Source organism: Procambarus clarkii, chromosome 20, assembly GCF_040958095.1.
Source record: "Procambarus clarkii isolate CNS0578487 chromosome 20, FALCON_Pclarkii_2.0, whole genome shotgun sequence".
Lineage (NCBI taxonomy): Eukaryota > Metazoa > Arthropoda > Malacostraca > Decapoda > Cambaridae > Procambarus > Procambarus clarkii.
In genome coordinates, this window is record NC_091169.1 from 37,732,150 (window position 1) to 37,793,097 (window position 60,948).

The 60,948-nt window shown below is 43.0% G+C and overlaps 2 protein-coding genes across 3 annotated transcripts in view; both read left to right on the forward strand.

The window, feature by feature from the left end:
- The window catches only part of LOC138366819 (proline-rich protein HaeIII subfamily 1-like), a 16,996-nt gene extending 14,624 nt beyond the window's left edge, over positions 1-2,372 (forward strand). Inside the window, exon 4 of the mRNA XM_069328105.1 lies at positions 1,772-2,372. Coding sequence (XP_069184206.1) covers positions 1,772-2,372 — 601 coding nt within the window. The remainder of the gene's footprint in view (positions 1-1,771) is intronic.
- Positions 2,373-18,990: 16,618 nt separating this feature from the next.
- On the forward strand, positions 18,991-55,408 carry LOC123755338 (patched domain-containing protein 3). 2 transcript variants are annotated; one of them, XM_045737874.2, is made up of 10 exons: positions 18,991-19,342; positions 41,710-42,467; positions 42,722-43,053; positions 44,451-44,651; positions 46,825-46,956; positions 47,916-48,062; positions 48,994-49,160; positions 49,482-49,694; positions 50,437-50,649; positions 50,909-55,408. In XM_045737874.2, the coding sequence occupies exons 2-10, from the start codon at positions 41,797-41,799 to the stop codon at positions 52,067-52,069; spliced, it is 3,237 nt and encodes a 1,078-aa protein (XP_045593830.2). In that variant the 5' UTR covers positions 18,991-19,342; positions 41,710-41,796; the 3' UTR covers positions 52,070-55,408. The 2 variants fall into 2 exon arrangements, with proteins under 2 accessions (XP_045593830.2, XP_069183982.1); XM_069327881.1 differs by lacking the exon at positions 18,991-19,342 and adding an exon at positions 28,659-30,465.
- Positions 55,409-60,948: the final 5,540 nt, after the last annotated feature.

The following is a 60,948-nucleotide window of genomic DNA, read 5'->3' on the forward strand; positions in this document are numbered from 1 at the left end:
TTTTGAAGGTTCCGTAACCTAGGCACAAAAACACAACTACACTTATACATGGCTCTAGTACCAATTATGCCATTCGGCACTATAACATTCATTAAAGAAAAAAAATAAACAAAACCTACAGTGCAAAACATGGCACTTAAGAACGGCTGCAAAACACCACCAAACACATGACCAGGGAATCCAAGATCTCTATGAATCGCAAAACATAAAAAAACTAAAAATCAGACAACACCAGCAGGTGGAATACGCTTGAAAACTTGGAAAACTTAATTCTAGATAACCCACAAGGGGCGCCACGCTTCCACAGCTGATGGTTGAAGGGCTTAGATTTACTCGAGGGTATCAAAATCTCTCTCTCGTTCAGAGAGAAATATCTCTCTCCTTCAGAGAGAAATCTCTCAATTTCTCATACATTAGACCACAAAAACCCTCAGGAATAAACTATAAGCTATTCTCACGGTCGTCTTATGTTTAAGTACACTGAATAGATCTCTGATGATACATTTTTCTCTCAAGAGATGTTCGGAAACTTTTATAACTCACAAACCTGCCAGTCTCTGCTACAAGTAACCTTGACGCTGCTCTCCTACTCTACTTTACCTAGACTTCCACAAGAGAAGCTGATAATCGTGATGAAATATATTATTATATATATAGGGATCTCTTTCTCTTACACACACAAAAAATAACATGATATGTTCAGCTTTGATTTGTATTCTTTTATAATACAAATTAGTGGAAGTGGTGGTTCCTAGTAATCATTAATTTAGTATGAAAACAGCTATGTTGTTCAGGATTAATAGTTTTAATTGCTAAGCTTTTGAAGCAACAGCATTAAATATCAGACAAATAGCAAGGTCTCAGGCTAGATAGGGGGAGGAAGGGGTAGCAGGACTTCAAAATAACAACTTTCACAACACCTGACAGCCAGAACCCTATATAAACCCACTTTCAAACCCATTTCAATGCTTTTGAAAATAGGTTCATAGTATAACTCTCGTACACCAGTTACAGCCCCGCTCCTGTGCCACATAAGTCCACTACGGGCTCACCATAGCCCGTTCTACTTGGAACTTTGTGTTCAGAGTAGCTGAATCTAAAACAACACATAAATTAACTCTCATAGCTTAGCTCTCAAGCTCAGTAGCTCATAATGTGCATTTAAAACACATCCCATCACAAGTTGTCATATTACAAGTTGCAAAAGCGTGCAAGAAAAAAAAGCAAAGCTTCCCCACCAAGCTAGTTTACAAACCCTGAACATGCGCTCTTTCTTCACAGACTTTTCTTTATGCTGAGTTTCATAAAGGCGGCTGATATTGTGCTCCATAACCACTTCCTTACACAATACCCAGGAAAAGCAATGTAACTAGGTTATTTTTAACTGTACGTTGTTGCAAGGTTTAACAACGTTTTAACAACTCAATACCATTCCAGCAACGCCGTGGAAACGTTATGTGTCTGCCGGAGAAACGCGAAACGTTATCCTTTTATTCCACAAACTTGTACCATATTGATCAATACCGTTGATCAAGGCATATATTCTCTCCAATTTGTACCTTAACAGGGACATTGTTCTGGCCTTGAGTTTATATCTCCCACGTGATGAGTATTTCCTCGAATAATTTATGTTATAATTAACAGCTTTGCTTATTAATACAGCAGGAATTAACATGGATTGAAGTCAAGCTCGCCGAACAGACAAGGGTCAAATCCGGTTAGCTGTAACGTACTTTGAAGATCAGTGTACAAGAGGTTTGATTTACGTCAGAGGGCCCGACCCAACGAGAGGGCCCGACCCGACGAGAGGGCCCGACCCGACGAGAGGGCCCGACCCGACGAGAGGGGCCCGACCCGACGAGAGGGCCCGACCCGACGAGAGGGCCCGACCCGACGAGAGGGGCCCGACCCGACGAGAGGGGCCCGACCCGACGAGAGGGCCCGACCCGACGACAGGACCCGACGAGAGGCCCCGACCCGACGACAGGGCCCGACCCGACGAGAGGGCCTGGCCCAACGAGAGGGCCACGCCCCGACGAGAGGGCCCGACCCGACGAGAGGGCCCGACCCGACGAGAGGGCCTGGCCCAACGAGAGGGCCACGCCCCGACGAGAGGGCCCGACCCGACGAGAGGGCCCGACCCGACGAGAGGGCCTGGCCCAACGAGAGGGCCCGACCCAACGAGAGGGCCCGACCCAAAGACAGGGCCAGACCAGACGACAGGGCCCGACCTGACGATAGGGCCCGACCCGACGACAGGGCCCGACCCGACGAGTCTTTGTGGGATTACCCAAAACCCTAAACGCCTCATTACATCTCTCCCTACAGAGAAACCTGCATATAAGCTCTACATTCGTCCTAGTCCACTCTAGACAATTAAATGTTATGGCTTCGTGTACTCATGACCCAGAGGTCAGGAGGAACAAGCCTGCTATCTTTACCCAAGTCTCGCTAGGGTAGTGACTGACCTTATCCAGGATGCAAGCCACAACAGTCGCCTAACTTTCATGGAACCTATTTACTGCTGGTTGAACAAAGGCATCAGACGAGAGGAAACGCTGCCCAAACGTCTCAACCAGCACGGGAATCGGACCAGGGACCATTCGGTTGTGAGCCGCCTGCGCTGACAACTCTGCTACAATAATACTCATACTACTATATACAAAACTTTTCAAACGTAAAAAAAATACAAAATATTCAATGAACAAGGCTATGAACAAGGCTTTGAACCAAGTTTTGAACCAGGCTTTGAACAAGATTTTCTTTGTATTTCAATGGAACTCTCTTTCCCCCACTCCTAGACAAGCTGGCCGTCTCTCCATCCCGCAATAACCAATATCCTATTGTGAATAGCGAAAAACATTGCGTATATAAGTTAATATCTAGTCACAGCTATAATAATTTAGGATAAAAAAACCACACTTAGACATTCATGTATTTTATGCAAAGATCTGAATGCAAGAAGTCTTCATGCAATCTCCTGAGTGCCTTATCAAGGTCTGAGTATATTATTAGGACAAGATTTGTCCCTATAGATACTTAGATCTCGATAGTGCACTCAAGGAGAGTTCGAAAAAGTTGTAGTTCAAATCGATGCATAAAATACATAATACATCATTGTAGGCTGTTATCCATTATGTATATAGCATTCATCGCGTCGATACACACACACACACCCAGCTGCTGACGCAATACGACAATCAGTACGCTAATCAATCTCTAACAACCTGTACGCACTCAATTCACTGACCTCGAGCCAATAACTTTCCTTGAACATTTGATGTTCACTAAGTTATGCTATGATTTATTAATTTGTATCTACGATTATTCATCATCATGGTTATTGTATTATATTTATATTTTATTGTATATTATTCTTTAAGCTCCTATCAAAAAGCTTTACAGCGTAGACAAGGAGGAGACGGGAGGCGTGGAAACGGCAGGTAAGTGGAAATCCCGTAAGTCTTGTGGCAGATTGGCAAAGTTTTGTAGGGAATTCCAGCTCTTAAACCACGGTGAATGCCATTACAGCCCCGCTCCTGTGTCAGGTAAAGCCACTACGGACTCACCATAGCCGGAGCTACTTGCCCCGCTCCTGTGTCAGGTAAAGCCACTACGGACTCACCATAGCCGGAGCTACTTGCCCCGCTCCTGTGCCAGGTAAAGCCACTACGGACTCACCATAGCCCGTGCTACTTGCCCCGCTCCTGTGCCAGGTAAGTCCACTACGGACTCACCATAGCCCGTGCTACTTGCCCCGCTCCTGTGCCAGGTAAGTCCACTACGGACTCACCATAGTCCGCGCTACTTGCCCCGCTCCTGTGCCAGGTAAGGCCACTACGGACTCACCATAGTCCGCGCTACTTGCCCCGCTCCTGTGCCAGGTAAGGCCACTACGGGCTCACCATAGCCCGTGCTACTTGGAACTGTTTGTTCCGAGTTGCTCAATCTAAAACAATAACAGCCGCCATGCGAGATTGTATTCATGCAGTTGTCAAAACTGGCGTCATCACTGTCTCTACTCCAGAAGTGCAACACACGACTCTGGCATCATCAATTTCTTTTGTTTTGTATAAATTTAAGATGGTGTTGAGACCTTGACAAGAGGAATGAGTAATGGATCTGTTGCAATAACCATATGGAGGAGTATACCGTGAACCTCTAACAATGTCAACATACTGAATGCCATTTTCTCTGAAGGGGTTCGGAACCCCTATTGCTTACGCTTGCAATGTTTGATCAACGGACCTTTTGCCTTCTTATTGTTGGGTTCACCGCAAAGCTAAGTGTTCTGTTTTGAGTACTGTGAAAATGGACTTAGTGGAATTACCTGGTACAGGAGCGGGGGCAAGTACTACTGGCTATGGTGAGCCCGTAGTGGACTTACCTGGTACAGAAGCGGGGCAAGTAGCACTGGCTATGGTGAGCCCGTAGTGGACTTACCTGGTACAGAAGCGGGGCAAGTAGCACTGGCAATGGTGAGCCCGTAGTGGACTTACCTGGTACAGGAGCGGGGCAAGTAGCACTGGCTATGGTGAGCCCGTAGTAGACTTACCTGATACAGGATCGGGGCAAGTAGCACTGGCAATGGTGAGCCCGTAGTGGACTTACCTGGTACAGAAGCGGGGCAAGTAGCACTGGCTATGGTGAGCCCGTAGTAGACTTACCTGATACAGGATCGGGGCAAGTAGCACTGGCAATGGTGAGCCCGTAGTGGACTTACCTGGTACAGAAGCGGGGCAAGTAGCACTGGCTAAGGTGAGCCCGTAGTGGACTTACCTAGTACAGGAGCGGGGCAAGTAGCACTGGCTATGGTGAGCCCGTAGTGGACTTACCTGGTACAGAATCGGGGCTGTAACTTGATTGTTTGCAATCAACCTCTCATCCCCTATGTTATAGGAATGGGGAGAATTAGGTGGAAATCCATCTTTCCCAAACAAATTTCGCCAAATGAAAAAAAAACTTAATTTTCTTATTTCTTCAATATTATATTTTTCCCCTTTACTGACACTGCCACACCGAGAAAGTGGCAACAGAAGCTATGATAACGAATGGACGAATGTACTTTTATTTGTGTAGACGTGTTGAAATTTGCAAGCTTTGCTGGAGGGGCGTCACCTGCCGCAGGTATTTTACATATTGCGTTCGATATTTGGCCTCCTTGAAGGGCTTTGGTGCATTTAGTTGTGATGTGGGTTCTTGCCATGGTAATTCCCCAGAGTTTTATATTCCTCATCCACTACATCCAGCTGTGATGATCAGGAATTAGTTCGAGTTAGTTTATATTCACCAATTCCGGATTAGTGTACGTTCAAGATCATTGTTTCTCGTTGTTGACCAAACCAGACTCTAGAAAGTGAGGGGACGACGACGTTTCGGTCCGTTCTGGACCGTTCTCAAGTCGATTGCGAGATCGACAATCGACTCGAAAATGGTCCAGGATGGACCGAAACGTCGTCGTCCCTTCACCTTTTAGTGAGTGGTTTGGTCAATATATTTCAGTCACGTTATTGTGTCTCCTCGTCTGCATTGTTTCTCGTTAAATTATATCCGCATATCGCGCTAGATGCCCAGTAAAAGTGGAGCCTATGCAGCCACAACCTCGTATCATGCAGGTCGGCGTTCGATCCCCTACTGTTCAAAGGTGTTTCTTTCCTCCCTTATATTCCTTGCTAGTGCTATACAGTCATACTGCCTGGATGCTGTTTAAGTTCTCCTCGTTACTAAATTCTTAACTATTTGATATGAACAATTGGTTTACTGAAAATTATATAAACTATATATAAATGTAGTATTTTTCCACGTAAATTAATGTAAATACGATTTTTATATTGTATATTATTTAAGAAAAACAACAATTCTTAGGGTGTTGGTTATTAATTTGTGGAGACATCGACGATGGTTTCGTGGTGGGTTAAGGGAGCCTTATCAACCCCTAGAGTGATGATCCTGAGTCGGGCCTAACATCTCTGGCTGACCCATTTAAGACACATCAGTGAACAATGTAAACCTAACCATAATTATAGCCTAAAGCTCGGTGTGTGAACACTAAGAACGGAATACTCTTAGTTATATATTCCTGGTTTCGTCTGTGTGTGTGTGTGTGTGTGTGTGTGTGTGTGTGTGTGTGTGTCTGTGTCTGTGTCTGTGTGTGTGTGTGTGTGTGTGTGTGTCTGTGTCTGTGTCTGTGTGTGTGTGTGTCTGTGTGTGTGTGTGTGTCTGTGTGTGTTTACTAGTTGTGTTTTTACGGGGGTTGAGCTTGCTCTTTCGGCCCGCCTCTCAACTGTCAATCAACTGTTTACTAACTACTTTTTTTTTTCTTTTTTTTTCCACACCACACACACACACACCCCAGGAAGCAGCCCGTGACAGCTGACTAACTCCCAGGTACCTATTTACTGCTAGGTAACAGGGGCATTCAGGGTGAAAGAAACTTTGCCCATTTGTTTCTGCCTCGTGCGGGAATCGAACCCGCGCCACAGAATTACGAATCCTGCGCGCTATCCACCAGGCTACGAGGCTCCCCAGTGTGTGTGTGTGTGTGTGTGTGTGTGTGTGTGTGTGTGTGTGTGTGTGTGTGTGTGTGTGTGTGTGTGTGTGTACGAAGTGAGATGGTGAGATCTTTTCCGTATCGATAATATAATATACGTAGTACTATTTTAATGATAGTATATTTACGGAATGATGTCCTTTTATTTATTGCTTGTAGGGGTGGTCAAGGCTGCGCTGTGTAAGGAAGTGCCTTGTAAGACTCGTATACAGCGGGCCTAGGCAAGTTAGCAATTTCTTCATGTGCAAAGCTAAGATTTTTTGAAGGGGTCCACCTATCAGCATGAGTGAAATCCTAGATGAGGTTCACATCCCAGCATGAGTGAAATCCTAGATGAGGTTCACAACTTTGGAACGTCAGTTAACCGTATCTGTATTTCAACTTTTACTTTCACTGTATTGCACACACCTCATTTACTGCTTCGATCAACAACAGTGCAACCTGCAAGGGCATTGGACACCGTTTTATTTAACTGTAATAGCTGCAACAAGCGTCCTAAGCAGTTCAATTCACTTTTTGATCAACAAATCGAAGTGAAAGTCAAACTATCGTCGTATCAGAAAGCGCCTCTTCCCCCCACCCACAAGATTTCGTGGTCTATTAGTCAGCGAACGCAACTAACAATCGAGTGGATTCGGGTTCGATTCCCGGCTGAGGCAGAAAACAATGGGGCAGAGTTTTGTTTCACTTGATGCCTCTTTTCATCAAGCGGGAGTTATACAGCTGTTGTGGACTGCATTCTGAGAGAGAGAGAGAGAGAGAGAGAGAGAGAGAGAGAGAGAGAGAGAGAGAGAGAGAGAGAGAGAGAGAGAGAGAGAGAGAGAGAGAGAGAGAGAGAGAGGGGGGGGGGAGAGAGAGAGGGAGTCATTACATTAGACAACCGACGGTTATAAAGGCAGGATCCAAGGGTTAACAGCTCGATCCTGCGGGCACAAATAGGTAAATACAAATAGGGGAATTCGCAAAAAAACACAGGCCAAGGCTGCTAGGACTGACAAACACAGCTATGATCAGCTGGGAGAAACCAGAGTGTGTTTGGATCCTCAGTGTCCTTGTGGTTAAGAGAAAGTCAGTACCAACCAGTTTATAACACTGCTATATTATACAGAAAGAAATGCAACTGAATGTTAAGTCAGAACATCGGTCAGCAATCGTTTGAGCAGTTCTTAAATGACAACTATAGCTCTTAACTCACAACAACAATCATTACATTAGTTCTTCAAGTGACAACCAAACTCATAACTCACAACATCATTGTGAGGAAAGCTTCCTAGTGCTTCGGGACTCATAAACTGCTTAATATATGTAAATAAAGCCGCCAAAGGTGGAGAAAAGATGAAGAGGTTCGGTAGTACTTGCAGAGTACTACTGAACCTCTATACTCGGTACTACCGAGCAGAGTACTTCATCACTTCTTGATGAACCTGGCCTCTAGTCATGTGGCATAATTTAGGAACTTCTTTCAACTTCGTCTTGTGCTGCCTCTTGCTGAATGGCGTCTGTCAAACGCCATGTAAGTCAAGTGGTACTTTTGAGGCCAATCATGGCGCAGTCGGTAATGCATATGTGCCTGAGGAGTCCAGGAACGAGGGTTCGAGTCCATTATACAGCTTCAAGATTTTCTCATGTCATTCCCCCCCCCCCCCCACATGAGTAGCTATGGAGCGTAGGGTTGTAAATGCTCATCTCATGCTCCAGTCTGACCTATCAAGGATCTTTTGGTCTCACAAAAAAGTAATTGAAAAGTTCTCCAGGCTTTCAAGATGTGCTTCTAATTCCATATAGACTCTTCTAACAGTCCAGGTCTGAAGATGACATAAAATGGTCCTCTGACGTCTTAAGAAACTGATGTACTATTTTAATGAATTTTAAACAATAACCACTGAGAAATTCAGCCCAAAAATACTCTACTTGCTTTTATTTCATATTTCTTAAGTCTATAACCATTGTAATTTATTGCCTGATGACTGTATATACTCGTATCATTGTTGGAATACTTCTACTCAGTATTCATATCATATATCACAATTATCTGCAACTTCTAAGATTCATGCAAATGCAACTTACTAGACTACCTCGCATATATTTCTTATTCTCCTTTATCTCATTACACGGAGGGTCTGCAAGCACAAAAGCGGCCTTGACACCGTTCAGGAATGAATTTCACGACCCAAACCGCTGGCTCCGCGCCACAGAAAATCATTAAGATTCCGGGGCCTGTCTTCGCTCAGCAGGAGCGAAGACAGGCCCTCTGTCTTCGCCCTCCAGGCCCTCCAGGCGAAGACAGGCCCTCTGTCTTCGCCCTCCAGGCCCTCCAGGCGAAGACAGGCCCTCTGTCTTCGCCCTCCAGGCCTTCCAGGCGAAGACAGGCCCTCTGTCTTCGCCCTCCAGGCCCTCCAGGCGAAGACAGGCCCTCTGTCTTCGCCCTCCAGGCCCTCCAGGCGAAGACAGGCCCTCCGTCCTCATTGTACTTTGTTATGACCTTCGCTACACTCTCGACACTCTCTCGTAAACCTAACTCAGCTTTACCTTTCTAAAGCCTCCTTCGGCTTCTTCCTCTTCCTCATCTATTCCTCTCACATCGCACACAGCCATGAGAACCTTTACTTTCTACGGCCAATGAGGCGTGAGCTCCTCAGGTGAGGCAGATTATGCCCCATCGAGAGGAGCAGCCTGGAAATATAGGTTCAACCCTTCTCATTCCCGCAGGGGGATGACAGGAATATTTACACCGTATAGTGTTGGGGTTAAATATTAATTGAAGAGAATGGAGTCGATAATTGACCACTGACTGTTCATCAGTCTTCGTACTTTCACAAAAAGTGTCTGACCTTTCCCAGATTAACCCATTTTGTAAGGTTAGTCTTGCCCAAAGGTTTTGCCTATTTCGTAAGGTTGGCACCATCGTTTGACCTGCCCAAAGCAAAGAGCAAGACAAGAGTCTTCAAGATAATAGCTAAAGAAATAGAGCGTTCTGCAACAGGTATTCGCAGCCTGGAGTTCAGTGACAGAATCAGTAGAAGTGAGAAAATGTTGAAGCCATGAAATGGGATCGAACCTGCAACCCAGGACTCCTCAGGCAAATGCACACATGTTCTCATAGACATGTCACGTTCTTGTGGTTTCACTGTGCATTTAACAGTCTTGCCATCTCTATCCACACCAGCTTCCTAACCGAGTGGGACGCTAGGTTGATCCACAGAGACAAATATATCAAGTTATCTCGAGGAAGTTGACCAGGAAAACAAACCCCGTCTCTTAGCTGTGAGAGATCTGCATGTGAGCTTTCATTCAATTTGATTTTTTGTTAAGTAAATAGTATGTTCTTCCCCAGCACTCCCTCGACTCACAGGCACTGTTCGCGTTGGTGGTGTTCTTCATCTTGCCGCTCTTATCTACGTGAGTGCATTACTGTTAGTGAGTGCATCGAGTTCATAACCTGCCTGAACTCAAGGTATGCAGATTCATTATCATTTGTAACAGTCTCGCTAGCGTCGGCTGGCATCCACAAGCGAAACTAACTGCGCAGGCCTGATGCACGTCAGCGCCACCCGGATAACATCAGTTTACCACCGTGGCAATATGGGCAGCAGGAAGTGTGTGTGTGGGGGGGAATCCACTTGCAAAGCCAAACCGGCCGACTGCCATCTCCGGCATAATCCATCTGTAAATGCTGCTTCCGAACAGGGAGATCTACACGACTACCGTCTGAATCTCCTATATACTTGCTCAACGATACACCTTCGCCTCAAGTCTATATCCATATAAAAGATTTATATCCTGCCCTAAGGTTTAGAGCAGGATATAAAGATAAGGCACTAAACCATTAAAAATATATACACTTTGAAATGATGTGAGGATAAGAATCTATAACAAAATGCAATCCATAACATCGTGGATAACAACTCATTCCCCCTAGCCCCTCTCCTTATTGTAAGCATCCTATCCTTGATGAACGTGAAGATACAGAATATAAAACTTTATAAAGAAAATACATTCACAATATGAACAACAAAAAATTGATTTTCCATGTCTTGCGCGCCCGACTCCGGTGTTACGGGCGTGGCTGGCGGTGACAACAGTCGAAATGGTGAACTCAAAAGGCTATCTAGTGCCCACCAGATGAGGTGAGACTATTTCACCATCACCCGCACGGGAAACACTGAACAATCCTGCTGGTCCAAGGGCTCAGTCGACTACTAATGAGATCTGTACCTTAAGTCCAACAATATGCGTGTGGATTCTTTGGTTTAGGGCAGGATATCATAGGATTAGGGAAGGACGTATCATAGGATTAGTAAAGGACGTATCATAGGATTAGTGAAGGACGTATCATAGGATTAGTGAAGGTCCTATCCTACGATCACTAAACGTATCCCACGATCACTAAACGTATCCCACGATCACTAAAAGTGTCACACGATCACTAAACGTATCCCACGATCACTAAACGTATCCCACGATCAATAAACGTATCCTACGATCACTAAACGTATCCCACGATCAATAAACGTATCCTACGATCACTAAACGTATCCCACGATCACTAAACGTATCCTACGATCACTAAACGTATCCCACGATCAATAAACGTATCCCACGATCACTAAACGTATCACACGACCACTAAACGTATCCTACGATCACTAAACGTATCCTACGATCACTAAACGTATCCCGCGATCACTAAACGTATCCCACGATCACTAAACGTATCCCACGATCACTAAACGTATCCCACGATCACTAAACGTATCCCACGATCACTAAACGTATCCCACGATCACTAAACGTATCCCACGATCACTAAACGCATCCCACGATCACTAAACGTATCCCACGATTACTAAACGTATCCCACGGTCACTAAATGTATCCCACGATTACTAAACGTATCCCACGATCACTAAACGTATCCCACGATCAATAAACGTATCCTACGATCACTAAACGTATCCCACGATCAATAAACGTATCCTACGATCACTAAACGTATCCCACGATCACTAAACGTATCCTACGATCACTAAACGTATCCCACGATCAATAAACGTATCCCACGATCACTAAACGTATCCCACGATTACTAAACGTATACCAAGATCACTAAACGTATCCCACGATCACTAAACGTATCCTACGATTACTAAACGTATCCTACGATCACTAAACGTGTCCCACGATCACTAAACGTATCACACGATCACTAAACGTATCCTACGATAACTAAACGTATCCTACGATCACTAAACGTGTCCCACGATTACTAAACGTATCCCACGATCACTAAACGTATCCCACGATCAATAAACGTATCCTACGATCACTAAACGTATCCCAGGATCACTAAACGTATCCTACGATCACTAAACGTATCCCACGATCAATAAACGTATCCCACGATCACTAAACGTATCCCACGATTACTAAACGTATCCTACGATCACTAAACGTGTCCCACGATCACTAATCGTATCCCACGATCACTAAACGTATCCCACGATCACTAAACGTATCCTACGATTACTAAACGTATCCTACGATCACTAAACGTGTCCCACGATCACTAAACGTATCCCACGATCACTAAACGTATCCCACGATCACTAAACGTATACCACGATCACTAAACGTATCCTACGATCACTAAACGTATCCCACGATCACTAAACGTATCCCACGATCACTAAACGTATCACACGATCACTAAACGTATCCCACGATCACTAAACGTATCCCACGATCACTAAACGTATCCCACGATCACTAAACGTATCACACGATCACTAAACGTATCACACGATCACTAAACGTATCCCACGATCACTAAACATATACCACGATCACAAAACGTATCCCACGATCACTAAACGTATCCCACGATTACTAAACGTGTCCATCGATCATTAAACGTATCCCACGATCACTAAACGTATCCCACGATCACTAAACGTATCCCACGATCACTAAACGTATCCCACGATCACTAAACGTATCCCACGATCACTAAAGGTCGTATCCTATAACTAAAAGACAAATCCTACGATCACTAAAGCACGTATCCTAGGATAATTAACGAATGTATAATTGGGTTGTTCTCGCGTATTCTAAAGGTCTTTTTGGTCTAATTCAGTCCTAGTCAGGAAGCCATCAGAAATCTAAGATAATGACCGACTGCAAGATAAGAGAAAATTGTAACCTGCAGCAGGCCAGTGGGACCATTCGAGTCTGCTCGATATAAAAAAATATAGAAACCTAAATCAGGACTTCGTCCTCGTGGGTGACATGAGCCTTTTACCTGACATGACGATAAATTTAGCATAAAACGTTGCGACTTGTCCACCCCTGGGGTAGGTGGGTTCTTAGTGCTATCCAGCAGTGTGTACCGACCTCTACACCCAGAATGCTTAAGCCAGCTTCACTAATACATACAGCCCCGCTCCTGTGCCATGTAAGTCCACAACGCACCATAGCCCATAGCATTCTCAAGTCGATTGTGAGAATCTACTTGAGAATGGTCCAGGACGGACCGAAACGTCGTCGTCCCTTCACTTGCTAGTATGTGGTTTGGTCAAGATAACTACCTTCTGCCAGATAATTTAGATGTTCCTCTGACAGACGATGGATATACACAGGTTGAAAAAAGTTACTTGCCAAATAAAAATATAAAAACAAACTCCAGAATGCGCATATCGTTAAAAATATATATAAAAAACTATGATAATCTACTTGTGCATTAGTGCAGAATTGCATCCGATAAGAGGTGAGGAGAGACTGGAGTCCCTCAAATAACCCCAACCAACTGAAATATAATCTAATAATTCGCGAAACCTTAAGAGACAAGCAAGCTTCTGACAGGGCATCATACCATCACTTGCCATCTTACAGTTGCCAAGAAAAACAAAATAGTTTTAATGATGGCCAACTCACTAAAGGTATCATATTTATAAACCGCTCTATCGCCAAATCCAGGCATGAATAACCGATATAAAGCTCATTGTTTAATATATTTGGTGTAGACTCGTTAAAATCTATCCTGAACTAGACATGTGGAAAGCTATTGCAGCTAAATACGCTAAGGAATTTTCTAGCGAGTCTAATGGCTCATCGTCAACAGGCTATGAGGTCCTTGTTATAATATCACTCGTAAATTAAACTCGTGAAATGATCATTATTAGTGATTTTTGCCCTACGGGTTTAAGTAAGACTTATGACCCAACCAACTAATTACGTGGCGACGTTTCGGTCCATCCTGAACTTTATCACGACTTGTTAAGGGGCCAAGACGGGGCGAAACATCGTGGCGAAGTGATCCAGGACGGACCGAAACGTCTCACTCATTGTATGTGTCCATTGGGTTTTTGATTCAGTCACGTTACTGTGATTATCTCTCTGCTCATTTAAACGTGTTCCAAAAAATACAAGAGAAGGCCACACATTTGGAACTGAACGTAAACCTCAAAACCCAATATTTGGAATCAAAATACTTCTTCGACTTTCAAGAAATAATGATGGTCTTACGCAGCCCACAAGATGAATGTCCCCGGCGTAGCTTCCCCCAACATGCCCAGCCTCACCTAACATGCCCAACCTCACCCAACATGCCCAGCCTCACCCAACATGCCCAGCCTCACCCAACATGCCCAACCTCACCCAACATGCCCAGCCTCACCCAACATGCCCAACCTCACCCAACATGCCCAGCCTCACCCAACATGCCCAGCCTCACCCAACATGCCCAACCTTGCTGAATAAATCGAAGAGAAAGTTTGCGTTAAACATTGCGCTCGGCCCAACGACTACTAATCAGTGAACGCAAACCATTAAAATACAAATTGCGTAAAATCTGCAGTAAATTAAACATAAAATTCTGAATGATGTAATTGCCAGCCTGTTCTCTCGAGCGTACACAACGTCACTAAACTGATGTACTAAACTGCTCGACCATAACCAAGGCTCCACGAATAGAAGAAAACGGGACATCACGCCAACTTTGCGAGCCACTAGGATTTATTATTTTGTCCTTAGGGGAATATAGTCGTCAAAATGCGATGTACTGTTCGAGAGAATGTGTTTTTGGCTTTATATATATGGCCTATCACTCTCTGGAGGGTTATTAAGGCCACCACAATAGCTTGCTGATATATACCATATATCCTCTCGGCCTATATACCCTGATTTTATACGCGATAGCAACTTCTAACTAGCTTTAAGAGCGAGTGGGGCAGACACTTCAACAGCTTGGAGGACAGTTTCCACAGTAATGGTTCGCCTAGAATGTAACGACCGTACCACTCTCCCTTGCTTGTTGGACTTGTCCCAGCCAGCGACCTGTAGCAGGTTAATAGAACACGCCAACCACTACAGGTTCACCGCTCCTGGGCCAGGTAAGTCCACTACGGGCTCACCATAGCCCGTGCTACTTGGAACTTGTTCCGAGTAGCTGAGTCTATAACAACAACAACTACAGGTTCTATCGTTATTCAGGGAAATCCCAACCGTTTAAGTCCGTTCGAGTCATGGATAAATATAAATTTGATTCGGAATATATCCATTTGGTCATTACAACTTTCTTGTCAAGATTAGTCCTGCGGCGCATCCGATCAAAGGGTCGTAATCACCAATAAATCAACAACAACACAACTACCCAATTTATAACGTTACTTAATCTCTAAAAACATTTAAGAAACTTGCCTGATGTGGACGCGGAAAGCTCTGTCTCCTGAGATGTCTTCGTCGTCTTGCAAAGAACAAGAAACATGTACACATTCGATAGCGTTCTGTCGTTACGGCAACATGCGTTCAGTGGTTAGAATCACTATTAAAAGACCGATAGAGTTCACATTATTTGTTAACTTCAGGACGAGGAATCACAATAACGTGGCTGAAATATGTTGACCAAACCACACACTAGACCCTTCACTTTCTAGTGAGAGGTTTGGTCAACTTAACGTCAAATATCAGTGAGGGTTTTCACCTCACTGATACTAGAGGTTAGTCCGTCAATGAAACACTGAACCTGTGACTCCAGAACACCGGATCATTGACTATTATATGGCAACATATCCTCAGGCCGGGCTCGTTATCCCATTGGCTGTCCCCCCAAGATGCATTTCATCAATGTTAGCGTATTGTGTGTTAAAAATAAGTTTATTCTCATGTATAAATTAATATTATTGTGTATTAGAGTTCAATGTATAGTTAGGTGTAGGTTAGCTTAGGTGTTTACGTTCTGTTGGCGATTGTTTATATTGAAGTACGTGGGTGAAGCATTTGCACGGCTGCGATTCGTCAGCCAGTTCGCGCCAACAAGGGCCAGATGCTTGATAACCCAGTCGTTAAACCCTTTGTTTCTGAATGAACAGCGGTTTACACACGACTCACAACTGATGACGTCCGAACACTTCCGGAACAAGTGCTTCACTGACGACTTTTGTTCGAATTATAATACTGTAAACAGCTCGTCCTCCAAACAAAGACCCAAAAGTGAAATGCAGCCGCTAAACCCCTTGTTTATGAATAGAAAACGCCTTACACACGACTCACAACTGATTTCGTTCGAACACTTCCGGAACAAGTGCTTCACTGACGACTTTTGTTCGAACCACAACGCTGTAAATGCTTCACCAACGTACTACAAATACAAATAATGGCCAACAGAACCTAAACACCTAACCTAGCTAAGCAGTGCCTAAATATGTACAATATGCTAATGCATAATAATACCAATTTATATTTCAGAAAATACCTATTTTGAAAGAATAATATATCATAATTGAGGGACGTGTCTTTCAGGTAGATCGCTGCATGGAATGAGCGTAGCCTGTAGAAGGGTTGAATGAGCATATCCTGTATAGACGGGTTGAATGAGCATATCCTGTATAGACGGGTTGAATGAGCATATCCTGTATAGACGGGTTGAATGAGCATATCCTGTATAGACGGGTTGAATACAAATATACATCAACAGAATCGAAACACTAACCTAATCGAAACCAAACCTACGCCTAATTATACATACAATTTTAACATACATTAATATTAACTTATATACGAAGAAAAACACACTTTTGTTTGTACAAAAGAATGAAAAAATTTGAATTAAAAATAATGAATGAGTGAGGTGGGCCGCCGCCTAGACGATCCTAGACTGAGGACTGACTGCTAAACGCTTTCCTAAATCCAATCAGTCAGTTGAAATATGTATAAATCAATAATATTGACCTAACGTTGTTGACAGCATATGTACTATTGACTCCAGGTGGAGGACGTGTTGATCAAGGCTGTCATCCGGGCATCGAGATTTCAAGGTTTATGTTTCTATTGACCTTCCCTCACTTATGATTCTAAGTAGACCTGAAGACCTTTATGTATGATGGAGTTTATACCTGGTTGATACCTGGTTGATGGGGTTCTGGGAGTTCTTCTACTCCCCAAGCCCGGCCCGAGGCCAGGCTCGACTTGTGAGAGTTTGGTCCACCAGGCTGTTGCTTGGAGCGGCCCGCAGGCCCACATACCCACCACAGCCCGGTTGGTCCGGCACTCCTTGGAGGAATAAATCTAGTTTCCTCTTGAAAATGTCCACGGTTGTTCCGGCAATATTTCTTATGCTTGCTGGGAGGACGTTGAACAATCGCGGACCTCTGATGTTTATACAGTGTTCTCTGATTGTGCCTATGGCACCTCTGCTCTTCACTGGTTCTATTCTATATTTTCTTCCATGTCGTTCACTCCAGTACGTTGTTATTTTACTGTGTAGATTTGGTACTTGGCCCTCCAGTATCTTCCAGGTGTATATTATTTGATATCTCTCTCGTCTTCTTTCTAGTGAGTACATTTGGAGGGCTTTGAGACGATCCCAATAATTTAGGTGCTTTATTGCGTCTATGCGTGCCGTATATGTTCTCTGTATTCCCTCTATTTCAGCAATCTCTCCTGCTCTGAAGGGGGAAGTGAGTACTGAGCAGTACTCAAGACGGGACAACACAAGTGACTTGAAGAGTACAACCATTGTGATGGGATCCCTGGATTTGAAAGTTCTCGTAATCCATCCTATCATTTTTCTGGCTGTCGCAATATTTGCTTGGTTATGCTCCTTAAACGTTAGGTCGTCAGACATTATTATTCCCAAATCCTTTACATGCTGTTTTCCTACTATGGGTACATTTGATTGTGTTTTGTACTCTGTATTATGTTTAAGGTCCTCATTTTTACCGTACCTGAGTACCTGGAATTTATCACTGTTAAACATCATGTTATTTTCTGATGCCCAGTCGAAAACTTTATTATCAGCTTGAAGTTTTTCAATGTCCTCAGCCGAGGTAATTTTCGTACTGATTTTTGTGTCATCTGCAAAGGATGATACGAAGCTGATATATATATACGATATATATATATTTTTGTCTATATCTGATATGAGAATAAGGAAAAGCAGCGGTGCAAGGACTGTACCCTGAGGTACAGAGCTTTTCACTGCACTTGGACTAGATTTTATATGGTTGACAGTTACTCGCTGAGTCCTGTTTGACAGAAAACTGAGTATCCAGCGTCCTACTTTACCGGTTATTCCCATTGACTTCATTTTGTGTGCTATCACGCCATGGTCACATTTATCGAAAGCCTTTGCGAAGTCCGTGTATATCACATCAGCATTCCGTTTCTCTTCTAATGCCTCAGTGACTTTGTCGTAGTGCTCAAGTAGCTGTGAGAGGCACAATCTTCCCGCTCGAAATCCATGTTGGCCTGGGTTGTGAAGGTCATTGGTCTCCATGAAATTGGTGACCTGACTCCTAATCACTCTCTCAAATACTCTTATGATGTGCGATGTTAGTGCAACTGGTCTATAATTTTTGCCAATACTTACTTTATACTTTAATTTGGCTGGACAAATGCGATAATCACCCGGAATAGGTTTGGGCGGATGGGGTGGAGATCTATGTCAACCTCTGGAGGATTATTATGGCTGCCACAATAGACCAATCAGCGAGTATACTTTAGTCCTGACCATAGTTCTTGCACTAGACGTACGCTTGGTCTATATTAGAAGCACACTACGGCTATACATGTCCATCATTTTAAAGTACATACGTTGGCCAGACCATACACTAGAAAGTGAAGGGACGACGACTTGACAATGATCCAGGACGGACCGAAACGTCGTCGTCGTCCCTTCATCTTCTAGTGTGTGGTCTGGTCAACATACTTCAGCCACGTTATTGTGACTCCTTGCCTGCAAGTACATACGTATTTCGTGTCCCGCGCTACGAATCACCTGTCCTATCAACGCCAATCCTTTCATACACATTCGTAAAGGTGTTTTCTGTGGCGAGGAGGAGGAGGAGGGGAGGGGGGGTCAGCCAGCCACTCACCAGTAAGGAGCGACGCTGTGGCTCCGCCCACAGTTCCTTGATGGTATCCAGAGTCGCCTCGCTAGTGGCTGGAAACCGACATTAGAGCCACTTAGTGTCTAGACTGCAGTGAGGTTGTTTGCTGCTGCTCGCATCTCCGCACTTAATACTCATACACCTCGTCCTCTTGCAACACTTGTGAGTGGAGTGTCTCGCGTATCTGAATAAATTTCACGCAAGATAGAGTGTATTAAGAAAACAGGAATCGCTGGTGCACGACGCAAGAGAAAATTGTCCTTGATTGCAAATTAATTACGCAGTGATCAAAAGTTTCAAGGGAATTGAACTAGAAATGCCACTAACAACCTTTCTAAGATTTCCAGCAATCAACCGAGGGTCAAGGAGGAATGAGTAACTTCATCTGTTCTCTTCCTTAGCTCAGAAGGTAAGCACCAATAAACACTATAGGAGTTTTGATGGTACTTTTTGATACTCCTGTCTTCTCAGCCTTACAGCTGCCTCATGTTAGGAAACTTTAGGAGGATGAGCTGCTCTTGTATATGTATAATGGAGCTTTGACTGTGTAGTTTTTCCCCTCCCTTTTCCAACCTGTCGGATGTTGGGGAAATGTCTCACATCTTCCAACATTTTTTGTACAGTCAGTATGGTTTAGTTGGAATAGTACTTGATATGCTGAGGTTCATAGAGCAATAGCTATCTGGGTTCGAATCCTTCACAGGTGAGAAGTTTTCGGTTTATATATATATATATATATATATATATATATATATATATATATATATATATATATATATAAAAATGTATATATATATATATATAAATTTATATATAATATATATATATATATATAAAATATATGCGAATAACAAGCAATACTGCAATATACATTCTGTATATATACCCAAGCATTACCTGGTATAAATATTTAAAGCATGCTATCTGATAGTTATGATACTGGCGTCAGTAGCTAATGACAACCAGGTACACCATGACGTCACAGCTCTCCCAATAAATGGGGGGTACACCCCCCATGGTTCAACCCCCCCCCCCTAGATAATTACGACACATATTTCGTTACCAATAGCATAGAGGCCCCCCATGGTTATGTCATGTCTTACGTTAATACTTTTCAAGTTTTCAGGTAACCAAATGAAAATTTTGACAGCAAATGTCCATCACTATACAATTGAATTCACAATAATCCGAGAATTTAGAGACAACTTAATTACCACTGTTTAAGAAATGTCTATTTTTCAAATGTACAGTTTGTTAAATGTAGATAATACATATATATATATATATATATATATATATATATATATATATATATATATATATATATATATATATATATATATGTCGTACCTAGTAGCCATAACTCACTTCTCAGCCTACTATGCAAGGCCCGATTTGCCTAATAAGCCAAGATTTACTGAATTAATATATTTTCTCTAACTTTTTTCTTATGAAATGATAAAACTACCCATTTCATTATGTATGAGGTCAATTTTTTTTATTGGAGTTAAAATTAACGTAGATATATGACCGAACCTAACCAACCCTACCTAACCTAACCTAACCTATCTTTATAGGTTAGGTTAGGTTAGGTAGCCGAAAACGTTAGGTTAGGTTAGGTTAGGTAGGTTAGGTAGTCGAAAAAACATTAATTCATGAAAACTAGGCTTATTAGGCAAATCGGGCCTTGCATAGTAGGCTGAGAAGTGAGTTCTGGCTACTAGGTACGACATATATATATATATATATATATATATATATATATATATATATATATATATATATATATATATATATATATATATATATATATATATATATATATATATATATCACTCGTAGGCTCGTATTACCTACGAGTTTCTTACTTGCTTATCTTACGACCCGTTTAATATAAACTACAGCACTGTAATTCAGCTAACTACCCTTACAGCGATTATAAAATGGTTTAGCCAGCGAATATAAGCTTTACTACCTGATTCCATTGCGTGACTATTTGTAAAACAAAAACTGTAACTTATCTATTAAGCTGTAACTTGCTGATAAATAGATATATACAATCAGCTGCTAGGGCCGTTTTCTGTCACTGTAGCCTGGAGCCTACAGGGTGGGTGTGGGGAACTGGTCTCTCATGGGTACTGGGGTCCATTAAGACTCCTATTGCAAGCTAATTTAAACTGCTAGTAGGCTTTAATATAAACTGCTAGTAGGCTTTAATATAAACTACTAGTAGGCTTTAATATAAACAACTAGTAGGCTTTAATATAAACTGCTAGTAGGCTTTAATATAAACTACTAGTAGGCTTTAATATAAACTACTAGTAGGCTTTAATATAAACTGCTAGTAGGCTTTAATATAAACTACTAGTAGGCTTTAATATAAACTGCTAGTAGGCTTTAATTTAAACTGCTAGTAGGCTTTAATTTAAACTGCTAACAAGAGTGTGTTAGCATAGACTAACACACTCTTGTTACTAGCTGATCAATGTTGTAACGAGTCTACAACAGTCATTGTTGGAGGTTCAGTTGCTGAGGCTATCATGTGCCTCTGTAACCTTTCCATCTTTGCCCGCATGATGGATATAGGGTGCCTCTGTAACAGTGTGTACTTCTGTTCACATAAAGGCTATGGGAAGGAGACTGGAACTATTAGGGGGAAAGCACCAGGCCATTACGACTATATATATAGCACTTGGAAGGGGTCAGGATAAGGATTTGGGATGAGACAGGGGGTTGAGTGAAAGGAATGGTGTCCAACCACTTGGTGACGGTCGGGGATTGAACGCCGACCTGCATGAAGCGATACCGTCGCTCTACCGTCCAGCTCAAGTGGTTGGGCTCATGGGAATTCACGTACAATTATCCAAACTAACTTATGATTACGTCATATCTCCTCTCATCAAAAACAAGGGTATGGTTTCGTCATCTCTAATGACATGTTCGGTCTGTAGTCGTTTCTGGTGGGAAATGTGCCTCTCAGACGCCTGATAATTATTGCCGAGTTTTCAAGGAGTTTCATTTTTCTTCATTCTTCATCTCTTTGAGTTTATTTGACCTTTTATTCTTATGTATCTTTGTATATTAACAATTGTCTACTGGAACATATGTATGAAGGGAAGGGCGGACGACACATTGGCTCATACGATTAATTATAAGAGGTAGCTTCTATTTATACTCACTCAAACTCTTATATGTGTATGTCTAACCTACGCTTGAAACAATCAAACTAACCCATGTCTATTATCTTATCCGGTAATTTTGATCCAAAATTCAACAACCCTTTTCGCAAAACTGTATATATATATATATATATATATATATATATATATATATATATATATATATATATATTAGTATATTTTGGTAGCAGTCTTTCCTGTAGACATATATTATTAAATATGACCGAAAAAGTAAGATTAATAATTCTAACACGAATCTCAGCAATCAACAGCCAATTATTGCACAACTATATTCTACCCACCTCAAGACTCCGCTCCAATATAGAAGCATCAAGAAATATGGACCAATAGGCTTTCTACAAACACTTCTATTCAATACCCATTGTTTCTGTTCTGTCTTGTGTTGATACTTTTAATACCCTATTAATATCCCCTCATGTTCTGTCTTGTGTTAATGCCACATCACTATATGCCACATCATCCCTCCCACCTCACTCAAATGTAGATATAATAGCAGAGATACGTAAGTTCTAATCAGTTGTGTATTTGTGAAGTCTTTGAAAATGTAATAAGTTTTACGAAACGCGCCCGTGTCGCGTCAGACTAGAAATAAAAATGAATTTTGGAGAAGTGATTTTTGATTTACCTCCAACAGTGAAGCGTAATGTACGAAAGATTGAGAAAATTCGTGTTAGAATTATTAATCTTACTTTTTCGGTCATATTTAATAATATATATATATATATATATATATATATATATATATATATATATATATATATATATATATATATATATATATATATATATATATGTGAGGAGGTGGTTCACCAGCTCACTTACAATAGTGCTCTTATGCCTGTGGGAGCCAGTACACTTGTTAAGTGCACTTGTTAAGTGGGCGGACTTAAGTTTTGTACCAGCAACCGAAACATCTAGTGTTTGGGCTCATGTGAGAGCCCCAGTCATCAGCAGTCCATAAATGTTACCCTGGCCGGGGTGGCATGTCTGTGGACAGTGCTAGAGCTGATAGCATCATCTCATTGTATGGCATGGAGCCAGACAACTTTGCGCGCGAACGCCTAGGCCGCAGGCGTGGGGTGAAACATGTGGGGCCCCACGCTCGCTGGCCACTTGAGTGGTTGTCATGGGAACCAGCCGCCATCTTAGTAAACATCTTGAGCCGCCATGTTGGTCGGCCATCTTGGAGCTGCCCTAGGGGCTATGCTACACCGTCGCTGATTGGATGAGAGGGGTAGGCCGCTGTATGCCTTCCTCTCATTGGTTATTTCGAGAAGGACGCGGGAAGAGCCGGTGTGAGCATCATTCTGAACTCAGCCGCCACCTTGTCAAGACGCATCCTGTACTCAATTCGGCCAAATTGATGTATAGGGCGTCGTGGTGGCTGGACTACAACTGCTGATGCTTCCTGCTTCACCTACGACATCGGTCGTCACAGAATCCGGCCGAAGTCGTCGCTTGGAGGGGTTTAAGACATTATTGTATGCAGGGGGTAGAGGTACAGTGATCTGGGATCGTGGGGGAATGTGCATACGAGCAGCAACAGACTCGTAGATCCCATACCAGTGTTGATTAGACTTGCTAGTGCTCTGTAGCAGTCGATGGGAACGGGGAAATTCGTGTCAGTGTTAAGGCAATTTCCCAATGTTGGTGTGAGACGCTATCGTTGTGCGCGTCACCTGGGTATGAACGCTTCACTTCACCGGGGAGTCGAGGGTGCGAACTCAGCCGTGTTGAGTGTGAGGGGTTCGAGTGTGCGCCAATTTTCTGTGTTTGTACTACGGTCAGGAACTACCGCCGCCTACGCCACCCGGAGCGAGCCAGCCACCTATAGCGGGGTGCCTGATGTATGGGAATGGTGTGTAAAGCCGGCAGTGTGAATGAGTAAGTACCTATGTGTGTATTTCGGTGATTAGTAGTCTCTAAAGCTTGAATTCGAGGTCAAGTGTTCCGTCACATTGTCACGCAGCACCTGTTCAGGTGGAGTGAATTGTGGGCGAGGAGATTAATCACCTGTGTTGTCATCTTGTCAGTCCAGAGGGACTGGTGTACACAGACGTACAGTGTGTGTGTGTGTGGGTACACACGGGAACACAGAATATACATAGATTAGCCAAGGACGGAGAGGATGTCCATGTAATAAATTCTTTTATTTCATTGTGGTAATCATTTTTGATCGTCCGTGGGACGGAGTGATATCATTTCCATGTGTGGTCTTGCAGGTGTGGAATTCCAACACTGAGCGCTCAGGTATGTGTAACGCCAGTGATTCCTGGCAATGATTATTGTGGAGTGTGCCACAGTGTGGCTTAAATTTCTTGTAGTGTTCCCAGGGCCGTGACAAGTGTGATTTATATAAATATATATATATTGTGGTTGCAGTATTAATTAACGTAATTTTGGTGAGGTTTGGTGAGTGACGAGGCCGTCTAGAGAGACCGCCCCCGCTCTGTCGAGTAACGTAACTCTCGAGTGTTTATCGGCAGGCGTGACCGATAAATCACTCACCCATGTGATTTAAGGAGTGTGAGATTCTCCTTAGTGTTCCCAATAACGTTTGATAGCTGTAGGCTACATGTGTCAGCGGTAATTATATATATATATATAATCGTAGTGTCACGGTGCCCAGTGTTAATGTGTTATTTACTGTGTGGTGATTGCAATATATTGACCTATGTTCTAGGGGTCATTTGCAGCAGTAAGTAAGTAAGTGTGTGCAGTATCCTAATATTTGGAAATTGGAGTACTTGCCGTGTGGGTTATTGCAAAGGGGGTTGTTATTTGATGGTGATTGTTGCTAGTGTTGAGCAATCACCGTATGTGATTGCAGTTCAGTAAAACCATTGTGGGGCAGTGTTCTAGAGGGTTCATGTCCTGTATGTTATTTTGCTAGATTCTGCAGTATTGTCATAGCAACCGGATTGTAACGTAAATCACTGTGATTTGTTAGTGTGATTTGTCATTGTCGTGGGGGAACTCGGCTGTAGACGAGTACTTGGGTACACATATATTCTCCTGGTTATCTGGTAGGACATCGAAGTCCAGTATTCAGTGAGGTGATTGCGAGGCAATTAATATAACGTAACCAAGGGAACGCCCATTGCTTTAAGAGAATTTGTTCTTTGACAATTTGAGTAACGTAGAATGCGTTTGGGTTAATTTACTTTCCTGTAAGCAGCTACGGTAGTCTCGAGGAGCCTAGCCATCAGCCAGATAAGAATTAGAGTATTGTCTGTCGTAATTAACGGTCAGTGGGCCGGGTAATTGACGTGTTTCAGGAAGTCAAAGTAATTAATCTCGATCCTTGTTTGATCGACTCACACGAAGGCTACATTGTTCCATTAACGTAACGTCGTTATCTGCTCGGAAGTACCGGCATTGGATTGACTCGTGAGAGGAGTAACGTCATTTAGAATAACGTAAACGTGGGGCTAATTACTGTTATTAGTCGCCTGAATTGGTCTGAGTATGGAAGGCTTAGACGGAATTCGTACCTTAATGTAAATTGCTGAGCCAGTGTGAAAGGTTGCGTATTTTAATTGTTTAATTATTGATCTTGAGGATAGTAATTAATTACTCTAAAGGTAATCACGAGTGATTACCGTTCTCTTAGCACTTTGGACATTGTAAATCAGAGTTTACCATCGCTGAGTGATTAGTAACCGATTAACGTAAATTTACGTAACTAGTAAAGAGATTAATCAGCTGTCTGGAAGTACAGGGATTAATGGGATTTTCTCACTGAATGCTCGACGGGTAGAGTGTTGTTTGATTTCCGCGTTACTAGTGACAGTTGTAAGAGTTGTTAATTTAACGTAAATGTTACCTTGTTATTAACGTAAATGTTATTGTGTTATTAACGTAAATCAATTGTTATTGATTGTTGATCGTCCGTGGGACGTAGTGTTAACGTAAGGATTAATTTGAGGAAGGGTGCTGGAGTTGCCAGTGAACCCATTAGTTATTGTTGTCATCGAAAGACTACTGATTTGATTGCATTGCAACCGCTGTTGCAGGAGTAGACTGCACTGAGGCGTAGAACAGTTAGGAGGTTACTGGAGACGTATTTCAGAACCTACTGTGTCATTTGTTGTAATTGTGATTATAGATCTGTTAGTTCTTGTTTCTTGTTGATTCCTCTGTGGTCACGCTTATGTTCGAGTTAGTTCATTATGCAGTCCGAGGGGCTGGTGTCTAGCTGTCATTGATAGTGTCACAGGAAGGATTTCGAGTAACGTCATTGACATTTCTTTTGTTTTGTTGTAGTAGTTAGTACTTTATTGAATAAACTAAGTTGTTATGGTTAACACTGTCTTTTCGTTACACCCCCACACATTATTAATGTTATGCAAATGTTCTTCACACTCGACTAACATTGAGACTTATTTTCTGAGCTTTGGATCAAATATACGGCACCACACAACAATAAATTATTGTTGTGAGAGCCCGTGACCTACTCGTTAGATTCGCTTCGGCGATTGGCGAAGGTCGGCGGCCTAAGTGGGGGGGATTTCAATTTTCATTGGGGTCTCGGCGTTTGCTCGCGCCTAGTCAATTGTTCATACATGGTCCCAAAGTGAGGAATGAGCTGGTTACTACACTGGTGTGTTAGCTAAGCAAGTCCTTCCTCAGGCGACCTAGTTGAATATCACGACAGGAATAAAGGTTAAAGAATAAAGAAAATTCTTAGAAATTTTCCGAGCTAAAATTCCTTATACCAATTATAATTTATTCCAAAACTTCTCACAAGTTAAAAATACAAAAACTCTCACAGCGTGGCGCCCAACGTGGGGCCGTAGACTTTTGATTCATAATCAGAAAAGTAAGATTCATCAAGTTGAGAAACCTGTGAAGAAAGGTGTGCAGAACATTGCAGAACAATATTGCTGTGGGTGTGTATGTTGTCGGTTAGCAGGATTAGGTACACACACACCACACACACAGAATGGATGAGGATTATAGAAAGAAGTACGTATATCTGTATGTGACTAAGTATGGCGTGCTGCCAAAAGATAGAAACAGTCGTACAGATGAGGAATGTACGCGGTATGTTGAGGATCATAATGCCTATGTACGGCGTCTATGTCTAGAAAGAGCAAACAGAAGTGATCTAGGGGACAAGGGAGTTCCCCTAGCCGACCGTGGTATAGTCGGTATGTCAGGGGGTGTGGGATTGAGTCCACCCCAGGAGAAGGAAGGGGAGTCGCGACCCCAGCCTAGGCTAAGGACTGATTCCTTGGGCCACAGAAACGTTTCGTTGGAAGTAGTCAATCAGATACCAGAACAACCTCTCAGGAGGGGGACTGAACAACCCCAGGAGGAAATTACTTTAGAGTACCTAGCAGCTCAAGCTGATGCTATGAAACTGCAAAGAGAGGATAAGGCCAAATTTGTGACTTACATGTGGAATGCCCACCACGAGAGATTGACTAGATTGGAGATTGCAAGAGTGCAATCCGAGGCAAGGACGGGGAGTCAAGCCCCTCCTGCCGCGCCAAGCTCAGAGGTACAGGCGCTGGAAGTAGAGGTACCTCCTCTATTGCCAAGAGAGGAGAAGATCGATCCTAGGGATGCATACCTAGATCGATGTGTGACAAAGGTTGAAAGGTTTACTCAAGCTCCAAGTAAGGGAGCCAAACCTAAAGAAAGCAAGTCTAAGGGACACCAACAGAAACCCAAGGTTAAGGGACCCAGGTGCTTCACATGCAACATGGCAGGTCACCGAGCAGCTAAGTGCCCGAGCAGCACTAGGCTTAAGACTAAGAAGGTGACCAAGGTGCAAGTTACAGGCATGAGTACCGTGGGAGGTGATGCCCTAAGAGACACACTCGAGTTAACTAGAGGAAGAGTTAATGGGCAATGGACGAGTGTCTTTCGAGACCGGGGTGCTACAGTTAACATGGTCAGGAGCAGTTTGGTTGAGCCTGAGAGTAGAACAGGTCGAACCCTCCATGTCCAGTACCCAGATGGCACTGGTAAGGACATGGAAGAAGTGTCCGTGTTGGTAGACACCCCATATATCAAAGGTAAGATCAAAGCTGCGCTAAGTAGAAAGGCAGTGTATGGACTTTTGATAGGTAATACTCCTGGTATAGAGAACCAGGTGGGTCTGTCCTGTGGAAATGACCCAGAGGAAACAGGAACAGGTGAGAGGAAGGTTAAACCCGCTGGCGTTGACACCGAGCGTCAGCCGGCTGGTCGAGCAGAGATCACCGCCGCTCAGACAGAAGAAGAGGCGCAGCAGGTGAAAGAAAACCGGAGCCATCCTCCTCTCCCTATTGCACAGAAAACGAGAACTGATTCAGAGGGACTCAGATGGGTCTCACCAGCTGACGGCGATGTCACACGGCCGCCAGATGAGGAAGTCAAGGTCGCCTCTTATCAGGCGAAAGATCAGGTGCATGAGGTAAAAGGAAAAAAGAGCAATTTTCCTTCTTTCATTTCACAGAAAACGGAGGTGAGCCCAGTGAGACGGGTGTGGCCTGGATCAGGTGATCCCGCCACAACCTGTCGACCAGCCAGGCCCGCGAGGGTTAACACCACTCAGGAGAGTAAACGTCTGCTTGATGTTACCAGTGGTGAGGCTAAGGTAGCTGTGGTTCCCACAAGTGAAGTGGATATTCTGGACCAATCTTTCAGGCTGTTGGAAGATCGTTCAGACAAACGAACGGTCGCTGAGAGATTGATGAACGAGCAGGTCAGTGACCTAGTGCTCAGTGAGGGGCGAGGTTTGACAGCTGCTGAAGAGGCCTCAGCCCGGTCAACTCAGTCGGTAGAGCAACCCGGTCTGAGAGTGACAGACAGACAGGAAGAAAGACCCTGTCACCGGGAAGTCAAGACAGTCTGCTAACTGTCGGGATTGTGTCGGTAGGGTAGGGAAGGTGTTGAGTCTGTACTTCATTGGTAAGTCCATCCCAGTGTGCTACCTATTGTGTCCAGTATGACACAGACCTGTGGGGCGAGAGTGTGAAGGGACTGAGGAAGGGAAGCTGCGAGGCGTTGAGCCGGCTTAACCTGGACCCAGAACCTGAGCAAGACCGCACTATGGTCAGGAAGTACCACCCTGGACGAGCCAGTGACGTCACATCTTGTCCCGCCAGCCACCGACGTCAACAGAAAACGGATGAATCACCACCACCACCCAGCCGCCGTGCACTTAAGTAAGAGCCAAGTGTAAGTGGCTGGTGATTTTTAGATGAAATTTTCCTCCGGGAAATTTTATCTTTTTGGTGGGGAGTTATGTGAGGAGGTGGTTCACCAGCTCACTTACAATAGTGCTCTTATGCCTGTGGGAGCCAGTACACTTGTTAAGTGCACTTGTTAAGTGGGCGGACTTAAGTTTTGTACCAGCAACCGAAACATCTAGTGTTTGGGCTCATGTGAGAGCCCCAGTCATCAGCAGTCCATAAATGTTACCCTGGCCGGGGTGGCATGTCTGTGGACAGTGCTAGAGCTGATAGCATCATCTCATTGTATGGCATGGAGCCAGACAACTTTGCGCGCGAACGCCTAGGCCGCAGGCGTGGGGTGAAACATGTGGGGCCCCACGCTCGCTGGCCACTTGAGTGGTTGTCATGGGAACCAGCCGCCATCTTAGTAAACATCTTGAGCCGCCATGTTGGTCGGCCATCTTGGAGCTGCCCTAGGGGCTATGCTACACCGTCGCTGATTGGATGAGAGGGGTAGGCCGCTGTATGCCTTCCTCTCATTGGTTATTTCGAGAAGGACGCGGGAAGAGCCGGTGTGAGCATCATTCTGAACTCAGCCGCCACCTTGTCAAGACGCATCCTGTACTCAATTCGGCCAAATTGATGTATAGGGCGTCGTGGTGGCTGGACTACAACTGCTGATGCTTCCTGCTTCACCTACGACATCGGTCGTCACAGAATCCGGCCGAAGTCGTCGCTTGGAGGGGTTTAAGACATTATTGTATGCAGGGGGTAGAGGTACAGTGATCTGGGATCGTGGGGGAATGTGCATACGAGCAGCAACAGACTCGTAGATCCCATACCAGTGTTGATTAGACTTGCTAGTGCTCTGTAGCAGTCGATGGGAACGGGGAAATTCGTGTCAGTGTTAAGGCAATTTCCCAATGTTGGTGTGAGACGCTATCGTTGTGCGCGTCACCTGGGTATGAACGCTTCACTTCACCGGGGAGTCGAGGGTGCGAACTCAGCCGTGTTGAGTGTGAGGGGTTCGAGTGTGCGCCAATTTTCTGTGTTTGTACTACGGTCAGGAACTACCGCCGCCTACGCCACCCGGAGCGAGCCAGCCACCTATAGCGGGGTGCCTGATGTATGGGAATGGTGTGTAAAGCCGGCAGTGTGAATGAGTAAGTACCTATGTGTGTATTTCGGTGATTAGTAGTCTCTAAAGCTTGAATTCGAGGTCAAGTGTTCCGTCACATTGTCACGCAGCACCTGTTCAGGTGGAGTGAATTGTGGGCGAGGAGATTAATCACCTGTGTTGTCATCTTGTCAGTCCAGAGGGACTGGTGTACACAGACGTACAGTGTGTGTGTGTGTGGGTACACACGGGAACACAGAATATACATAGATTAGCCAAGGACGGAGAGGATGTCCATGTAATAAATTCTTTTATTTCATTGTGGTAATCATTTTTGATCGTCCGTGGGACGGAGTGATATCATTTCCATGTGTGGTCTTGCAGGTGTGGAATTCCAACACTGAGCGCTCAGGTATGTGTAACGCCAGTGATTCCTGGCAATGATTATTGTGGAGTGTGCCACAGTGTGGCTTAAATTTCTTGTAGTGTTCCCAGGGCCGTGACAAGTGTGATTTATATAAATATATATATATTGTGGTTGCAGTATTAATTAACGTAATTTTGGTGAGGTTTGGTGAGTGACGAGGCCGTCTAGAGAGACCGCCCCCGCTCTGTCGAGTAACGTAACTCTCGAGTGTTTATCGGCAGGCGTGACCGATAAATCACTCACCCATGTGATTTAAGGAGTGTGAGATTCTCCTTAGTGTTCCCAATAACGTTTGATAGCTGTAGGCTACATGTGTCAGCGGTAATTATATATATATATATAATCGTAGTGTCACGGTGCCCAGTGTTAATGTGTTATTTACTGTGTGGTGATTGCAATATATTGACCTATGTTCTAGGGGTCATTTGCAGCAGTAAGTAAGTAAGTGTGTGCAGTATCCTAATATTTGGAAATTGGAGTACTTGCCGTGTGGGTTATTGCAAAGGGGGTTGTTATTTGATGGTGATTGTTGCTAGTGTTGAGCAATCACCGTATGTGATTGCAGTTCAGTAAAACCATTGTGGGGCAGTGTTCTAGAGGGTTCATGTCCTGTATGTTATTTTGCTAGATTCTGCAGTATTGTCATAGCAACCGGATTGTAACGTAAATCACTGTGATTTGTTAGTGTGATTTGTCATTGTCGTGGGGGAACTCGGCTGTAGACGAGTACTTGGGTACACATATATTCTCCTGGTTATCTGGTAGGACATCGAAGTCCAGTATTCAGTGAGGTGATTGCGAGGCAATTAATATAACGTAACCAAGGGAACGCCCATTGCTTTAAGAGAATTTGTTCTTTGACAATTTGAGTAACGTAGAATGCGTTTGGGTTAATTTACTTTCCTGTAAGCAGCTACGGTAGTCTCGAGGAGCCTAGCCATCAGCCAGATAAGAATTAGAGTATTGTCTGTCGTAATTAACGGTCAGTGGGCCGGGTAATTGACGTGTTTCAGGAAGTCAAAGTAATTAATCTCGATCCTTGTTTGATCGACTCACACGAAGGCTACATTGTTCCATTAACGTAACGTCGTTATCTGCTCGGAAGTACCGGCATTGGATTGACTCGTGAGAGGAGTAACGTCATTTAGAATAACGTAAACGTGGGGCTAATTACTGTTATTAGTCGCCTGAATTGGTCTGAGTATGGAAGGCTTAGACGGAATTCGTACCTTAATGTAAATTGCTGAGCCAGTGTGAAAGGTTGCGTATTTTAATTGTTTAATTATTGATCTTGAGGATAGTAATTAATTACTCTAAAGGTAATCACGAGTGATTACCGTTCTCTTAGCACTTTGGACATTGTAAATCAGAGTTTACCATCGCTGAGTGATTAGTAACCGATTAACGTAAATTTACGTAACTAGTAAAGAGATTAATCAGCTGTCTGGAAGTACAGGGATTAATGGGATTTTCTCACTGAATGCTCGACGGGTAGAGTGTTGTTTGATTTCCGCGTTACTAGTGACAGTTGTAAGAGTTGTTAATTTAACGTAAATGTTACCTTGTTATTAACGTAAATGTTATTGTGTTATTAACGTAAATCAATTGTTATTGATTGTTGATCGTCCGTGGGACGTAGTGTTAACGTAAGGATTAATTTGAGGAAGGGTGCTGGAGTTGCCAGTGAACCCATTAGTTATTGTTGTCATCGAAAGACTACTGATTTGATTGCATTGCAACCGCTGTTGCAGGAGTAGACTGCACTGAGGCGTAGAACAGTTAGGAGGTTACTGGAGACGTATTTCAGAACCTACTGTGTCATTTGTTGTAATTGTGATTATAGATCTGTTAGTTCTTGTTTCTTGTTGATTCCTCTGTGGTCACGCTTATGTTCGAGTTAGTTCATTATGCAGTCCGAGGGGCTGGTGTCTAGCTGTCATTGATAGTGTCACAGGAAGGATTTCGAGTAACGTCATTGACATTTCTTTTGTTTTGTTGTAGTAGTTAGTACTTTATTGAATAAACTAAGTTGTTATGGTTAACACTGTCTTTTCGTTACACCCCCACACATTATTAATGTTATGCAAATGTTCTTCACACTCGACTAACATTGAGACTTATTTTCTGAGCTTTGGATCAAATATACGGCACCACACAACAATAAATTATTGTTGTGAGAGCCCGTGACCTACTCGTTAGATTCGCTTCGGCGATTGGCGAAGGTCGGCGGCCTAAGTGGGGGGGATTTCAATTTTCATTGGGGTCTCGGCGTTTGCTCGCGCCTAGTCAATTGTTCATACATGGTCCCAAAGTGAGGAATGAGCTGGTTACTACACTGGTGTGTTAGCTAAGCAAGTCCTTCCTCAGGCGACCTAGTTGAATATCACGACAGGAATAAAGGTTAAAGAATAAAGAAAATTCTTAGAAATTTTCCGAGCTAAAATTCCTTATACCAATTATAATTTATTCCAAAACTTCTCACAAGTTAAAAATACAAAAACTCTCACAATATATATCCACATCTCCAGTCATCCTTCCCTTGAACGTACAATGACATCATACCTTTCAATATAACACGGATAAACATGCATGTTTTCTAAGCATAATTAGCGTCCTCTGGTTGGAATGTATTTGTTAAGGAACGTATAGACACACACACACACACACACACACACACACACACACACACACACACACACACACACACACACACACACACACACACACACACACACAGTTTTAAATGTAGATATGACAGAGCCCAGTAGGCTTCAGGAATCTGTACACCAGTTGATTGACAATTGAGAGGCTGGACCAAAGAGCCAAAGCTCAACCCCCGCAAGCACAAATAGGTGAGTACACACATACACACACACACACACACACACACACACACACACACACACACACACACACACACACACACACACACACACACACACACCATGTTTTAAACAGCGTCATGGTTGCCATTAACACATACGTAAACGCCGTTAAAATAAGCCTGAAGGTGTGACGTGTGAACCTTCTCGTGAATATATGTGTTTTTTTATTATCATATACGTAAGAAAATATATTTTTATATCTACAGGATATATCGTATATGAGACGACTCGACACCCGTTTTTTATATTAAAATCTACTTAACCAAATTCAACCTATCATGCCTAACCTAACATGATGAAACTTAACCCAGCCTAACGTAGCTTAATCTAGAATAGACTAACCTAGTGATGGTTACAGTTTTAACATTTAAAACACGTGTAAAACGCCAGTTAATGTTTTGACCTGACCTCTGTGGTGATGCCGTTATATCCCAGCTCCGTGTTCTCATATCCCAGCTCCGTGTCCTCATATCCCAGCTCCGTGTTCTCATATCCCAGCTCCGTGTCTTCATATCCCAGCCCCGTGTTCTCATATCCCAGCTCCGTGTCTTCATATCCCAGCCCCGTGTTCTCATATCCCAGCTCCGTGTTCTCATATCCCAGCTCCATGTCCTCATATCCCAGCTCCGTGTCCTCATATCCCAGCTCCGTGTTCTCATATCCTAACTCCATGTCCACTTATCCCAGCTCCATGTTCTCATATCCCAGCTCCGTGTTCTCATATCCCAGCTCCGTGTCCTCATATCCCAACTCCGTGTCCACATATCCCAGCTCCGTGTTCTCATATCCCAGCCCCGTGTCCTCATATCCCAGCTCCGTGTCCTCATATCCCAGCTCCGTGTTCTCATATCCCAGCTCCGTGTCCTCATATCCCAGCCCCGTGTCCTCATATCCTAGCTCCGTGTTCTCATATCCCAGCTCCGTGTTCTTATATCCCAGCTCCGTGTCTTCATATCGCTTCCAAATGCCATATCGTCAAACTGACTTATCATTTTCACCTCATAATCACGATTGCCATGTAAATTTACAATTGTCAATGACGGAATATTGAAGTTGTGCCATAGGATCGAACATGCGTCCCTGAACTCCTCAGGTACACGCACCACCGGCTGAACCATGATGGGTTAGACAACTTGGGGACATGTCCAGAGACACAGGATCGATCCCATTGCACAACTCATCGCGTTCTTGTGAATTTTTTGTGCACATAATTTTCAATATTTGAATCAATTCATCTCAGTGATTTTATCTTTCAAAATTGAAGATATCTAACTCTTCTAAACAGGTTTCATGAATTTTTTTCTCATTCTAACACCTGGCTGATAGGTGAAGAGTTGGGTAAGATCCGGAATCCGGATTTAGGAATCAAGGAATCCGGATTCAGGAATCTGGATTCAGGATTCAGATCTCCAGAAATTATTGTTGGGACATTTCTGTTTAGTACAATGTTGAGCGGGATGGTGGGTAGACCTATGTATAATGTTTTCTTGGAAGGGAAGGGAAATATTGGGATAAAGCGTCAAGTAATTACGACTATATAGCAATGGGAAGGGGTCACCATAAGGGAAATGGGATGGGACGGTGGGAAAGGAATGATGCCCAACCACTCGGACGGTCGGGAATTGAACGCCGACCTGCCTGAGAATAGTAGGACCTACAAATGATGAAGGATCGTTGCTTGGGGATATTTCTACCCGCTATGATAGTGTCTTAAGGCACAATATCATAGCACTACAATTCAATTTTTAACTGCTATATCAAGGTTCCCCTGAAGGGACAGTTTATATTTTCTTCTAAAGTAGAAGATCCCATGTGATTGAGGTGTTGATAACTGTTGCAACTCTATCAGTATGATGTCGATGTCGTGATTGCACATCTCACTTGTTAAGACCTTTTTGTTATTTTACAAGTGTCGTATGATGCTCTGCTTAATTACAATGTACATCACGCATTTGGAAATACCGAGGGACATCCGTTTGTTACAGTCTGCCTCCAGCCGGATTCCTACACTCATATGAGGATTCTAAATCTCCTTGAGTGATATCAGATCCCTCAGGTGGGGCGTCTGTTTCAACCCCAGGATTCCCTGCAATCAACAGCTTCATTTTGCAGTCGAGGAGTCACAATAACGTGGCTGAAATATGTTGACACACACACAATCGACTTGAGAATGGTCCAAGACGGACCGAAATGTCTTCGACCCTTCACTTTCTAGTGTGTGTGGTTTGGTCAACCGCTTCATTTTGTTTCATTGAGGCTTCAGTCCCGACCTTCACTGTAGCAGGATTTAATACGTATATTTAACCCAAAGATTGAATTTATTGAGCAGCATCACTCATCCTGTGAGTGAACGTCCCGTCATAGCAACGTGTACAGTTAGTATATCCGGGTTCATTGTCGACTCACAGTTCGTAGTTCCGGGTTCGAATCCCGGGACAAAAATCGTTGGACACGTTTCCTATCACCTGGCCTCCATTAGGTGATAAGAAACGTGTCCAATGATTTTTGTCCCGTCCAGGATTCGAACCCGGAACTGCCAAGTCTGAGTTCACCTAGACGTAAATAGGTACCCACGAGTCAGCCTATTGTGGGGGTTACATCCTAGGGGAAGGGGGGAGAGGAGAATCACTAATCCGACCTTGGGGGGCAATTCGACCTATGTATATGTGGTTTGGAGAGCTGGTTGGTTAGTTTAGGCTGGGTAGGCCTATGTATGTTTGTAGTTAACCCTCATCCTCACGGCCACATTCCGCGACACTTAAAGAGATAACAATCGCCTCCCTCACACCTGACTCCGTCCTTCACACATGTGACTCCGTCCCTCACACACCTGTTCTTTGTGTTATACAGCATAGTCTGCAAGTTACAGTATATTACAATATAATAAGTGCCATTGTGTACCCAGGAAGCACCACACATTACCAGTAGGGTCCACGACCTGTAGTGGCGTGAAGATGATGACTTCACAGTAACGTCAAACATCTCCTTCATGATGTTTGGATATACATCACAACAGGTTAGGTTAAGTTAGGTTAAGTTAGGTTAAGTTAGGTTCGGTTAGGATAGGTGGGGTAAGATTAGGTTAGGATAGGAGGGGTTAGATTAGGTTAGGTTAGGTTAGGATAGGTGGGGTTAGATTAGGTTAGGTTATGTGAGGTTCAAGTTCAAGTATGTTATTTGACACAGTAAAATACATCTCAAAGGGATGGAGTAGCTTAGGCTATTTCTACCCCCCAAAAGAGGTTAGGTTAGGTTAGGTTAGGTTAGGATAGGTTAAGTTAGGTGGAGTGAGGTTAGGTTAGGTTAGATTAAGTTAGGAGAGATCTCCTAACTCTAAACTTTCAATTCTGTGTGAAGCGAGAGAGCAAAGACGTCCTCAACTCACAATCGTTGTACCCGAGTTCAAACCCCGGGCAGGACAAAGACGGCTTGGTGGGGACATTTCTTTCCACCTGATGCACCTGTTCCCCTAGCAGCGAAATAAGCACCCGGAAGTCTAGTAGGTTGTTGTGGGCTGAACTGGACGAGGTCAATAGTCGGCCTTTCCAGTCAAAGGTCAACTTTGACCAGCATTCTGATCACTTGACCTAACTGACAGACCTTCCCTACACTTTGTGTATCATTAAATTATATATCTTGCATGTATAATATACATAATGTATATATTTTTTAATAAACCTAAAAGGGGTACCACCTCTGGTGTAATTGTAGGGACCCATAGCCTCTGAGAAGTAAATAAAGAGTACTCAGAGAAGACCTTGTGGATACTCACTGAACATTTTGATATTTTCTTCTCCTACTATCTCTATTCTTTTCGTATGTGTACTATACTGTACACATACGAAACCTAATCAAACCTATCTAACCTAATCAATACTGGCCTCTCCTCTGGGTGAGGAGAGGCACCCAGTCTGAGGACCCAGTGTGATGTGCTAGACTGAAGGGGAGGAACGAGTGTGATATGCTAGTGTGAGACAAATCAAGAATTTACGATCAACGAAGTGAATGTGAGGGAAAGGGAGGATCTAGCGTCAGTCTACAACACTGAATACAAGCGCCTTGTAAGCACCAGGTGAAAGTGTATTAAAAAGCCTCCAGCATGAGTGTAATACTCATGCTGAGGCTGCATGGGTAACATCATGCGGTCAGGGGTCATCATCATCATCATCATCATCATCACCATCATCATCATCATCATCATCATCATCATCCTTCAGGGGGTCAAGAGTTTTCTGATGCATGTTGGCTTAGAGAACCATTCAAGTTTGACGCACATATGTTACTCATGTGGTTCCCCAGCATGATGAAGTGATCTGATGAAATATCTATGCCCAAAATTGTCACGAGTGCTGTCGGGTATTGGAGTTAAAAGTCAGACGACTTTCCAGTACTTTTGTACCGTCAGTTGGCAGAGTAGTTATAGTACTAGACACCATAACGATGTTGTTATCTACTTTATCTACTAAATATCTACCTTCTATGATTGCATTTTCATGATGATTTGAAATTCATCCTAAAACGAATGCAAATTAGAAAAAAATCTATCGAGGCCCTTCTAGGAAGTCTGGGAAGTTATCCAAGACCGTTTAGGAAGTCTGGGAAGTTATCCAAGACCGTCTAGGAAGTCTGGGAAGTTATCCAAGTCCGTCTAGGAAGTCTGGGAAGTTATCCAAGACCGTCTAGGAAGTCTGGGAAGTTATCCAAGACCGTTTAGGAAGTCTGGGAAGTCAAGTCATCCAGACCCGACTGAGAAGAGGGGAAAAAAGTCATCCAGACCCGACTGGGAAGTGAAGCCTATTGCCGGAATAAGTAGGGCAAGTTGGATGTGGGGCGACTCGTCCTGAATATACAATGTTTACCACCTACGTGTGGAGCATGGCTATTATGGTTCAAGAAGGTATATTGCGACCAGTGGGTGCTTCGGCGCCCAGACGGAGCACGACTCTCATTGTCTCTCTCTCTCTCTCTCTCTCTCTCTCTCTCTCTCTCTCTCTCTCTCTCTCTCTCTCTCTCTCTCTCTCTCTCTCTCTCTCTCTCTCTCTCTCTCTCTCTCATTCTCAGTTCGTATTTTTCCCCTTTTCTGCATCTCTTTCCGTTTATTTTGTTATTCTGCGTCTCTAGCTTTACCTTTAATTAAGTTACTGTGAAAATCTGAGGATAAATCACAATATATATATATATATATATATATATATATATATATATATATATATATATATATATATATATATATATATATATATATATATGTATTTTTCCTCTATTCTGTCTACTCTATATATTTATGTTTGTGTGTGTGTGTACTATTTGTGCCTGTAGGATCGAGCTCGAGCTCTTGGACCCCGCTTTTCTTGCCGATGGTTGTCTAATGCAATGACTCCTGACCTATTTCTCTACCATACCTTCTTTTAATGTTATAGATGGAGTTAGCCTCTACAACCTGCTCCTTTAGGTTATTCCATTTACTCACTTCCCTTACGCTAAAAGAAAACTTTCTAACTTCTCTATGACCATTCTGAGTCTCAAGCTTCCATCCATGTCCCCTTGTTCTATTGTTATTCATTGTAAATATCTCCTCTGTTTCCACCTTGTCAATCTCTCTAAGTATTTTATATGTCTGTATCATGTCCCCCCTCTTTCTCCCTCCTCTTTTCTTACGTGGTCAGGTCTAGTTCCTTCAGTCTGTCTTCGTACTTCATCCCTTGCAGCTCTGGGACGAGTCTCGTTGTAAACGTCTGTGTACTCACCTAGTTGTGCTTGCGGGGGTTGAGCTTTGGCTCCTTGGTCCCGCCAAAGTTTTGGTTCTTTTTGTGTGTGTCTGTTTGTGTGTGTGTGTGTGTGTGTGTGTGTGTGTATTCACCTAGTTGCGCTTGCGGGGGTTGAGCTCTGCTCTTTCGGCCCACTTCTCAACTGTCAATCAACTGTTACTAACACACACACACACACACACACACACACACACACACACACACACACACACACACACACACACACACACACACACACACACACACACACACATTTGGGCCTGGCAGCCTGGTGGATAGCGCGCAGGACTCGTAATTCTGTGGCGCGGGTTCGATTCCCGCACCAGGCAAAGTTTCTTTCACCCTGAATACCCCTGTTACCTAGCAGTAAATAGGTACTTGGGAGTTAGTCAGCTGTCACGGGCTGCTTCCTGGTGTGTGTGTGTGTGTGTGGTGTGGAGGAAAAAAAAAAGTGGTTAGTGAACAGTTGATTGACAGTTGAGAGGCGGGCCGAAGGAGCAAAGCTCAACCCCCGCAAACACAACTAGGTGAATACTACTAGGTGAATACAACTAGGTGAATACACACACACAAGAAGCAGCTCCATAACAGCTGTCTAACTCCCAGGTACCTATTTACTGCTATGTAACAAGGGCATTAAAGGTGAAAGAAACTTTGCCCATTTGTTTCTGCCTAGTCCGGGAATCGAACCCGGGCCACAAATTCTGTAACTCTTTTATCAAAGCTGTAACTTACATTCCCAAATACATTTTTGGGTTCAGTTCCAAAGCAACAGTATAGGGGTATAGAGTGCATAATAAATGAAGTAAACGAACGATTAGTCTTTGATCACAAAGACGGTGGGATGTAGTTGGGTGACAAAGGTGTTGCTGTGTCACACAACACCCAGGTTAATTATCAAGTCTCGCGGCATATGTAATCTCCATCCAACGGCGACCTTCCATCAGGCAAAAGTCTTCACTTTCACTCACGTGGTCGCTGGCAAGCCGCTCTCTCTCTCTCTCTCTGTCTCTCGGGACCTCATCTGGACATTCACTTTGACGGAACGCTCTTGCTATGGGCAGTCGAAGGAGAAATATGAAAGTATCTTTGAGGACGGCGTTCAAATGTTGAACAAATCCACAAAGGCCGTGACGAGGATTCGAACCTACGTCCGAGAGCATCCCAGATGCTAATGTTCAAATGTTGCTCTTGGAAAGAAGGGCTGAGGTATATGTCCTTGGCATGAGGTATATCTTTATCATGTTCTTTGACATAAAGGGCGGAAATCTCAATATTTAGGTCACGTTGAGACCGACTGAGTGATTGTACAAGTCTTAATGACCCATTTCAACAGATATATTGACAGATATTAACAACAACGTTGGGATCCATCCTGAACTATTACCACGAAGCTGAGTTGTGATGAATTGCAACTCAGCATCATCTGCTGTGTGTTTCTGAGCATTGCAACATCCTCAGCACAACCAATAACCTATTATCTATTTATCCCCATGTCTATATCCCTCCCCATCCCCCATTTCCCGCGGAATTCCCCAAAGGTCACCACAGCAAAAAGCTTCCTGGTGACCCATATCCTGACACGATCAGTTCTGGACTGTTAATGGGCTGATGCGAGATGGTACAAGGTGGTACGAGATGGTACAGGGTGGTACGAGGTGGTACAAGGTGGTACGAGATGGTACAGGGTGGTACGAGATGGTACAAGGTGGTACGAGAAGGTAGGAATACCATCCTGGTTTTCCTAAGACCAAAGGCGGATCATACTTAACTGAATTAATAGAACGTGATGGAAGGGACAAGAACTATCAGGAGAAAGCCATTACGACTACATCGATAGCACTTGGAAAGGATCAGGATAAGGAATAGAGATGGGACGGGGGAAAGGAATGGTGCGCGCCCGTGTTTAACACAATATTTATGCAACCAGTTGTCCCTGTCAGCAATATGATCCAGGGTCATTGGATTGTTGTATATATAGATCTGCTCCATGGCTATAAAACTGCTTCACCTGCATTATATCAAACACAAACAATGGAGAATTATTGTAAATCACATTCCGGACATGTTTCTTTAGGACTTTTCGTACTGTAAATATATGTGGAACAGTGAGACACATTGTGTGTGTTATTTTAACCTAAGTTGGTATATTGGTATATGAAGTAAAAATAAAAATTAATGGATTGATTTTCTTGCATTTTTTTCCTCAGGTTTGAGGAGAGAGGAGCCACGCAACCTTCCCCTCTGCTGCCTGGGCACCGACTGCCTCCATCACCCTGCCAGAGCTCCGTCCAAACATGGGTCATTGTCTAAAGAAGTTCGAACACGTTCTCAGGAATTCCTTTTACCGGCTCGGCCATACGGTTGCCTTGTATTACGGGTACTTCATCTTGGTGCCTCTCTTCATAACTGCTCTCTTAGCCACCGGATTCCAAAGAATCAAGTACGAGGATGATCCGGAATATCTCTTCTCGCCCAGGTCAGGTTACGCTAAGTACGAGCGAAGTGTCGTTGAAGACAACTTCTCCCTTAACTTTACTTCGAACTTTAACCCGTCGCGGATAACCCGGATGGGACGCTTTGCTAGATTTATCATTATGGCCAAAGATGAACGGACTATCCTGCGGTCGGAGGTTTGGAACGACATAGTGTCGTTAGATCGTCTGGTCCACTCCGTCAGTGTCGTCAACAACGACAAGGTGGTGAGATACGACGACCTCTGTGCCGTCTGGGACAGTGAATGTTATGAGAACAACGTCTTAGGTCTTCAGGATCTAATGCCGGGGGTTGAAAATGGCACCTTCAACCTGACTTACCCCATAATGCTCAACCCGAACAACTTCGAGACGTATGTGTTTCCTTTCTTCTTCGGTGGAGCGACCGTCAACAATGATAGTGTCATTGAGGAGGTGGAGGCGCTCTCACTCTTCTACTGGCTCAGGACCAACAACGCCAAGGAGGACTCTGCGTAAGCTTTCTATCTCTACTTTTCCAGCACCTTCAATCAGCTCCATTAAAAAATTAATCTTTTTATAGATGATTCGATGTATTTGTCAAGCTGTTGGCACATTTGTTTCATACAATCTAGACTGTATCTAGATTCCTTGATCTAATATAACATAGACCAGAATTTTTTTCTTTGCATTTGACAGGGGAACGGTAGTAACTTTGGCCACTACCTGTTAATAGTTAATGTATCAAGTGTCTCTCCTCCCCCACCAGCGGAGCGCTCTGGGAAGACGCCATCCTGAAAGCAGTGGGTGACCGGGACTTCGGCAGCATCACCGTCGCCAGGTTCGTATCCCGCACGCTGGAGTTGGAACTCGACAAAAACTCCAACTCGGTGACCCCCTTCTTCGGCGGAACAGTGTTGATCATGGTACTGTTTAGCGTGAGTTCCGCCATGGCTGGAGACTGGGTGAGGACCAAGCCATGGCTTGGACTGCTTGGCATCGTCTCCGTCTCTCTCTCCTGCGTTGCTGCTTTTGGCTTTCTCATTTATCTTGGGCTGGAGTTTATTGGTATCAACATGGCCGGCCCCTTCCTTATGTTAGGTGAGTGCTAAACCAGTTTTCTTGGTCTCCATTTTGATTTATTTGTTTTGACTTTAGTCTTCCATATTCATGTTTTGTGTACTTGCTGTTCTTAATAATGGTAAATGATACTATTTTGTACGCCAGGGCTGTAGCAAAGCCGGTTCTTGTTGTGGCTAAGGCCTCGTAGCCTGGTGGATAGAGCGCAGGACTCATAATTCTGTGGCGCGGGTTCGATTCCCGCACGAGGCAGAAACAAATGGGCAAAGTTTCTTTCACCCTGAATGCCCCTGTTACCTAGCAGTAAATAGGTACCTGGGTGTTAGTCAGCTGTCACGGGCTGCTTCCTGGGGGTGGAGGCCTGGTCGAGGACTGGGCCGCGGGGACACTAAAAAGCCCCGAAATCATCTCAAGATAACCTCAAGATAAGGCATTATGTTGTCTGAGGTTGTATAAATTATCTCTTGACTGATGGTAGCTATGATTTAATTTGTAATTTCTTTGTTTACTTTTTAAGCTCAGAAATTGCTTTCTCACCAAGACATAACCAGCCTCGAAGGCTTCATATAAGATGCTTACGAATTTTCTACCATGTTTTATGGTAATGAAAAACTCGTGATTACGAGATACTCAAAAATTATTGACCTGATAGTCTTATGAATAATGCAATCCACACAAATGAAAGGTGATACTGATTCGGCTCATCCTGGACCCTTATCACGTCCCAACTCAAGTCCTGGATATTTATCAAATCCCTGTTACCAATTGATAAGTATCCAGGACGGACCGAAACGTCACAGCTTGATACTTGATCGTCTGTGACGACGATCAATGACCAAGGCCCTTCCTGGATCCTTAGATTCAGGACGGACCGAAACGTCGTCACACCTTGATATGGGTCCAAGACGGACAGAAACGTCCTCACAGCTTGATATGGGTCCAGGACGGACCAAAACGTCGTCAAAGCTTGATATGAGTCCAGGACGGACCGAAACATTGTCACAGCTTGATATGGGTCCAGGACAGACCGAAACGTCGTCACACCTTGATATGGGTCCAGGACGGACCGAAACGTCGTCACAGCTTGATATGGGTCCAGGACGGATAGAAACGTCCTCACAGCTTGATATGGGTCCAGGACGGACCGAAACGTCGTCAAAGCTTGATATGAGTCCAGGACGGACCGAAACATTGTCACAGCTTGATATGGGTCCAGGACAGACCGAAACGTCGTCACACCTTGATATGGGTCCAGGACGGACCGAAACGTCGTCACAGCTTGATAAGGCTCCATGACGGACCGAAACGTCGTCACAAACTTTTATTTTCACACGTGTGGGTTGGGATGTGTTTCTCACTTCCAGCAATTGTGGCTTATTATCTGCATAGTCTTATAAATAAACCATGTTCCGTCTCAGGTATCGGTATGGACGACGTGTTTGTGATGTTGGCCGCGTGGCGACGTACCCGTCTTCAAGACAGTGTACCGGAGAGGATGGGCCAGGCGTTTAGTGATGCTGCGGTAGGAATCACCATCACCACAGTGACAGACGTCATCTCATTCTTCGTCGGGGCCATCACTCCATTCCCTTCCGTCCAGATCTTTTCCATATACACAGGTAAGTTGTTCTGCGGTCGATTTTAATGATGCTAAAGTGTCTTTTAGCATCTGTAAATTTTTAGAAATCTTTAGTCTTTTTTAACAATGTTTAAATGTAATTTGAGATTTTTGTGTCAGTAGCTTTAATCCAAAAGTTGGAAAATTTCTTGCTTCACCTACATTTATTCGACTTTAAGCAATGTATGGGTGCTCATTGTTAGAGAATAATGAAGGATAAAGGATACTTGCTGTAAGATGACATCAACTCCTCCTGAAACACAATGGTAACTCTCGCTGTAAACTGTCGTGTTTCGAATAAGAAATGTTCTCAGCTCAATATATGAATCTCATATAGAGAATGTCACAATACCGGGGTTGAGGAAAAAAAATTCAACCCGCATATGTGAAACTAAATTATAGTGACGACATTTCGGTTCCTAGTGGTGCTTGGGTCTGTCTATCTATCTATCTATCTATCTATCTATCTATCTATCTATCTATCTATCTATCTGTCTATCTATCTATCTATCTATCTATCTATCTATCTATCTATCTATCTATCTATCAATCTATCTATCTATAAAATAGATATAAAACCTTTATTATGAGCTACGGGAATTGTACGTCAATGTTTAATGGGAATACGGAGGGAATACTACAGCTGATTCCATCTATCGGCAGGTAAACGCACTAACAACAGGGCAGGCCAACAGCAGCCATAAGATATAGCACACGACATCTATCGAAATAAAATTAAACTATCACAGATCCAACCTGCAAGATACAGCAAACGCCATCTGTTATCATGATATTGAACTATCAAACAGGCCAACAGCAGCCCATAAGGCGGGTTGTTGGGCTCAAGGAAGCATTCCCGCGCTTACATTTCATTGGCAGATATTCTTTGGTGACATTCACCGCAACAGCCAATCACAAAAAGGGATGAACTAAAGGTTGTATTCACTAAATAATATAATCGGTGTTTAGCAAATCAGTCCTGCTTATGTAATTCTGTTTCCACTCTAGTCCATCACAAAATTGAAATTTTCACCCGTTTGAAATTGTTAATTAAGTGATAAGGAAATACTAAAGGATATAGCAGGTTTTAGCAAAAAACAAACTAGCAAAAAATAGCAAAAAACGACTTGGTAACCGAACCTGTGACGTCATCAGTTGTTGGACCTTATGCTAAATTCTGCCCCCTCACTCCCCCCCCCTACCTTTCCTCCACTTCCCTAGTCCCCAACTCCATCGTCCTCACTCCATCGTCCTCACTCCCTCGTCCTTACCCCCTCCTCATCCCCACCCCTTCGTCCCCCCCCCCCCTTCGTCCGTGCATAAGACACATTCTCTCTTATCGTATCTGAGTTTTAAGAGAGTGTTAGTCTGTTCAAAGTTGGAAGCCACACGTTCCGGTTAGCTTCGCCCAAATTAGCAGAGGGAATGGTCTGGGGTACAGGATGAACATAGGGTAATCGCGGTCGTCAGAGTTCAAAAGGCAACAGCGTGCCAGAGGGGTTTAATTCAGTCCCCTACGTCGATTTTTTGGGGGCACTACTCGTTGCCTACTCAGCTAAATATTTCCAAAACAAACGTTTCAAGACAATTTGTTTTCTTATAGTAATATGCACCATTATTCACTGAACTCGGGGAAAATTAACCAAAATTTCCCGTTTTTAATCATTTGCCAGTATAGAAGAAACAATTCTTCCATAGCTTGCAAGGTTTCTCAAGTCAGAGTCCCATGTCAGAGTAAAGGGTAAATATTATTGTTTGAGTATTACACACCTTGAAGCGCCTCTAACTGGCGACCTCCGACACATTAAACAATTATATGTTTGTACGAGAGAGAAAGAGACAGATAGTCAGACACAGACAAACACTGAGACAAAGACAGAGAAATATAGAGAAAAAGGTACAGAGACAAAGGCAGAGACAGACAGTATACATAGATTGATGGACAGAGATGAACAGATTTAGGACCTGGGTAGCGCCGGGTACCTCCTAGTATATATATATATATTTATATATAAACACGCCACTAACAAATGGCACGTGAATATATTATAATAAAAAATAAAGCACAAACAAATCTTTCGCCAATGTTTACTGAAAGTAATAAATGTAGCAGATGATGTTTCAGTGGTTACAGTGATGGTATACATGTAATCATTCATATGAATATATTTCAGGCATGGCGGTGGTGGTGGCATACATATGGCACATCTCGTTCTTCGGAGGCTGCCTGGCTTTCTCTGGCTACATGGAGAAGGACCAGCGCCACGGAGTCACTTGCCGCAAGATCAAATCCAAGTCAGAAGCAGGTTAGTAGCGTCCATTGCAGCGCCTCGATATCTTGCTCGTGTCTTGTTCCCTCTTTAGGATCTCCAGAAGATGGTCATTCACGCCTTGTGGCTCCTCGATAACATTCTCGTGTCGTGGTCTTCCTGTGGCTCCAGAAGCAATGTGTTGATGTTGTTGTGGATTTAGGAGCCTCGACGGCAGTGGTGCTGGATGTACGCTTCTACATGGGTGCTATAGCCGTAAGGTTAGCGGAGGAGACGAACGCCCCTTGTGACGAATTAACACACTGAGAGACAGGCCCGCGGAGAGGCAAGCACCGGTCCCCACCCAGCACAGAGAACTCTGGGTAGACAAAGTCATGACAAAAACATCATCCCTTTCTAAGCTCGTATCCAAATGAGCAAGAACGCAAAACGCCTTCCAACAGAGAAGGATCCACCCGCCCACTACGCCCCCGAGGGTACACCAGCCGCCCACACTATACGGCCAAGTCGGCGCCCGACACTGTCTCCTCTCCCAAAGAACCAGCCAGGATACGGAAAAATCTTCTAACTCCCCTGTGACCGTCCTCAGGGAATGAGTGCGCCAGGCGTCGTAACCGTCCGGACCGTTGAACAGGAATGCCAGACGGTATTATCGAGACCCAAAGGGTATAATTGCGTCACTTGTTCCGGTTATCCCCAGGCGGAGCAGGTGTCAAGACGTCCGCTCGTCACCAAGGTTGAATCAGGAATCGTAGAAGCAAAGTGTAACGACAGTATGAATTATGTTGGCCGGATGAGCGAGGATTTTCTTCCGCTCTCACTCTCTCTCTCTCCCTTCTACTTAATGTTTAGTATTTGACTATATATGACATTTCTGTAGATTTTGAACGATTTCACCAACTTCAAGGTATGACTCAGAGATGTCTTACCTCATTCGCCAGCCTCCCTCCCCCACTCACCCCCCACCCCCTCACCTCTCATTCTCTCACTCTCAGCGGATGCCAGCTGCTGCTACCGTTTCCTATGCACGGGCGGGATAAGTGAAGCAGATCCCTGGAACCAAAAGGATAACAAAGAACACATCGTTATGGTGTTCTTCAGAGATCAAGTGGCCAGTTTCCTCAACATCCCGGCCGTCAAAGGTGAGCCCTATACTTTCTACCCTAAGCTGGATAGTCTTTGAACAGTTTGAACAAATAGAAAACAAATATATTGTTAACTGTTCAGTTTCAAACATATGTATATTCCTATATTTTGTTTTAGCTGTTTTAAGAAGATTTAATTCAATTTATTTTGTTTTAATTTGTATGTGCTAAATTCGTATGCAATTAATTTTAACGATAAACCAAGGCAATTATTTATTGAAAAGCGAACACAAATATTTGTATTAGATTGGTGTTAAAGAGGCCCCTTTATAACCAAGACACAATACAAGATATTCAGAATCTTCAATCTCTATAAATTGACATGTCTGTCCGTCTATCTGCCTGTCACTGTTCGACGTTTAAAACCAAACGCTTGTGGCTAGCTTCACCCAATTTTTCCCAGTAACTGCTTTTGGTTGCATGCCCAACATGGGTGAGTCCTCCCTCCATAAAATTTCTCACAACACCATTACACTTGATTCTGAATTATTATTGTTATAATTATTATTATTAATATTATTATTTTATTTACACATAAAACATTATGCAATGTTCATGGCAAAATTGTTCAAGGTTAACCTACTCACCAGGAAATACACACACACATATATATATATATATATATATATATATATATATATATATATATATATATATATATATATATATATATATATATATATATATATATATATATATTACATACATATGTTGACCAAACCACACACTAGAAAGTGAAGGAACGACGACATTTCAGTCCGTCCTGAACCATTCTCAAGTCGACTTGAGAATGGTCCAGGACGGACCGAAACAACGTTGTCGTCCCTTCACTTTCTAGTATGTGGTTCGGTCAACATATTTCAGCCACGTTATTGTGACTCCTCGTCTGCATTACATACATACATTTTTGTGATTTTTGTGTTGGCAGCCGTGGTGATTGTACTGTTCCTGGTTTACCTGGGGGTGGCCTTCTGGGGCTGCACTATGCTGGACGAAGGCCTTGAGCGACGGAGACTCTCCCGTGACGACTCCTACTCTGTGGAGTTTTATGAGAGAGAAGACAAGTATTTTAGGGAATTTCCATACAGAGTGCAGGTGAGGAAAGCTTCAGAGTCTTAAGGTAAAGAGTTTCCATGCTAAATTCAGACGAGAAAAGTTAGCAAGCATTAAGCATAGTAGTTTTCAAACCTAATTCAATTGAGAAAAGCTTCCAAGACTTAAGCTGAGTAGTTTCCATACTTTATTAAATTGAGAATAACTTTTAAGACTTAAGTAATGCATACTACCTTATTAAGTCTAAGTTAATTCAAGAATGTCTGTATATTTTAAAAGAATGTTTCGTGACATTATATCCACATAACACTTTTTTAGTTCTAGGCGCAAATACGATACTAAATCAACTGTTTTTGTTCCCAGGTTGTAATAACAGGTGATCTGAACTATAGTGACCCCGAAACCCAGAAGGATCTGATGGCTCTACACAAGGAGTTCGAGTCTACGCCATACAGTATTGGATCCCTCTATACAGAATCATGGCTGAGAGCCTGGTTAGGTTTCGTTGAAAGAAACAAAGATTTCCTAGATATTAATATTACAAGTGAAGAGGATTTCTGCGCTGAGCTCAAAGAGGTAAGTCACCCTAAGCACAGTGAGTTAGGGAGAGTATGTATAATGTATTCTCTTTGTAGATTACAGCCTACATTACAAATTACATAAAAACAAAACAGTGGGGAGGGTAGAAGAAAATACTCTGAAATATTCAAGGAGATACTCTTAAAGCTTCCCCGAATGCCTTTTATTCTCTTCTGCGAGGCTACAGGTTCTTACAATATTACCAAAGGGAGTAGAGGAGAAATGATATGAACAAAATATGATAAATAATTGTTCAAGAAGTAAGTAATATGGACAAATGTACAAAAAATGTAAGGTATTTATTTATTATTATTTATATACTTATTTATATATATATATATATATATATTATATTTGGCTCATACAAAAATCAAGTAAAGTCGCGTTTTTTTTAACAAACTTTGATTTGTTGTCGGTTATTTTGTTCTAAATACGAACGAAAGTCTCCGTGGTGTAGTGGTAAGACACTCGCCTGGCGTTCCGCGAGCGCTTTGTCATGGGTTCGTATCCTGGCCGGGGAGGATGTACTGGGCGAAAATCCTTAACTGTAGCCTCTGTTTAACGCAACAGTAAAATGTGTACTTGGCTGTAACAACGATTCTTCGCGGCGGGGATCGTATTCCAGGGACCTGCCCGAAACGCTACGCGTACTAGTGGTTGTGCAAGAATGTAACAACTCTTGTATATATCTCAAAAAATAAAAAACGTTCACACATATTCTCTGTTCACTCTTCCTCAGCTGTACCTGTCAGGTCCGGCCAATCTATTCGCTGAGGACGTCAAGTTCAACGAGAACCAAACGCGTATTGAAGCGTCCAGGTTCATCGTCCAGGCATACAAGGTGCTGGACGGAAACGCAGATAAGGATATGATGGAAACCTTCCGCAAAGTGGCCTCAGAGTCCAAGTTTAACGTCACAGTCTACAATCTATTTTTCGTCTACTTTGATCAGGTTGGTCAATTTTGCCTATGTACTTCCCAGTAAACACAGAATGTTGATAATGTTAATCCAGGTTGGTGGATTTGATAATGTACTTCCCAGTAAACACATAATGTTGATTCATGGTTGAAAATGTTGAATTATCTTTACTCTTATATATTGTGCCCGCTGTGGTCGAATTGAGTGATACATTGTTTTGTTGTGATGAATTTTATTTGCGCAACATGGATCTTTTCAGCATATATGATTCTTGTTTTCTATTTCTTTTCAGTTCACTATGGTGAGGTCAACTAGCATAGAAAACATCTGTTTAACAGCAGTCATAATGATGGCTGTGTCTCTCGTGTTTATACCAAACGCTCTCTGTTGTCTCTGGGTCGTCTTCTCTATCACCTCGGTGGAAATCGGTGTTGTGGGTTACATGGCCTTTTGGGGCGTAAGTTTAGATTCCATTTCCATGATCAACTTAATCATATGTATTGGTTTTAGTGTCGATTTCTCAGCTCACATTGCACATGCTTATTTGGTGTCTAAAGGTGAAACTCCAGACGAGCGAGTACGGGATTGTCTCTATACTCTGGGACTGCCAATATTGCAAGGAGGTCTCTCTACTATTCTAGGTGTCACCGCATTAAGTCTAGCTCCCTCCTATATATTTATCACTTTCTTTAAGACTGTCTTCCTTGTAATATTGTTTGGTGTTTTACATGGACTCGTACTCCTGCCAGTACTCCTTTCCGTCTTGGGCCCTATTTCTTGTAGTAAAAAGAAACCGAAGGAGGACACAGAGCTGTCTGCGACAAATTGCCAACCAACCCATGTACATGGCCAGGAAATTTCCCTCTCTGGTCCCAGTTTGAGAATTCCACGACCACGCAGTGTAACGGCAATGACCACTAGTGAATCAGCTGTAGAAGTGGAACCTGAGGTAATGGATCAACCTGGAAGCACTAACAATATAGAAAAAGACTTGGGTCTCGGCACTTCCAGCGATGATTCCAGTGAATCAAGCGTGAGTAAGGAAGTCGCGATATGGCGTGGTGTTTCTGATATTGTTACTGACAGTAGAATTCGTTCCGAACCTCCTATCCTGAAAACGTTTTCTAATAAAGGATATGTAAGTGATGGCGCGGAAGCTGAAAAACACCACGTCCACAAACGTCTTGACAGATACGGTGAATGGGAAGATCCACGTCGAAGTCACCAGGGCCCTCGTCGAAGTCATCAGGGTCCTCGTCAAAATTATCAGGGCCAATGTCCATCTGCTGATTATTCCCCTACTCGACGACACGACTCGTCACACGCACCTGAAGACCGGCCCCGTCACTCAAGGTCTAGAGATAGGGGTATGCATCGAAGTGCATCTTCAGCAGAACAATATGAATCACACACGCCTTCAAAACCCAGTGGACGGCACCGTGATCGCCGCTAGCATCACCATGTACCCAGTACATGTACCCAGTACATGTACCCAGTACACAGTCAGTTATCAAATGTGGGTTGTGCTGTCCGTAGATTTGTCTTTTTTCAGTTTTTTGTTCGCAATGAACTCAAAATTTGTGTTATTATATTAAAACATTTAGGTACAACTGGATTCGTGTAGCTACCTTAGACTATATGACAAACAAATCTGTGCTTGAAGACCATTTTGATATGTGAGAATTTACACATGCCCAACCCTATTTTTCTCCAATGTCTTGTAACTGCGGTACGCGTCAGTATGTAAGTGTGGTTATATGTGTAACTTTGCATGGTGACTTTGCATGAAACTGTGTACTAAAGTTTCTTAAAGTTTGTTAATATTATTGTGACTGCAGAATAATGTGTATAAATATTGAAATGCATCTGATTCCACATTGAAAATTATGCATTTTTCTTGTGTGTTTATTTAATTGTTGTTAAATGCCTTTCAAAGCATTTTGTTGCAGTATATATATATATGTGTGTGTGTGTGTGTGTGTGTGTGTGTGTGTGTGTGTGTGTGTGTGTGTGTGTGTGTGTGTGTGTGTGTGTGTGTGTGTGTGTGTGTGTTTACATTATTATGATGTCAATAATATTCTTTATGTGAAAATGTTCTAATCAGAGAAGAATGGTGTTTACAATTGTTAGCAAGGATACATATTTTAACTGGAGTAGTTGTGATGTAATATAATACTCTTATTCCAATAATGTTTTCTGTTTTGTTTTTAAACTTAAACTGCATTAACTAGCAGCCGTTTTAATATAATTGTAAATTGCATGAAATTGAGCAAACTGTGTTCCATCACAGCTTGTTACATAATTTCAATCTAGTCACACATGGCTAATGTCATACACAAGAGGTGGTTAGGACACTCCAGCCGAAGTCTTGTTCACTAATGTCTTGTTCACTTGTCTTGTTTACTTGTTCAGTCTTGTTCACTTGTAGAGCAATACAAGACGAGAGTAGACTTCATATACTATCTCTTGTTCCGAAGCAGTAAGCTTGTTAGTCTAATCAAGGCTTATCTGGCCTTATGTAGGATGCAACCAACAACAGTCGCATAACTCCCGGGTACCTACTTATTGCTAAATGAACAGAAGCAAGCGGGTGTACAGAAAGGAGCCCAAACGTTTCATTGAACCCGGGTTCACTTGGTAGTAAGTCAACCACGCTACAGGTAACATCCAAAAGTTTTCTCTCATCTTAATGTTTCTTCACACTATTATCACCAGTTTCTGCTCTCTACTGCATTTGTTCATGTTCACAGTGGTGAACAACTAGGGGATGGACAACAATCTACTGCTTCTCCAGTTGTTCAGAGTGTTAGTGAACAACACTAAGATGGATAATGTTGACCAGACCCCACCTTCACCTTCTAGTGTGTGGTCCCTTCACCTTCTAGTGTGTGGTCCCTTCACCTTCTAGTGTGTGGTCCCTTCACCTTCTAGTGTGTGGTCCCTTCACCTTCTAGTGTGTGGTCCCTTCACCTTCTAGTGTGTGGTCCCTTCACCTTCTAGTGTGTCGTCCCTTCAACTTCTAGTGTGTCGTCCCTTCACCTTCTAGTGTGTCGTCCCTTCACCTTATAGTGTGTGGTCCCTTCACCTTCTAGTGTGTCGTCCCTTCAACTTCTAGTGTGTCGTCCCTTCACCTTCTAGTGTGTCGTCCCTTCAACTTCTAGTGTGTCGTCCCTTCACCTTCTAGTGTGTCGTCCCTTCACCTTATAGTGTGTGGTCCCTTCACCTTCTTGTGTGTCGTCCCTTCACCTTCTAGTGTGTCGTCCCTTCACCTTCTAGTGTGTCGTCCCTTCAACTTCTAGTGTGTCGTCCCTTCACCTTCTAGTGTGTCGTCCCTTCACCTTCTAGTGTGTGGTCCCTTCACCTTCTAGTGTTTCGTCCCTTCACCTTCTAGTGTGTCGTCCCTTCAACTTCTAGTGTGTCGTCCCTTCACCTTCTAGTGTGTCGTCCCTTCACCTTCTAGTGTGTGGTCCCTTCACCTTCTAGTGTGTGGTCCCTTCACCTTCTAGTGTGTCGTCCCTTCACCTTCTAGTGTGTGGTCCCTTCACCTTCTAGTGTGTCGTCCCTTCACCTTCTAGTGTGTCGTCCCTTCAACTTCTAGTGTGTCGTCCCTTCACCTTCTAGTGTGTCGTCCCTTCACCTTCTAGTGTGTGGTCCCTTCACCTTCTAGTGTGTGGTCCCTTCACCTTCTAGTGTGTGGTCCCTTCACCTTCTAGTGTGTCGTCCCTTCACCTTCTAGTGTGTCGTCCCTTCACCTTCTAGTGTGTGGTCCCTTCACCTTCTAGTGTGTGGTCCCTTCACCTTCTAGTGTGTGGTCCCTTCACCTTCTAGTGTGTGGTCCCTTCACCTTCTAGTGTGTGGTCCCTTCACCTTCTAGTGTGTCGTCCCTTCACCTTCTAGTGTGTAGTCCTTTCACCTTCTAGTGTGTGGTCCCTTCACCTTCTAGTGTATCGTCCCTTCAACTTCTAGTGTGTCGTCCCTTCACCTTATAGTGTGTCGTCCCTTCACCTTCTAGTGTGTCGTCCCTTCAACTTCTAGTGTGTCGTCCCTTCACCTTCTAGTGTGTGGTCCCTTCACCTTCTAGTGTGTGGTCCCTTCACCTTCTAGTGTGTGGTCCCTTCACCTTCTAGTGTGTGGTCTGGTCAACATTCTTCAGCCACGTTATTGTGACTCATCGCCTGCAAGATGGATAATAACTGCCTTCTACTAAAGTTGTCAGTGTTCAGAGTACTGGTGAACAACAAGTGGGATGAATAACAGTCTAATACTACTAATGTAGTTGTCAATGTTCAGAGTGTTGTTGAACAACAATGATAACAATTTATTTCCAATGAATTTGTTAAAATTTAATGTATTAATGAACAAAAATAATATGGTTAAACACTAAACAAACCTGTGAAATAAATTTGACTGAGTTTATGAGTTTCAGAAAATATTAAAATGCAATATATTTTTAAATATTTATTAGAACTGTGATCGAATTTAATTGAAAATGTTGTAAATCTAACGTTATATTTGTTTTAATTAATACTGCTCCACTCATCAATATATTTGGAATCTAAAAATTATAGAATATCCAAAAAAGTGCAAAGAAAATTACAAAAAAGGGGGCGAATGGGATATATAATGTGCAGAGAGAAAAAAGTGTGTGAAGGGAGTCCCCAAAAGTGTGAAGGGAATCCCCAAAAGTGTGAAGGGAATCCCCAAAAGTGTGAAGGGAATCCAAAAGAAATGAAAATACAATTTTAAAAGGGGGCTATGTAAGTTATTTTATTACAGTAAATATATTTTTATGTCCGTTAGTTTCACTTTTCCCTAATAATAACATGATATGACACTATATGTACTGATAACATGATATAACACCATGTCCTGATAACATGCTATAACACCATGTACTGATAACATGATATAACACTATGTACAGAAACTTGAGAGAGTTCAGAGGTTTGCAACTAGATTAGTACGAGTATTGAGAGACCTCAGCTACGATGGCAGGTCGAGAGAATTTATCCTCACAACGACAGGGAAGACCAGAAACTGTGGGAATAACAGCATGGAATATCCAGAGAGGACTAAAGACAGGAAACTGTGAAGATAATCTGATATAAATAAATATCTGAATAATCTGACGGATAATCTGAATAAATGAGTAAATAAAAGAGCAGTGGTTATTCTGGCTGGTGTTGTGCCAATCACATATTAATAAAATGTAAAATAAAGTAAATAAGACTGCTCGTGACCTCTACAATGTATAAGCTGCCGGTAAAACATAGAGAATAAACACTTAAAACATTTAATATAACAAAAATGATAACATACAAAATAAAGCATAACCTTTTCTCTTAAAGCTTTAATAACATACAAAACAAAGCCCCTTATCCACTTGGCTAAAACACAATATTATGAAAAGAAATATAAATACAGGTGAGTTTTTACGTTTAGCAAAAGAAAGGTGCAAATTACTTTATACAAGAGCTATATGCATCTACAGTCTCCTGAAGAGGAGGAGGCAGTATATGTTACTGCTGAGAGTACGAAGTGTATTCTGAGGACTGGACTGATTGATTGATTGATTGATAAAGATTAAGCCACCCAAGAGGTGGCATGGGCGAGGACTGGACACTGGTGAGCTCATTTCATGTGGGCCAGGCCAGCATAAATGGCGCTGATGTTGTGGGGAACCATTAGCCGGCAATTAAACGAGCAGTTAGTGGTTGGTCGACCGGCGAGTGGAACTAGGTCTCTGCCCCGACAGGTGTCCACTAGGTGTAATAATAACTCTTCCTGCCCGAAACGCTTTGCGTAATAGTGGCTTTAGGCATTGTATGTACTAGCTCTATCTATAAATTCAGCAATATTTGTATCACCCCTTGTATGTATGTACTTTACCTGAATAAACATTTGAATTTGAATTTGAATTTGAAACCTAAATAAATATTTTGATTTGAATTTGAATTTGAATTTTGAATTTTGTGTCTTGCGTACTAGAAGGAGGAGGGGGGGGGGTGGTGTCTGTCTAGACACTGAGAACGTATTGTTGTTGTTGTTAATGTTGATTCCTTATGTTGAAACATGCAGATATATTGGTGAATAGGCCCAGCTCAGTCATGGCCGCAAGACGGTGGAGGATGACCTTTAACTCATACATCAGTCCGGGAAGGATCACACTTTCCTTTCATCCTTATCTCTGGGAATTTGGTGATGTAGACCTGGCCCAATGTAAACTGTGCCAGCAAAATTATTTGCACACCATCCGTCACTATATTTATTTATTATTTATTTATTTATTTATTTATTTATATACAAGAAGGTACATTGGGTTTGTGAGAATACATAGCAGAGTATTTACAATCTTGTAAAGCCACTAGTACGCGCAGCGTTTCGGGCAGGTCCTTAATCTAACAGATAATTTTAAGTAGGTAAATTCTAGCAGAATTAATAAAATGATAACAGATACATTGCAAGAAAAAAATGAGATGAGAGAGATTAGTAAGTATATTAAAGCACATTGAAATTGAAATTGAAATTGAAATAAGTTTATTGAGGTAAAATACACACAAAGGGATGAGGTAGCTCAAGCTATTCTCACCCCATTCAGTACAACGTGTTAATATATACATAGACACACATCACAAATAAACACATTACCAAACATTCTGAGAGATAAACATATACATTTCCTCCCTCACAAGTAGTATGGTATCAGACGTACACACAAATACTTTTATGACCTAGGTATACTGTATAGACAATTTGCAAGACACCTGCAGATAATTCAACAAAATATTACAATCTTGGTGCAAAATTCTTATATCTCTCAAGAATATCATCAACCTTTCCGTTGTGACACATCCAGGCTATTTGTTCAGGAACAGTCCTTATCTCAGTGTTTCTATATACATTAATCAACGGACAATCAAGAATATAATGGGCAAGGGTGTGAGACCTTAACATACCACATAGTTTACACTTCGTGTCATTACCATGAACATCTATCCCATATTCCCAGTAATATTTGTACCCAAGCCTGAGCCGCATGTACACAGAGTCACTCCAAGCATTTCTCCTTTTACCATAAGTGAAATGGGTGTTTTGACTCACATACATGTAGTGTTGCATGGTTTGACTTCTCTCATACATTATCTCTCTCCTCTCCACTCCCGCCTGTGCCTGAATATTTCTGATTTTGCTTCTTATTTGTCTCATTGTGAATTCACATTCAATGTCAACTTGTGGTTTTGATGTGGCACGTTTGGCCAAGTCATCCGCCACCTCGTTGAGCACTATTCCAACATGAGACGGAATCCACATGAATTTCACACTATAACCTTTCAGCTGTATCTCAGTTATTCTTCTCTTACAGTCCTCCACTATAGACATGAAGACTGGGTTTCGACTGTTTAAGGACTCCAGTGCTCCTCGGCTATCGACAAATACAAAAACATTTTTGTCGTCATGACGTACTTCCTCCAAACACGCCAGAATGGCCTGCAGTTCAGCTTGTGTGGATGATATATAATTACTAAGCCGGAGTTCAATTATCCTGTCCACAGTCCCAAACTCCGTATAATCCCTTATTAGGACACCAAACCCTGCCCTGCCATCTTCCGCCACCGACCCGTCGCAATATACATGTAAACTGTTGCCTCTTGGTAACCGAGATATCATGCTTCCATACAAACACCGTAATTGTCCCGGTTCATGATGAATCTTTTTCACCTTGAGGGGTACAATTTCGACGTCTATTTTCTGTACTTTCCAGGGAGCAGACATATTACATTGTCGAGAGGGTTTACAGCAGTCAAGTACGTCGTATTCCCTGAGGTCATGAGCTAATCCTCTCGTATAGCGTGTCTCCCTCAGTTTCCTGGAAGTGTGTACGTCACTCAAGCAGGTCTGAACGCTCTCAAACAGCTTATCCCCTCCTTTTCTCCGCATGAAACGAATAGATACTCTAGTGTTAATGTCACGGACTCTATCACACACACTCTGTAAATTTAATTCCATTCTCATTATTTCAATCATTGCATTTCTTTGACATCCAAGAATAATCCTCATAGCCTCGTTCTGTATCAGCTCTATTTTTTGAATTCTGCCTTGGCCTGTGTAAGACAATACGGGTGCTGCGTAGTCTATCAGGGATCGAACAGTGCTTATGTATAACATCCGCAAGATAGGTACCCCAACACCTTTACCAGAAAAAGCCAGTGCTTTTAGAGGATGCAGACGGGCTTTACATAAGGTGCTGATATGATTTATTTCAGCATTTTTACTCTCACATGTGTATCCAACATACATGCCCAGATACTTGTACTTCTGTACACGGCTCAGTTCCACACCATTTAGAGTAAGTGTTATATTTCTTCGTTTCCTATACTCGTATTTGGTTTTATCTGCATTTATAACTATAAAGCACATTGGTATATTAATTAAAGCTCTGATTGATTACATTGACAGCTTGATTGGTAATTTAAACAAGATGATGGAAGGAAGGAAGGAATTATCAGGGGAAAGTACCAAGCCATGACGACCATATAGCACTGGGAAGGGGTCAGGATAAGGATTTAGAATGGGACGGGGAGGAATGGTGCCTTCCTGGAATGAATGGAAATAAAATCATTTTTTTCGATGGGGTTCCCCTCTCTGTTAATAGAACGTCGCATTTTGACGAATACTCTACCTAAGACTAAAAATCGTCGTACTAGAAACTCGTATTGGCTCGCGAAATTGATGTAGTGTGCAGGACAAACATATAAATTTTGACACTAGCTCTCCACATATGTCAGTTGCTTAATTTAGAACCTGTACTTGAGGTCGATCTCGAACCCATTGTTGATGTGACGACTTATATTGAATTTTGTAACTAGCTCATCAAGATTGTAACTTGCTTAGCTAAATGAATTGTGGGGTTCAGTCCCTGAGCCCATTATGTGCCTCTGTAACCCTTTCCACTACCGCCCACAAGATGGGTATGGGGTGCATAATAAATTAACTAAACTAATAAATAAAATGTATCCCGTTTCCTGTTTTGGCCCCTCTGGTAGGTTAGGATTAGGGCACTTTTAGTACGACAGTTTCTTGACATTGGGAAACGTTAGGACGGGGCTATTTAATGAAGTTATACCTAGTTTTTGATCTACACTTAGGAATCTCTCATATAAAACAAGGTAGCAGCACATTTCTGTGAATACCTAAGCTTGTGAATAACAAAAAATATATAATAAATAATAATAAATAGTAAATTTTTATTCAGGTAAGGTACATACATACAAAGTAAGATACAAAAGTTGATGGATTTATAGATAGAGTTAGTACATACAATGCCTAAAGCCATTATTACGCAAAGCATTTCGGGCAGGATTATATATTAGTATATGTAACTCCTATCCCAACATTAATTGTTCATAAGAGTTACACTCTTATGTTCTTTGTACACACTACATTCTTTTGAAGAAAAAACTAAATAAGACTAGAATTGTGAACATATTTTATATGCGAAATGGTCGAAGTATATATATACATGCGATCCGTTTCCTATACCAACTGACGTTGGCGTAGATATCCGGAAGAGGGGTTGCGTGGTGACCGCCGGCCGGGTCGGACGTTCCTGAGGTCTCTCCGCACTGGCTAGTGTTTACGTTGGGTGATCGCTTGTTTGCCCTGCTGGTGGTGGTTTGCCACTGACGGGGTGACGTTTGCTTCGCCATGGGGACGTTTCGCCCTCCATTGCAGAGGACGCTGTCAGCTGGTCTGGCGTTTACGGTGCCGGTGGACCATCCATTGGTTGGTGTCGCCCTAGTAGACGTGCTGCGTGTGCAGCTGTCTGACCTGGTGGGCATCCAGCTGCTTCAGGGCCACCGTGCTGTGGTCAAGTTCCGCCTCCAGGCTGCCTTTCAGGCGTTTCTCGAACGGTGTGAGGGGCGTGTTTACCCTCTCCCTGATTCAGCTGGCTCAGTTAAGGTAGTGAATCTTAGTGTCACCTTGACGTCTGTGACGGTGCATGGTGCCCCCTTCGAATTTCAGGACGACTTTTTAACCTCCTGTTTCGAACGGTTTGGGACAGTGTTGAGTGTTCGTTGGAACAAGGTCGTTGCCGGGCACTGTGTTGGTATGCTTGACGGCTCCCGCACCCTGACGATGTCGCTGAAGGGTAGTGTACCGTCGTCGATGTCCGTGTTGGGATACACGCTCCGCTGCCAGTACCGGGGTCAACCGCGCACCTGTTATCGGTGTGGTCACGAGGGTCATCTGGCTGCTGCGTGCGACGTGGGAGCGACTGGTCGTGTGCATGTTCTTCGTGCGGAGGATTTTCCGCCCCTGTTGCGTTCGGGC

Bases quoted from the DNA above. Each gene is read 5' to 3' on its own strand.
- LOC123755338 (XM_045737874.2), top strand. From the start codon at position 41,797: ATGGGTCATTGTCTAAAGAAGTTCGAACACGTTCTCAGGAATTCCTTT. The intron at 46,957-47,915 runs GTTAGTAGCGTC...TCTCACTCTCAG, and splicing joins CAAATCCAAGTCAGAAGCAG to CGGATGCCAGCTGCTGCTAC. The intron at 49,161-49,481 runs GTGAGGAAAGCT...TTTTGTTCCCAG, and splicing joins AATTTCCATACAGAGTGCAG to GTTGTAATAACAGGTGATCT.